Source organism: Xiphias gladius, chromosome 8 (genome assembly GCF_016859285.1).
Source record: "Xiphias gladius isolate SHS-SW01 ecotype Sanya breed wild chromosome 8, ASM1685928v1, whole genome shotgun sequence".
NCBI lineage: Eukaryota > Metazoa > Chordata > Actinopteri > Istiophoriformes > Xiphiidae > Xiphias > Xiphias gladius.
This window is the reverse complement of record NC_053407.1, coordinates 31,040,921-31,111,438: the sequence shown is the minus strand read 5'-3', so window position 1 is coordinate 31,111,438 and position 70,518 is coordinate 31,040,921. Positions and strand designations below refer to the sequence as shown.

General features: G+C 45.7%; 4 protein-coding genes across 5 annotated transcripts in view; 1 reads left to right on the top strand and 3 right to left on the bottom strand.

The window, feature by feature from the left end:
• Positions 1–14,599, bottom strand: part of rbl2 (retinoblastoma-like 2 (p130)) — a 23,167-nt gene extending 8,568 nt beyond the window's left edge. For both annotated transcript variants that reach the window (XR_005708005.1, XM_040133813.1), the window contains exons 1-14: positions 14,275–14,599; positions 12,442–12,572; positions 11,305–11,505; positions 10,898–10,962; positions 8,358–8,486; positions 5,879–6,039; positions 4,888–4,952; positions 2,907–3,078; positions 2,588–2,751; positions 1,993–2,105; positions 1,798–1,901; positions 711–848; positions 363–527; positions 1–90 (exon numbers count right to left, since the gene is read on the bottom strand). The exon at positions 1–90 is cut by the window's left edge and continues 19 nt beyond it. Coding sequence is in view for 1 of the 2 variants with exons in the window: in XM_040133813.1 (XP_039989747.1) it covers positions 1–90; positions 363–527; positions 711–848; positions 1,798–1,901; positions 1,993–2,105; positions 2,588–2,751; positions 2,907–3,078; positions 4,888–4,952; positions 5,879–6,039; positions 8,358–8,486; positions 10,898–10,962; positions 11,305–11,505; positions 12,442–12,572; positions 14,275–14,412 (1,836 nt within the window). In the remaining variant the exon portion in view is untranslated. The remainder of the gene's footprint in view (positions 91–362; positions 528–710; positions 849–1,797; positions 1,902–1,992; positions 2,106–2,587; positions 2,752–2,906; positions 3,079–4,887; positions 4,953–5,878; positions 6,040–8,357; positions 8,487–10,897; positions 10,963–11,304; positions 11,506–12,441; positions 12,573–14,274) is intronic.
• Positions 14,600–16,004: 1,405 nt separating this feature from the next.
• LOC120793802 (protein ALP1-like) lies at positions 16,005–20,774 on the bottom strand. The gene is made up of 3 exons (XM_040134208.1): positions 19,372–20,774; positions 19,175–19,292; positions 16,005–18,226 (listed from the first exon to the last, which is right to left on the bottom strand). Exons 1-3 carry the CDS (start codon positions 20,148–20,150, stop codon positions 17,780–17,782), a joined length of 1,344 nt encoding a protein of 447 aa, XP_039990142.1. The 5' UTR covers positions 20,151–20,774; the 3' UTR covers positions 16,005–17,779.
• Positions 20,775–31,358: 10,584 nt separating this feature from the next.
• Positions 31,359–35,396, bottom strand: irx5b (iroquois homeobox 5b). Its single transcript, XM_040133624.1, has 3 exons — positions 35,166–35,396; positions 33,693–34,098; positions 31,359–32,072 (listed from the first exon to the last, which is right to left on the bottom strand). Exons 1-3 carry the CDS (start codon positions 35,394–35,396, stop codon positions 31,414–31,416), a joined length of 1,296 nt encoding a protein of 431 aa, XP_039989558.1. The 3' UTR covers positions 31,359–31,413.
• Positions 35,397–41,092: 5,696 nt separating this feature from the next.
• Positions 41,093–53,705, top strand: LOC120793095. The gene is made up of 4 exons (XM_040132783.1): positions 41,093–41,185; positions 43,070–43,568; positions 46,942–47,102; positions 53,430–53,705. The coding sequence occupies exons 1-4, from the start codon at positions 41,132–41,134 to the stop codon at positions 53,703–53,705; spliced, it is 990 nt and encodes a 329-aa protein (XP_039988717.1). The 5' UTR covers positions 41,093–41,131.
• The last annotated feature ends 16,813 nt before the right edge of the window (positions 53,706–70,518 follow it).

Below are 70,518 nucleotides of genomic sequence, written 5' to 3'. Positions count from 1 at the left end.
GTTGAGGTCAGGTCCGTGGTTGATGGGTGTGATGGGAACGCTGCCTGTGCTGCTTTCATCGTTTTGTTCCAGGTACTGAGGAGGCATCACCTGAAACGCAACACATCCAGACAACAGTCACACACTGAGCACTGTGAACCAGCTTCTTTATGACAAACAAGAAAAAAACGGACCCTTTTCAAAAACACACACTGTGTTGAAATGTATTTAAATTTAGGATTAATTCCTGCTTGAAAGACAAAAAAAAACACTCATCACATAAATGCTCTAATGAACATGTCTAATATGTATATTTAAACGAGTACATCATAAATGTATTAGAGTGAAAAGTGTAAAGTGTTGTCCTGCTTGTGTATCTGTACCTCCTGGCAGGAAGGGACGTGGTCTTTGGCCCCCCGGAGACTCTCCCATAGCGGGGACTCGCTGGTCCAGGCCAGACTCTCCAGAACCTGCTCCTCCACCTGGTTCAGGTGCTTCACCACTTCCCGGAACAGACCCTGCTCCGACCGCACCAACACCTCGATCACCTGCACGCACACAGATACACAGACGCACGCACGCACACACGCAGATTCAGAGACATGCATAAAAAAAAATATTTTACAGGTGCAAGTCTTTATCTTTTTCTACTGGGGTTTTATAGGTGGAGAAATTTCAATAAGTGATAGGAAATATTGATACGTTGTAGAAGTGATTGGTTGTATTGATACCTTGTAGAAGTGATAAGCAGGGAGCTGGAAGATGGTGATCACGTTGGGGAAATCTCCTGGAGGTCTGTAGGAGAAGATGACGATCTCCAAACAGCAGGCCAGCAGGGAGCGGTGGAAGACGTCCTGCTCCAGAATACACTACAACACACACACACACACACACACTTTCACCAATCAACTCCCCACTATTCTCTGAAAAAACGCTAGATTTGTTCTCATTCAAATTAACCACGAGCATTACAAATTTCCCTGGCTGCAAGGATTGACTGTGAAAGTAGAGCTTAAGTCTATTTATTCAAATTAAAGAGGTACAGAAACTGATTTAACTCAAGGGTCTCTGTTAATGAAAATGTCTGTGTCATTTGTAGGAAACAACTTGTACGTATTTACAAGCCAAGAAGAATTAATACTATAAAATTCCTGTTAGTTCTATATTTCATCCATTATCTGCCCCACAAAATTTTTAACCATCATCAAGCATCAGGGCTTTGTTAGAGGTCATTCACACTTGATGAGCTAGCTTCCCAAGAAGCAGAGCTCTTTGTAAGTTTGTAAGGGGAAATCTAAGTCAAGGCAAATTTATTTATATAGCGCAGTTCATACACAAGGTAGTTTCAGGCGTTTAAACTTTAAAATGACTTTAAAGGGAACTGGAAACAAAGTGAAACAGATTGATTCAAGTTAACTGTGAACATGTACAAATTCGGAGGAAAAAGTGACATCAAAATGAAATAAAAATGAAAAACACAAAATTAGAAAGCAGCAGAAAATAACAAGGTTTTAAGATGCTTCAAGTCTCAGATTTATCAGAGTTTCAAAAGTCTCAAGTCCTTAGGGGCAAGACTCATGTCACAAGTCTTCATCAGCAAATTGCAAATAGAGATTCAAGTCTTTCGGTTCTCTGAACGCTGACTATTAAAATCACGCCGCCTTTGAACATTTTCATTTCAAAGCTGTATTAAATTTTTTAAAGTCAATGCAGAGACTTAAATGTTTACGAGACACAGCTGTAAAAAGCCTGACTGTCCCTCACTTGTGACTTACATCCGCCTCGAGTCCAAGTCTCCTATCTCTCCGAAATACTCACAGATAGGTCAGCGTCTCCCAGTATCATCTTTTCTCTCTCAATGATGGACTCCAGGATCCTGTAGTAGAGCGCCTCTGCCAGGTGGAAATACTTCACTGCCATGTCTGCAAAGAGTTTATTTAGGTAGTTAGAGAGAAGCGAATCTATCATCGCTAATGGAAGATTTTCTGTTCATGAGTTTGTGTGTTCATTTACCTTTCCCCATCCCCCTGTTCTCTGCACCGCTGTCCTCGTAATGTTGAGAGAAGAGATCAAACATGTCCTTCAGACGCTTACTAATAACATCACTGGGGTCTCTGGCACAAGTCCTGAGACAAAAATGAACAGCGATACAGTTTCTGTCATCACACTGCAGCAGATAATACAAATTATACTAAGTAAAAGTCCTGCATTCAAAATAGTTCCTCAGTAAAAAGTACACAAGTATTCTCAGCTTCATGTATTAAAGTATCACAGTAAAACTACACAAGTAAGAGTTAAAAAATAGTTGTAGTGCAGTAAAAAGTGCAATATTTCCTTCTGAAATGTAGTGGAGTAATAGTATAAAGTAGCATAAATCGGAAATACTCAAGTAGAGTACAAGTACGTCAAATTAGTATTTAAGAACAGTACATGAGTCAGTACTGGAAAGGTGGCGGGTACAAGCTTTCCCTTTAGATGTTGGAAACTCTGGCTGAAACCTGAGTTAAATCTGGTTTCACGTCTTTGGGGAGAAGGGAAAGGATGGGACGCCATCTTGTTATCTCATCTCCAGTTTAGGGCACTGAAATGTTGGGATCCAGAAACATGCCTGAGAGTTTCTGCTAGCTTAGGGCTCGGACCCTGTTTGGTTCCCGACAGCAGAGTGTGCAGACGTCCAACGCTCTTCATGGCGGAGGAGACGGGAGATGCCAGGCTGGTCTCCTGAACGTACTTCCTCCCAGTCAGAGGAGTGGAAACCTTCAGGGCTGAGGCCTGATGAGAGGAGAGATGGCAGGTTGGTTTTTTAATATTTCAAACAAAAGACAAAACAGAGAATTCAGCAGACAGAGCAGGAAGGATCAAAACAACAAAAGGCTGTTAAAATTAAGACACTAAGTAAATAAAGAAACATAAGTGTCTGGTCTCACAGTGAGGTTGGTGTGAAGCCTGTAGGTGGCGCTGTCTTGGTTCTCCGGCCCCTCACAGAGGCAGGGCCCCGGGGTGCCGATGTCCTCACTCGCCCCCTCACCGGTGAAGATCCTCTCATCCAGACTGCCGGTGGCCAGAACATGTTCCTCGTACACCCGACTGAGAGACAAACTGAAGGGGGGGGGCAGGAGATTAGAGAGGGAAAACAGAGAGGAGTAGAATAAAAAAGAGTATGGTGGTGTGGCATAGAGTCGATGAATGCAGTAGTAGAGGACAGGAGAGCAGAGTGGAGTTGACTGGGGGACAGTAGGAAAAGAAAAGTCCATAAGAGATGGGCAGAGAGACGACATTAGAGTGGAGCTGAGTAGAATAGAGAGAAGCAGGGTAGAGTCCTGCGGGGTAGAGTGTTTATATGAGAGCAGGCGTTTCAAGGTCTGAGCCCCACTTGTTTTTTTAAATCTAGTCAGACTGTCTCCATTAAAAGCTGCTGAATCAGCTGAGATCAGCTCCCGTTCTCAGCGTAGCCGTGGTCGTACAGACAACCGTCACTGGATCACTGTGACACTGAAGATGTTGTTACCTCCGCCGAGGCGGTTGCGTTTTCACCCGCGTCTGTTTGATTATTTTTCTGTCAGCAGGCTCACGCAAAAACTACAGAACCGCTTTGCACCAAGCTCAGTGGAGGGACGGGGCGTGGGCCAGAGAAGAACCCATTACACTCTGGTGCAGATCCAGGAATTTTTTAGGACTTTCCTAAACATCGCCAGACAGGGCAGTCTTCCACATTTTCGTCAATATTTGGCCTCGGTGGAGGTACGTGCTCTACTGAGAACCAGTCTAGTTGATTTAACAAACACATCCAGACATGAAAGATGTCTGCAAATTTGTTTTGAACCAATTCACAAATGAGGCCCCCAGATGAATGAAAACTGTCTGTGGAATAGAGACCTATTATAAAGACAGTCAACAACCTCCTCTTTTTTTTCTGTCAATGACAATAAAGAGATTTCCATGTGTTTTTTTTCCATTTTAGTCACTAAAGCACTTTTTTCGTCAACGATATTGTCTGAAGATTTAGTCAGTTACTGTTTAATGGAGTAAGCGTTGCCTCGTCAACATCTCATCTTTGTCGTGGAAAAAAGGTAGTTAACCAACATATTTCATCATAATTTTTGTTCACAAAATTAGCACTAAGGTAGAGTCAAAGAGAGATGTGTAAGGTGCAGAATAAAGGATGGCATAATGAACTGCAGCTGAGGAAAAGAGATTCGGTAGAAGGGTAGAAGGAGAAGAGACTATAAGAAGGTAGAGTACGGTAAAGTAGAATAGAACAGCGCAGCAGTTGTTTTGGACAAAGACAGAGACAATGTACCGTAGAGACGGTAAAAGACGAAAAAGACTCAAAGATGATGCAGCAACATCTTATCAGATTCTGTAAAATGAGCAAGAACATGCAGACAGAGAATGTCAACAAATGATTACACGAACATTCGTGACAACAGCGTGAACCGAACGTGTCACCTGTTCATCGCTCACTTTTTTCACACTACTCACTGATCCTGGTCCTGTTTTATAGTGTTCCTTACAACAGTCGTGTTTGCATTTTCCAGAGAAAATCCAGTAAGTCTGTCAAACTAAACGGCAACATCACGCTGGAAACTCATTTTCTCAATTTTTGAAGGGGGCATGCTCGAGCTAAAACAGGACGCTACGTTCCTCTTTAAGGTTTTGTAAGAATAAAAGGTAAAAGTTTCCCTTCTCACAGAAAACACGTTATGAATTGTTAATTTAACACAGGTTGTTCCGGTTGAAAGCAAATATATCCGCCCTTCCACCAAATCCTTTTCCAGACTTAAGTCCTCATCTCAAAGTAACTGGGAGTAAAGTAACTGTAAATGTCACAGATTTTCTGTCTTTCTTCTGTTTAATCCAGTAACTTTTGAAACCCTGTGTCACGGCGCAATGACAGCCGACACTCACAAACTGTCTCCGAAGTTCATGGGGTCCAGAAATCCGGTCAGGCTGTCCTCTTTTCCTCTGAGAATCTGTGGGAGACAAAGAAGAGGAAGTTTAGTTTTTCAGTAAACCACACGCACCAACAGACCAGACCAGTGTTTGTGTGTGTGTGTGTGTGTGTGTGTGTATCCTGTATTTATTTCCTAACTGTGGTGGTAGGAAGAGTAAAACCACATCAAGCAGGAATATCAGAGGCAGAAACCTTTATGAGAAAAGTACATTCACTACTGAAACCGGTGGTATGAAGTCAAGAAAACACCACACAAAGATTCTCATTACATCTCATGTTCAGTAGATTTAACTGCTATGTTGAAAATGAATATAACCTAAACAACAATTGATGGATTAAGTGCCATCACTTAAAAGAGCCAAATTATGCAGGAATTTAAATGTCATCCAATGGCATCACCATGACTAGTGGATTCACTTGCAGGGGGAAAGTAAACACACTCATTTCTTATGTCAGGTTGAATCTTAGTGAACCTTGACCCACGAAATTTGGGCTGTTGACCAACAACAGGCCGTCTTTCCAGAGCTGACATTTACTCTAAACATTTTCATCTTCTCTGCAGTTTTTTGTCTTGTACTGTCTTCATACAGCTGATTGCAAGCCAACCCCAGATTAAAAGAACCACATTGGTGTTTTTGCATGTTTCTGTAAATCTACTTGTAATTTCCAGCTCTTTTGCTTTTCATATCGCACTGGAATGAATGAAAGTCCAGGGCTGTTTGAGGAGGGAAAAAAGACATTGAAATCTGTGGCATGCTTTGCAAAAACACAGGTATGGTCCTATAAGTGAACATGGATAATGTGGAATCAGACCACCTTAATAATTTCTCACCAGTCTGTCACTTAAAGTACAAGGAACGTTAATAACAAAACATCAGAGTTATTTAGCAACACATCTAGTACTGAGCATACTGACATCTATTAGTGAACCCCAGCATGTCTTACCCTCTTGTGGAAGAGTTTCTTGATGAAGGGTTTCCAGAAGTGTTCTTTGACTCCCTTGGCCTCCAGCACCAGCCCGTCATGCAGCTCACACAGCTGCTCTATGAAGCAGTATGGACCCGAGGACGGTCTGAAGTCTTTACTGCTGAAGTCTTCTGGTAGACCTGGAGGAAACAAGACAGACGAGGGAGGACACTGGTAACCAGAAGAACCACTAACCTGCTGACTGGACGTATTCCAGGAAAACATTCACCCTTAAAACTATCTGACACCTTTTAAAACTGCTTTTATTTCGACTATTGATGGTATTTGATTTAATCCTTTTACTGTGGATAACTGTTTGTATAGCTAGAATAGAGTCTAATGAGACTCCTCAGTGATCTAAAAGAAGAGTAAATGTCAGGGTAAATAAGTGTAGGCGTCACTCTCGGCAGGTGCTTTCATCAGAGGTGACCACAGGTGTCACCAAATCAACCAGGACTCAAATCCCAAGGAATTTAACTTTGCATTTTCACGGAAGAAGACTGGATGACCACATTATTCTTTAGATTTACTTTGTTTCTGTTGTTATTCATATTCCTCTTTTAAGATTCAACATGTGTTCTTTACTTCTAGTTTCTCTTGTTGGATCCCATATTTTTTTGCTGCAACATACTCTTTTCCCACAGGAAATCAGGAAGTTCAACAAGTTTTTCATGTCATCTTAAATTCCCTGGTGCAATTTAGGATTTTCAAACCAAAATGTAGACAAGAAAAGTTTGTTTCCTGTCTCAATACAGCTTGAAGTGGTGTCATTTTTCATGGTGATGCTGGCAGGCTTTTAGCGGAGCAGTTTTCTCTCTCAACAGGTTCTCCAGTATAATTAATACCATGTTTAGACAAGGAGGCAGAGGCAGAGGAAACACGAGGTGTCAACAGGAAGAGAAGGCTGAGCCGATATACACTGCTGTAGCTTTTTTTTGGGAGCTGTCAGGTTGGAATTTGTTCAGCAAAAAGAGCACAGCTTTTGATTTATTTTACATGTTTGATTCAGTACAGAACATGACTGATAAGCAGGCTTCCTATATGCCTGTGCTGATTTAATTTAATGGCTATTCAATGTCATGTTTCACAACTCTGACCCAAATACTTTGAGCTTTGAGACACATGTTGGTAGGACGCGGTTCAAGATTTTGAACATAAAAGCCAAAGTAAAACGGACCGAGCGACTAAACGCTGACGTACATGAAGCACGAAGAGAGGAAACCCTCAGGTCTGTGAGGAGCCGTGAGGACACTGGAACCTTCCCCACATTAACACATGAAAACAACCGAAATGTCAGGTTTCCATCACGTTCTCCTCATGGTTTCCCATCGTCTGAGCTTTGACTGCAGCTCTTTTAACGACCTCATCTCGCCGCGTCCTCTTCTTCTTCTTCTTCTTCTTCTTCTGGTTTAACGGCAGCGGCTGGATAATCGGCTCCACCAGCTGTTGATCAGCTCATATTCACACAGAAGCAGTGGAGGAAAACTAGACTTCACTCAGGTTTTATTTGGAACATTTTCTGGATATTGTGTTAAAATTTGAGCTTCATTTGGATGGAAACTTGACTAGAATATCTCCCAAAGTTTTTCCCTCGGAAAACCCTGGACAAACAGATGGTCATGTATGATAACCACCGCATCTCTCTAACCCTGTTTGTTTATTCCCTCAAGCACATGAACGTCCAGGCTGTGTGCCTCTCTCTCTCTCTCTGGACCATCACTGTACTGGAACCTCTCTCCCTCTCCTGGCTGTCAGTGCCTCATTCCAGATGTTTTGGATCTGAATCTTTGTCCTCCAGGAGCCCCAGCCTCGTGCTTGTCTCCCTCTTCCTCTGACTGTTTGTTTCCTTCTCCTAGACGTGTGAATGATGTGCTTGGTTTTGCCTCTTGTGTGTTTGTGTAGTCTGTCCTCTTTCCAGGTCTTCACGGTGGACAGGAGGTTGTGTGGCTCAGGTCCTGGAAGTTGCTCGAGATCATTCCAAATCATTTTCTTCGTCATGGTTTACAATCTGTAAGGCTGTTATCCAGATTGTCCACAGTGTAAATCTACTTTGTCGCTCTGTTCTGTACACACAACATCTATTTCCTGTCTTTCCGTCCTGAAGAGCGATCCCTCCTCTGTTGCTCTTCCTGAGGTTTCTTCCATTTTTACCGTTAAAGGGATTTTTGGGGAGTTCTCCCTTGTCTGACTCAAGGGTCTAAGGTCAGAGGGGATCGTATGCTGTAAACGTTGTTAAGACCCTGGAGGGAAATTTGTGATTGGTGATATTGGGCTGTATAAATAAAATTTGACTGGACTTGACATATCCTTCTATAAAAATTTAGAGCATACAGGAAGAAGGAGTGTGCTGATGCCTCCTCCTGCCCCAAACCTCAAGTTTCACCTATGTGGCCTTTTTTACTTTCTGCAGAACCTGAATACAGACTTCAGGAGGATGCAGCAGTGCAGAGTGCAGTACCTTTGAAGTTTGGGTTTAGCAGGTCTTTCCTGGCATTGCACAGCAGCGCGTTGGTGAAGACTAGGTCTAGAGCACACAGCAGCAGATGATACGAGTTTACCAGGTCATCACTGATCATGGGGAAGTTCCCTGAACAAGAAAGGAAGAAAAACATGACACCTGTGAGGGAATCATTGTGTCTGCAGGCTAAGTTGGCACAGCAGACCACGACAGAGTTACTGCCAAATCTGCACAGGCAGGTCCAGACCAGCCTCTTTGGTTGTCAAGACGTCAGATGCACTGAGCTGTGGGGATTAAGAAGGATTTTGGCAGCAGAGAGAAGTGAAGTTCTAACACTCTTCTCCTCAGTAAAAACCAATGTGGATCCCTTGAACAAGGCGCTTCAGCCCTTGCTGCAGCTGTGGAGCTGCTCAGGATCTAGCCCCAGTCTGTTCCTCTCGTGTACTGAATTACCATCACATTCAAGCACAGAGCTAAACATCCGACTTACAGAAAAATAAATACTCAGTGAGCTGTGAAAAACCCAGAAGGTGGTTTAACATCACCTAATGCTATCCTGAAGGTTTTTCCAGAATCTGCAACGACTCCTCAAACATCTGGATGAAGAAATACTCTTTCTGCTGCAACATAAACAAGGTTTTTAAGATGGTTCTCAGGCTCTGACTCTGTTTCCTCCAAACCGAGATGGTAGCGGATAATGACACCTCTTTGCTCAGTTTATACAACATGAACCAAGACTAAAAATCTTTTTATCAGTTACACTGTTATATATTAATGTTTCTTTCCAGTATTTTATATTTTCATGCAAAATACTGTGTTAATATTTTGCATGTGAAGATTCTCAGTCATCCAGGTCATGGTATTCTGTAAGTGCTATGTGAAGGCCACTGGACTTGTTTCAAGTTCTTGAAGACGTTTCGCCTCTCATCCAAAAGGCTTCTGCAGTTGCGAAACGTCTTCAAGAACTTCAAGCCAGTGTTAATATTTTGTTTATCTTTTACAATAATATCAGGACAAATGTAATTTCCAGCGACCTGGAGAGGGAATTCAGTCAAGAACATGTTAAAAATCTTTTTCATGGTGCAGCAGACAGAACATTTTTCATCCAGCTCAGAGGTTTTCAAGCTGTGAGATGCCTCCCCAGGGGGGAGTCGGACAGTTGAAGGGGGGGAGTCGAAGCTCTGTTAAATCTAAACACACAGACATGAAAGACGTATTTTTAGATTCAGTGTGACTTACACTACCCAAGTATATCCTTATCTCCAATGTCCCTCCAGAATAAAGCCCCAGAAATCCACTTAGAAACCACAGGAAAAAGAGGCTGCAGAACTTCATTCAGAATCTTCCTGTTTTTAAGTTTCCTTCAGTATCACAGTGACCCAGTGAACGTTGTCTGAACCTCCACGGCTACACTGCGAACAGGAGCCGATCCCAGCTGATTCACTATACCTTCAGAACAGCAGGAAGTGTTGTCAAACAATTTCCGTTTTTTAAAGATCACAGTATATTTATTTTCTAGAAAATTAGATGCATCGCTCTGTGAGTGGACTGCAATGGTCATACATGAGAAGAACAACCCGGTGCTACTGAGGATGTACTGTCAGCTGCCTGGTCTGAATGTGTGGTACTGTATGGATGTTAAGCACACAAAGAGCCTGGCAGTAAATACATCCAGAAACATAATTAGACATTTGTCATCATTAATTAATTTTCAAAACTTCTGATACAGCCAAAGATAAAACTCTTGTCATTTGGGATGTGGTGTTGAATCTTTGTTGCTCTTACTGTAGTTTATTACAGCTAATTAAATTACAACTAAAATGTAACCTTTCACTGAAAATCACTGATCCTGGCAGCGGGATTTTACATGTTGTCCAGCGGATAATCCCCTGCGGGGATCAATAAAAGTTTTTCTGATTCTGATAACAAGCCTGTACTTGCTCTCAGATCAGACTGTATTAGTTTGTCACTTCTTTCTGCCTTAAAAGCCACATGCTGAGCTCTAATCCCTGTCGATTTCTGCAAAATGAAGTGGCTTTTTCCACTGAGTGCTTATTGACACGGTTACATTATGGGAGGAGGGACGATCACGTATGCATCTTGGAGAGATGGATGCATTTACACCTTTTAAACATCTGGATAGAACAAGTCTCAATCCTCCTACCAGAGGGGGTTTTAGCAGATTTCTGTCTCTCCCGAATGCCTCTCAGTTGTGTTTAAACTTTTTTTAGAGATCGGTTATATATCTGATCCACATGAGACACATGAAGGGACTTGGTGTAAATGGGGAAACAATAATTACAGCGGCCAATAATCCTTTCAGTGTACGTACAGCACAGGAGTGTCAGTACTGTTTTTTGAGAAAGACTTGGAAAAATTTGAACTTATCCATTAAAGGCAGGTTTTCTTAGTGTTTACATCAAAATCCCCTTAAACAGGCAGACGTTACTGGAGGACACGGACCTCTGCTTGACTATGCAAAGTTAAGGGAGCAGCTTCTCTACTCTGGATGGATAAATGAAGTGACAGTAAATCTTTACCTTTAGCATGGATAAACAAAACCCAGCAGAAGTTGAAGACCTCGGTCACAGTGCAGGGATGGCGTCTGGAAAACAAAGACATGAGGGAAAGTAGAAAAAGGCGGGCAATCGACCTTGAAGCACATTAACCTATAATGAGGACATGCTTATAGTACATTTGTTAATGCATGATTTATGTATTACACAGATACAAATTTGAAATAAAGTGTACACGTTTAGCGGTGCCAACCGTCCTGTCAAAACAAAATACAGAGTTACCACATTTATAGAAACGCACATGGAGGCTCAAAAAACCTCCCCCGGTACAGGATCATGCTCTGTCTCTCTGCTGGTTAACGGGCTAAATAAAGCTGTACCATAAGCACACATTACACTTTCTGGTGAGGTCAAAGGTCATGATGTCCCACCTCTGTTTGCGGCTGCGGTGAACTCGGGCCGGCTCCTCAGATGGGGCCTTGAAGATGGCTTTAAAGATGGGAACGTACTTCTTAAAGATGACCGCCGACACTGTGAAGTTTCTCTCCAGCTTCTCGGTGCTCTGACGGAAATCCTGAGGCAGGTTGGCCATGTCCTGCCACTTCTTCATCTTGTTAAAAAACTCAATCAGGCTGCCAGGGAGCAAAAGTAGAGAAATAAACAATTAGGGAAAAGCTACCGATCAGTGCCAGTCATTTGTACATTTCACTTACCTGTGTGGAGACGGTATACGCAGGAGCATAGCTAAGACCATAGCTCACCACAAAGTCTCCATTGTTCCATATACTGCAGGATCATTATTCAGACTACCACTTCTACACATTGGTTCATTGATCAATTATCAAACTGACATTATAGGTTTTGGGCCCAAGCAAACATATATACTTTAACCAGCAACAACCAACATACTTGAACTGTTTCAATCTGTTTCACTATCAGACGATGACACTTCACTGACAAAATGTTTTAAAAAATTCTCACTTTTTGAGACTCAGATGGTTTAAACATGGTATGGTGCCAGTAAATGTGAAAGACAGGCACAAAAGGTGTTGATGAATGTCAGGAGACTAGTTTTGCAGAATTTGACATTTTAATTCTTGATCCAATGTCATGTGAATAAAGAAAAAACAAAACTACTTGACAATGTTACCACTAGTTTTACCAGATGGTTCAGTCTATCACATCAGGAATCATATCAGGATATCTCTGATACGTTATCAGGCAGCGCTGTCATTCCCAGTAAAACTACATTCTTCACAGTTTCCCACAATCTGTGAAGCAACAGCTGACTGAGAGGAGTTTTGAACTCTTGATGATGAAACGGTTCTTAAAACATCAGTCATAAGCCTGTTTCATTTGCTTTTACAGCGAGTACCACCGTGGAAATAGGGTTTTAGCTTTACTCTGTTTTTATTCATGTGTTTATGTATGCCTGAAATGTGTGATTGCTGTCTTGACTGCATTTTTCCTGGAAACATTTTTTTTCTTCCGAGGCCATGAAAGGTCACAGGATCTAGCGTGGTGCAGAAAGCCCTTCTGGTGGGTGCACAGATGCATTATAGCTGTACCTCATTTCTGAGCAGCGTAGGATTCTGGTCAGAGAGACGTAGTTCCCCTCGGCAGTGCCCTTCCCCACCGTCGGCACCGAGGACCTGCAGGCCACGTGGAGCGCACAGGCCAGCCAGTGCAGCTCACTGCCCTGAACATCAGGGGGTACGGGATTGTGAATTTATACGACAGTGAGTGAACGGATGAGAGGATGGGTGAGAGGTAAGTGAGAGGGGAGGCAGAGAGAGAGGAGCGTGAGAGGTGGGAGAAAGTGTTGGAGGAGGAGAATAAAAAAGGCGACAGGATAAGAGATTAAAAGAGTCAGTGCACGAGGAGATAAGGGGGGGGGGGGTTTGAGAAGGTCAGAGAGTGAGACAAGGGAATGAGGTTATTCTCCTCTCTGACTTTACAAACATACACAAAGCCTCTTCATTCAGAAATACTTCACCCCAGTCAGTTATTTTCCTGCTGAACACATTCAAGCTGCCACTAAGGATTATTTTCATCATCGACTGATCTTCCAAGTAATACTGATTGAATTGTTTGGTCTTTAAAATATAGTTAATGTAATGAAAACAGTGAAAAGTGTTGTAATACCCTACATGATATTCAGTTTACCATGATGCATGACAAAGACAAGCACCAAATCCTGACATGTGAGAGTCTGAAACCAGCAGATTTTTGGCACTTGTCCTTATAAAAATGACTAAAACACTGAATTGATTTTCAAGTTGCTGATTAATTTTGGGAGAGTTATACTATTTTATTTCATATTACCGGGTAGGATTCATTTGAACTATTTATATACACCTGGCCAGTTTATTTTGTAACAGTCATTGGTGGAGGAAGTATTAAGATCCTTTATTTAAATAAAATGAGTAATACCACACTGTAAAAGTAGTGCATGCAAAATGTTACTTAAGTAAAAGTATTACAAGAAAAATGAGCTTAAACTATCAAAAGTAAAGGTTCTCATCATGCAGAAAAATATTTGTAGCTGGTCGTTGAGGAGATAACTGTATGTATTTCATAAACTTGACCTGGTGCAGCTGATCATATGTTTTGTTTGGAAAATCTTTATCTGTAAAGTATCTACAGCTGTCCAGTAAACTTGGTAAAAACCACAACATCTGCTCCTGAAACGAAGCTCAGAAAACCGAAGTATAAAGTAACATGAAATGGAAATAACTGGAGTAAAATAGGTGGTTAAGAACAGCAGTTGGGTAGATGTAGTGTGGCACTTCCCACCGCTGTGCAGAGGGATTTCAGGCTGAAGTTGGGCTATAAATAACCTGAACTTGAGTTTATTTAATAAGCTGGTTCTGTCATTAATCATCAGTCAATCTGGTGGATTAGGTTACACCGAGCCACGTTAGAAACCCTCCCCTCTGGTGGCCGGAGCTGCTCATCTACACATCATCATCAGCGTTATTATTGTTATTATATCAATTATTATGATTATTATTAGTTTGAGTATGTTTGGTATTATTGCTATGTAGTGTGATAGCAGTTACAACCAGCCGATGTGTACATTATGTTTGTTTAGCTTTGCACTAACCCGGTTGTAGAAGGCTAACCCGCTTGGAACCTGTGGTTGAGGATGTTTTAATGGTTTTAACAAGTCACTCACTCCCGCTGTCGTTTTAGTTTCATGTTTCTATTCTGTTTCCACCATAAACACGATAGGAAGGGATTACAGGTTGAATATAAATCAGCATTTTCAGTAGATTAACCTTGCTAGCTCTAACGTTTCGGTGAGTATGGACACAGGCTGGAGCGGCACCGGGAAGAAGCAGGAACGGCAACGGTAACGGCGCAAAAACTGGACGTAACGGGCGAGTTTGTGTTTTTACCTCTAGTGTAAAGTTCCTGCTGATGTTTTCGTAGGTTTTCCAAGCCTCGTTGCTCGCCTCTTCGTCCATATTCAGAGCCCGACAGAGATCTTCAAACCCGGCTCGGGCTTTCTGCAAAAACTCGTCCTCGTCGCTCATTTTCTGGCTTTCCGAACAAACTTAGGAGACAAAATGCGGGTTTACAGGAGAGCGAGCAACACCGACAAGAAGAACCGACGGCGTGTACGCGGCCGGGTGCCAGAATGGTACCGTTAGAACCGCGTTATTACGGTGCTGTAAGGTATATCGCTCTGTACCGTGTGCCCATTTAAATGTCCTTTGACTGACAAGTACTATTCTGCGTAGACGCTATGGACGTACGGAGAGCGCCGACCGATACAGAGAAACGTCACTTCTGTACGTATTTTAGTTAGCGAATACCAGAATGAGCGTATCTTACCCCAGCCCACTAAACGTGCGTAGCCGAGCGTGAATGGGTGGGCCCGCCGTCAATCCAAACACTACTACTTCCGGTTGTTTTTGTTTTCGGTCGTCCTCACGGTGATTCAACGGGAAGTCCTTCTGAAAAACCGTGAAAACGTCTTAAAAAGCGTTTTCGTTAAACCCACGATCACGGGGACGTCTTTGGCACGGCTTTGTAAACACGTTTAGGTTCGGAAGCAGCCTTCCGCTCCCATCAATCCTGCTTTCCGTGGACAAATCAGCTCCACAGACAGCAAACACCAGCCGTGATCTGCGCTTCACACAATAGACCTCGATGAAACCGAGGGACACGGGCAGTTCAGTCACAACTACACGAATAGCCCGCGGTGGAATAAGTATTGAGATCATTTAGTGAAGTAAAAGTACCGTTACAACAATGTAAAAACACTACAAGTAAAAGCCGTGCATTCAAAAGTCTTCTTAAGTAATAGTACATAAGTATAATCCGCTAACTTTACTTTAAGTATTCGCAGTGTGGGCTTTAACATGTAGTCTGGGACGGTTGGCCGATTAGACCGTGATCGCCTGGTTTCAACTCCACCGACGAATCTCTTTTAAACAGGTTTTCCTGTAGGCATGTGGATGTAGGTGCTTCTTCAACAGAAATATTACAAGAAAAGATACAGATTACTGTCACTGCATTAACAATGAAACCAGGCAAATTGTTGCAACTACTGCTGTATTTCTACAGTGATAAAATGATTTAACTAGATGAGGCTCCACGGGTGTATGCAGCAGGTGAATATAAATCACTCAACCCAGTTACTACTGTTGTTAAACCAACTGTAAATAGCCCACAATATGGCCGTAATCCTTAACTGTTCAACACCTGCATCTCCCACGGTCTCAGTTGGCCTGAACACTCACTAAATAATGACGTCCTGACTTTAAACTCTAACAAACCTGTGCTCACCCTCAGATGCATGGATAATCTACACAATCACCGAATCCATTAATCTCCCACAGACGTCTCACAAACTCATCCCACCCTGCACACGGAGCAGGAAACTGTGTGCTGTCACTGCACAGGCGTTCTCACCTGACTGAAGAACTCGTTTTGCAGAAAATCGTCCCCTGTGACTCGTGTATTACAGCTGGATAGTTTGATCAGTTATTGAAATGAAACCACGTGAGAAGTTTAGAGGTGAAGTGTCTCTTCAGTCGAACTGGTAACAACTCACACAAATCTGAAACACGACAAGGAGACACAACTCCACGCTGAATCGACAGAAGAAGACACAAGCCCAGAAGGTTGAGAACCACTGCTTTAATCCTAGCTCGTCATATGTTTTACATGTTGAGTGCCTGTGGTGTGGATAAAAAGAACGTCATAGTGAGGTGACTATGTTTTTGTAATCTCCCACCGGGACTTCAGATAACATTTTACTGGTATAGTTTGTTAAAACTATGACAGTAAAATGTGTTTTAATTCAGTATGAACTAAAGCGTCCAGAAGAGTTTTTAAATCATCCAAAGAATAATTTACTATCCATGAAGGCTACTTTAACCACAGGCTACTGGGGCTAAGAACCTGAAAACATCCAGCACTTCTGTCATGAATATTTACCTTTTTCTTTCTTTTTAACATCTTTAATGTTCTGATCTGAGGACTTTGTGGAAACAGTGGGTGCCAGTTGAAGGTTCTGTCTTTAAGAGACATCTGACTGAAACTAACCAACACTAGAGACATCTTGTTTTTCTGAATGCTCCCATTAAAGCGCTGCGCTCTGAAAGGTTATTGTGTTGATGTAACTTTTACAGGGAAACCTCAGCAGGGGCCTGCAGCACCAGGAGAGATTAGTGGTCTCTCCAGCTCTCACTGGCCTTAACTCAAGTTCCACCTTTAACCAGAATAGATCACCATGGTAACAGATGCTGCATGGCCACTAACTAATTTCAGGTGATCACGCAGAAACAGTCTGACATTACTTTAACGTGTGCATCACATATTCAGAATACTTTGTTCATCATCAGAAAAAAAAAGTATACATTTCTAAATTCTATACCAAAGACATACAGAATAATTCCTGCACTTATTTATAGCCTTACTTTTATATTTGGAAATTATTTCTAGTGTTTCTTATTCTATTCTAGTTACAGTGGCCTCACAAAGTATTCAGACCCTTTTACTTTTTGCACTTTATTGTGTTGTAGATTTAATTTTAGATGGATTAATTTGCCATTTTTGTCCACCGGTCTACAACATGGGTTAGGGTTAAGCGCTTCGTCTAATTTGAAGAGCCTGAGAGGATCTACCAGGGAGAATGGGGTAAACTGCCCACATTTCGGTTTTGCTGTGTTTGTAGAGACTCACCCAAGAAGCCAAAGAGGCTTCTACAAACTACTGGATTAAGGGTCAGAATACCTTTTGAAACTGAGAGATTTCGGTTTTTGATTTTTAATAAATTTCCAAACATTTCTAAAAACTTGTTTTCACTTTGTCATTATGGGTTATGGAGACTGATGAGCACAAATGGCAGTTTTATAAATTTAAAATTAAATCTACAACACAATATAGTGAAGGGGTCTGACTACTTTCTGAAGACACTATATGTGATTATTTTCTTTATGTTTCACCTTGTTGAAGGTCACTCTTTGCTATCCCTTTAACCAAATGTTCCCACGGGTATCACCATTTCATCTCATATCATATTAATCCCTTCCTCCATGGTTCTGATGGTGATGTTTGTAATTAACTCATCCTCCTTCGCACGAACGCACTCAGAGCCGGACTGATAAACCCAGAGTTAACAGAGTCAACCGATAAGCAGCTTCATGATACCGGCTATGGTCTGGATCCCTGATGTTGGACTCAGTGAAGAGAGGAAACATAAAGAGACACAGACTAAGCTGAACCCGCTTCGTGACACAGGCCCCGGATCTCTTCATCATCCACTGTTTGCTAACAAACACAACCTCTAGTGTTGCAGCTATGACAGTTCCTCAGTGACAAGTCTGTGTCTTGACGTCCACCGAGCTGCTGTGACACCTTAGCGACCATTACCGAAGTCAGTCGCCGTTTTCAGTACTGCAGTATAGTCAAGAGGTTATAAGTAAGAGTGTCTCTGATGACCTCGGCAGTGCAGTACGTGTCTCCTCCACATGGTTCTGTATCAGGCTGTCTTAAATAATTTCCAGAAGGAGCCATCTCAATGTTCCACTCAGGAAGGAAACTGTCTCCTCTAACTTCACAAATGTTGTGCAAAACGCAGCACGCAGCGACTACTCTGGGCATCATCGAGATGTCGATGTCGCTCTTTTTCAGCAGGCACCTCCAGCGTCCTTTTAGCCGCGCGAAAGCAGCGTCGACCACAGACCGAGCCGAGGTCAGGGTGTAGGTGAAGCGACGCTGCTCAGGAGACAGCTGCTGTTCCTCGCTGTATCCTTTCATCAGCCAGGGCTTCAGGGGGAACGATGCATCACCGATCAGATGGACGGGGATCTCCACCCCGTCAGACAGGAGCGATCTCTGAAAAAACAGACCTCAGTTTGAACTTCATATGATACCACATCCATGTGTAAACCTTACCAGGGTTTCCTGCAGGGTTTTACCGTCTCGAGGCCCCTCGCCTGAAACACAGACCACCTCCGCTAACGTAAAAATTGAACACACTTCTACGAAATAAACATCAACACTTAGGACAAAAGAGCACAGGCCCTACTTCATATAATTAATGAACGTGGTTGAATGTTTGGGCCGTCACGTACTAACTTCACCGATCACCGAACGGGGTGGCGTACCACCTCAGCTCAACTATGTCCTGGGGGAAATCCAGTTATCCCTTCCCTCGTCTTAAAGGGCAGAGGTGAACCTGGGTGAAACCACAGCAAGACAGTCAGCAAAGCAGCCAACTGGCAGGAATACCCGACTTCGGGCCAGGTCCAAGGAGTGTAGCATGGGCCACCTGGAAAATACCTAACTCTGCACACACACTTCCCCTAATCTCTGATCGACTGTGAGCGGAAATTCTTCTAGAACAGTACCAGTATCTTCCCCTTCGTAACATGATTATCCACACATCGACACATGGTACATCAGATCTAATATGTTCATTTCCCACAACTGATTTGGCAACACAAAACCTAAGAAGTCTGAAGTTTCCTCCTCGATCGTTAGAACAATCTGTCACTCATCACTAAGTGGCAGAGCTGCACCAAGGCAGGAGGTCTGTTTGTTTCCTGAGTGTTGAGCAGGTTTCTGGGCTAATGGGTCCAGTAGAAAGGCTCAGGTCAGCAGCCGTGCGGGAGTGGGGAAGGCAACCAGAGCACATGCACCAAACCAGCAGGTGATCTTCTGTCTTGTAAAGCCGAAACGTACTGTTTGGAAACGCTTTGGATAAAACACAAGTCTCACCTCTGTGTCTCCTGTCCTTGGCCTCGCTTTGGTGCGTTAAGGGGACTTCACCTGTACACTCACCTCTCTGGGGAACAGGTAACCATCTGGGCGGTCCTCCGCTTTCAGGTACAGGTCTGAGCTGCACAGCACCGAGGTACTGCTGCTGCTTCCAGGCCAGCCGGCGTACACATCTGTGAAGCTGGTCGGGACAAATAAACACGTGTTAACATGACGTTCGTTCGCTTCAAGTCACACACATTGCCGGATACGGTCCTTACCAAACGTTGTGGTCCACCACAGCCTGCAGAATGACGGAGTGCCACCCCCTCTTGTTGATGTAGTGGTCGGGGTTGTCCCTCGGAGGAGCTATGGGGATGTGAGTCCCGCCGATGGCCCCGGCGCACTGCGGGTAGCAGCGGTCCTTGAAGGCCCGGAGGGTTTCGTCCAGCCGCGGGCCGCTCGGGAGCGACACGAAACGGTGAAACAGCCGCTCTACTATGGCCGAGGAGACCTGACGCACAATCATACACACCGTGGCTATTCCCACGCCGAACATGTCGGCGATGGAGCGGTATTCTCCGGAGCGGGCGAACCACCACAAGGTGATGGCCAGCCTGCGGCGCGGCTCGATGGGGACGCGGTAGTTCGTCCTGCGACGTTTAATAGCCGGGCCGATCAGTTCGACCAGGTAGTCGAACGTTGCTCGGGACAAGCGAAACTGCGCCTTCCACTCCTCGTCGTCGAACGCTTCTGCCGCCGCCCAGAGGTTGCGGCCCGGGCCTCGGGCTCGGACCCAGACGGGTCTGCTGGTGGTGGAGAGGAGACTGAGCGCAGCCGCGATGGAGGAGAGCAGGAAGGCTCTCCTCCTCCGCAGGTACTGCCGCCGCCGCCGCTCCCTCTCCATCACCTCCCGCTGCCTCCGCCGCCTCAGGACGTCCGTTTGGAGCCGGTACAGCTCAAACATCTGGTGACCAAACACCGGAGGGACACCGAGGCTCAGAACGGAGCAAAGTAGCGCTGCTGCCGGAGCCAGGTCCTCCTCCGTGTTCGGCTCCATTTTTTTTTTTCCTTTTACCGCCGGTAAACAAACTGCACGGCGCGTTCTTCTTCTCCTGGGTTTCCGGCAGACCGGATGCCTTGTGGCACGCTGCTGCCCCCCACAGGTCGGGATTAGATTGCAGTTCGGCGTGACTGTTTCGACAGGTGTAATCCGGTCGCGGCGATGACTTCGGGACTACTTGGACAATCCCGGACGGGCCCTCGGTGGGATTCAGGAGGCTCCTGGTTGTGGCCGGGCGTGATACCGCAGCGTACAGCCTTTCTCTTTCTTCCGTGTAACATTTCATTCAACGAGAAGGTGTTTCAGTTCGCTGTTTTCGGAGGGTTCAACACCTTCCATCCTCACGTTTGTCCGTCTTTTTCCCGGGTCACAGGTCAGCCCTGTTTCCCAGTCTCAGGCTCGTCATCGTCAGGAAGCCTCTTCTGTCCAAATCCAAGTATAATCCACGTACAACTCTACTTTTTCTTCTATCTGTCGTATTCTCATGAACGTCGAAGTCACTAACGTGGAGATTAATATCTCAGAGTTAAAAATACTATAGAGTAATAACAGAGTATTAAACATTAAAGGAAAAAGTCACCATTTTGCTGCGGAGGAACTTTTATTTTATCCATATCAAATATCTATCATTGTGAATTTATATGATAAAACAGTGATTTTAAAATATCCACACTAAACTGCAGTTTTAAGGTAGAATAGATGGGAAAAAAACATCTCAGTCTGAGAGTTAATTCCCAGTTCTATCTTCTCCCAACTAGATGAATTTAAGATGGTTATCAATTCCCTTTAATGTGTAACTATAGAAGAAATTCCATAAACAAACCAACTGTCTGTTGGCTTTGATACAAACACAGTTTCCCTTCAAAAAAGTAAAGCGTACAATATAGTAACAAGAATATTTTATATAAAAATTTGACAAGATATCAAGAATGCTATATTTATATCTATATCTGTATCTGTATCTGTATCTATATCATCTATATCTGTATCTATATCTGTATCTGCATCTATATCATCTATATCTGTATCATCTATATCTGTATCTGTATCTGTATCTGTATCTGCATCTATATCATCTATATCTGTATCTGCATCTTTTCCCTGTGGCTTTCTTCACTCGTGTTTCACTCGTGTTTGACTCGTGTTTGACTCGTGTTGTGTCTCGTTGTCACTGAGGACAACGACAGCTGCCATCTTAAAAAGGGCTTCGTGGAAAGTAGCGGCCTCAGTCTTTACCGGACCACTTCAGAGAAACAGGTTCAGCGCACACTCCAGTCCAGGAGGTGGCGGTAGGCACCTAGAAGAGGGTTTGCAAACGGCCAATGCAACCCGAAGAAGTCGAAGACCCGCACACCTATGCGGGTTGTTGGCCGACGACCGGGACCGGGACCGGGACCGGGACCGGGACCGGGACCGGGACCGGGACCGGGACCGGGACCGGGACCGGGACCGGGACCGGGACCGGGACTCTGCTGCCGTTCAAACATCCAGGGAGCTGGAAGAAGAAACCTGCTGCCTCAGGTGAGCGTTCGTGATGTAAACCTGTCACTCAGCGCGCCGCATGATATTCATGGTCCTGGGCGGACGGAAGATACCTGAGACCGTTCAGGTGATTCAACGCGGACGGAACGTGACATGTGACGCGCTGTGTCACGTGTCTAACTCCGTTTATCCACCGAATGTTAATCAAGTGGCGGAAAGTAACTAAGTACATTTACTCAAGTGTCCAGGTACTTGTACTTCGCCTCAGTTTTGCGCCTTTCCTGTGACTTTACGACGTTTCGGAGGGAAACGTCGCGCCGTTCGCTGCGCTACAGTCAAACCACGATGCGAGGCACGAGTGTCTGAATCTTGAAGCCTCGGGACGTTTTAATCAACGAGCCGCCGATGCAGCAGAAGAAGGAAACACGCTGCTGCTACGAGAGGCGTTGGTGCGGTTTGTAAAGCTTCAGCCTTCGGGCTCCCGTAGCAGGGGTTCTGGTATTTTATTATTATGTGATGTGTCTTTTCCTTTGTACTTTTGTACAGGATTGAATTGTGAGCAGGCAAAAGACGTCCACTGTCCATAAAGAAGGGCCTGAAGCAAACAGACGATAAGTCAGAAAGAATTTCGGCCCCTTGAGTCTCTTGCTCGGGTTTAAAAAAACAGCATAGAGGTGCGTGATGGTTTCATATAAACTGATGTCTCATAAACACGTTACGGATAATAATCCAGTCATGTAGTGTAAATATTAAAGGTCTGAAAGGGGCCATTTTTCTGCATAACGAACACTTTTCTATTTGATATTTACAGTACTTCTGTAATTTAAGTAATAAATCAAAATACTTCTTCCATCACTGTGAAAAGTACTAATGTTAGTACTATTTCTCAATATCTCACCTTTTATGTTGAGACATTCCAGACTATGGTGTTACAGTATAGAGTATATCAGAGTATATCAGAGTATAGCAGAGTATATCAGAGTATAGCAGAGTATAGCAGAGTATATCAGAGTATATCAGTGTATATCAGTGTATATCAGTGTATATCAGAGTATAGCAGAGTATATCATAGTGCAGTACACGGGACAGAACACGCAGCCGGGTGCAGTAAAGAGAGAGTCGCATTCTGATCAGGTTTATCTAAACGGATTCGATCCACGTAAAATGCGGCCGGATCAGCTCGGGACCCCTCTAGTCAGTTATTAGAGAGGGACTCACTGTTTTATAGTGAGCGTGACAGTGAAACGTGGGTAAAATCGCTCTGCCCTGTGTCTCCAAGTCCTGAAAGGGATCTGGCTGCGGGTCTCGGGTTTAAGGACCCGGGTCCCCGTCGACGGCGCTGATCCGCGCCGACCCGCGGGCCGGCAGGAGGCGTCGCTCCCGGCAGAGACGACAGCTGAAGCTTCGGAGGAACATGAGTCTGGGAGCGTCCGCTGGCCCGGCGGCTCCGGTGCCACTCTGGCGTCTGAGCCCCAGCCGCTGAGCTCCCAGCATGCCTCTGACCGACTCAGGTGGAGCGCGAGGCCGGGCCGTCTGCTGCGGGGAGGCACGGCCTGCAGGGGGCCCTCTTCCTCCAGGCTCCTGCAGCTCCAGACTCCTGGGACTCTGGGCACCGAGCAGAGAGTGGGAGGACTGAACCTGCTGGAGGACCGTGTGCGCCAGGGAGCGAGATCTGGTGTGAATGGACGAGCTCCCGCGTCCAGGCGATTATCACGCTGCCCGTGATCAGCCGAACAACTGGTCGATCGATCAGTTAGTCGTCGGACAGAAAATCAATATCAGCGGCTGGTTTTCTTCCTCTTTTACAATATCGACTGAATTATCTTCGGGTTTTCAGACTTTTGGAAAGAGTCATCGTTTCCTGACATTTCCTGAGCGATTTAACGAGGAAAATACTCATCGACAGATTCATCAATAATGAAATGGTTATTATTATCATCTTACACGTATCGATATAGTATCAGCCCCCCCCCCCCACACACACACACCCGTCATTCACTATTCATTACAATGTTGTAACAGAAAAAATGGAGGGTCTGACCTTTTACTTCTGTGGGGCTGCAGCAAACGATTATTTGCATTATTGATTAATCTGCTGATTGGACATTTTTCACAGTGTTTTCAAGCAGTTTATCATTGAACTCGTGTGACGGAGCTTTTCACGTTTACGGCTCCTGACATTCGCCTCAGCGGTGTGCGTGTTATTGGGTTTGCGTCAGCGACGCTGTCGGGGCCCCGGATTTCTGTTGGGACCGAGGGTTCAGAGGGGGAGCGAACCTGCGCGGCCGCTGAGTTTCCTCCAGGGGGCGGCGGCGAGCGGGTACGAGCTCGCGCTCGTTCACCTGAAATGATGCGTTTGATGTCTTCCCCTGTTTGATGTCTTCGGCCCGTCACAGCGAAACCCGGTAAGTGTCTGTTAATCTGCAGTGCGGTGGACACCGAAGAAGCCGTGCCAGGTATTTATTTATCTCATGGAGACGCCCACAGGAGTTCACCTGAACTCTGACAGTAATCCGCCTTTTGAAAGGACAGGTGGACACCGGCAATATGGCGGTTTTGTATATTTCGCTGGTACCGCACCCACGCAGTCATGGTCTTAAGTCAGAAATAAATCTTACTGTGAAATTTCAGGCTTTGTCTCCTCACAGGTCGATGGAAACTGTGTTAACGCTTCGGCGCCGTTTCACCGAAATGAAAAGCTCCGTCAGATTTCAGCGCTGAGCCCAAAAAACCCAGAGGAGGCCGAGGGGAGAGCCTCATCTCAGTCAGCGGGCGAATGAAGGGGATGCGTCCGACGCTGCTCCTGCACCGAGCGAAATCAGATTCAGCGGCAGACGGCTCAGGTCCACGTCGACCGGCGTGGTTTCGGGTCACGGGTGATGTATGCTGATATTTAGCTCTACTCACAGGTTCGCGGCGGCCAGGCTCACAGGAAGACGCCTAGTGAAACACACGGAGCAGCTTCCTGCTGTGTGATATTCAGCACCGAGGGTCACTGGAGGGATGGCTGCGAGCAAATGGCACCATCTGTCTCACAGCTCCAGCCAAATCTCCAACGGGCTGCAGGAGGAAACTCAGCACCGGCTTTATTTACACCTCCAGCCTGACGCTCTGCGGGCTCAGCTCGCGTTCACGTCCTTACACTCCGTTACTATTTGTTATCGGACCGGAGACGCAAAACGGCGCCGATTTAGGTCTGTGTCATTAGAGCCGCAGCAGTCCGTTCGTTCACCGGTTAATCGACAGAAAGAAAATCATTGAAGTCATTTTTCACTGGAGGATTCGAACCTTTCAAACGAGAGAATTCACTGCTTTTCTCAGTCTTGAATCATAGTGAACTGAATGTCGGTCGGACAAAAGAAGACATCTGAAGACGTGGTCTTTGCTTTTGGATACACTCTGCTCAGAGAGCTGTGAATGAAACAGAAGGTATCATTGTCTTTTCATGACCCATTTCTGTATATTTCTCCCATTACACTATGTCTCTGTGGATCTATATACAAATATTAGTAGGCACTTGATTGAGATATTGATGGATATTATTCTTTCGTCATCTTTACCTTTTGTCTCAGGTTGCGAGGTCATTTTTGCCTTGTTATGGGGACATGATTTTTCGCCGTCTTTGTTTTCTCTCTTTATTTCCCATCGTTTGTTCATCGGGGACAAACCTCAATCCGTTTACTGCCCCAGAAAAGCTGCTCTCCACCTGTGGTCTCTGGGCGAGGCTCCCCAGTGATGTGCAGGGGGACGCGGTGAACGCTCAGCATTGAAAAACCTCTCCTTCAGCGGGCCTTCTCGCTCAGACGACGGTGAAGTCCCAGGTGTACCTGACACCAGTAATGAGTTTGTGCTGGTAATTAGCAGCACCTGGGATTGAACTCTAGGGACGAGTCGAAGTGTCCGCTGTGAAAAAGGCCGAGGACAACGCGTCTGACGGACTGACCGGTTGCTGTCGGTCGTGTCTCTGAGCTGATGTCGCTCCACCGGTTCGAAACTATTCAACGTGGTAAATTAACTCACGTGAGCTGTGGAGCGAATCGGAAGAAACTCTGATTAGCATAGTTTGGCTAAATGACCTGAACCGAACGGGGCCGCGGCAGCTTGGCGGTTTTATTATTCCTCCGTCGCAGAAATAAAACGTGCTCTGCCGGACCGCCGGAAGATCCCGATGAAGCTCGTGCTGCTCCTCAGGGTTCATACAACATGGTGTATTTCTACGGGCTCGGTGTGACGCTGCCGCCACACCCGTAGTTCTGTTTTTTCTGGCTCGACATTTATTCTCCGGGACGGTGTCGGAAGAGGCACTTTCGAAAACCCCTTTACTTCATAATTAGAGATCCCAGGTGTTAGACTGGATCCTGTGACCCGTCAGACTCTGTGCAGCTCTAACGTTTTCATCAGAACGTTCAGCTGTGACTGAATTTCTTATCTGGGAAAGTGGAAGTGACATACGTCCTGATCTTTTTGTAAAACACGAGCAAAATATTGTCTTGTCTGGAAAAAAATCGTCAGTATAGAAAACAATATATCCAGTAAAAATAAATGTTAAGATGTTGGTTCATGATGCACAAATCAGAAAAACAGAGATACATCGTGACATTTCAGCTTCCAACTCGGTAAATGTGTTAAAAATGCTGTTTATTTTGCAGCGGACAGAATATTTTTTTCATCCAGATGTTGCTTCAGGGTTTTTGGAAAAACCTCAACAACCTAAAGAAGTGATGTTAAACCACCTTCCGTGTTTTAAACCGGACCCGGTTGTAGTTCTTCTGCGAGTCAGATGTTCAGCTTAGACGTGAACGCAGGGTCAAACAGTGGGGATATCGCAACGGCGCAGACTGGTTCGGTCCCGGTGGCTGCAGAGCGGGAGTCGCTGGGGACAGCGGTGTATTTTGAGGGACAGCGCGTTACAGAGAGCTGCAGGGCGCCGCCTGCTGATGGGCCTGTGAGCCCAGCTGTTACGGCTGATGGCGGGGGGAGGCAGAGGAGCTGCGTGGCAGGAGGGTTGAGTGGCATCACAAAGCGACATCTGGCAGTCCTGGGGGTTAGACGGCCCGCGGCCGGGCCTCTCGCTGCCTCGCTCACGTGCTCGACGTCGTCTGACAGCATTTAACTGTGTAAACACGCAGCTGGAAGCGAGAGGCTTTCGGGCTGTATGGGGGGCAGTGTGGAGTCACTCGGGGGGAGTTTTGATAAAGTCTGAACAGGCTGGAGGTGAAACTCGCTGCTGTGTGACACGTTGTGTTTTGTCTACTGCAGTAGTCACTCATCAATGTTGTTGTGTTAACTCAGACTAAACATTTGAACCTGCCACGTTTATTCTCGCGCTGCCGATCAGCTGACTCGGGTTAAACCACATCCCGGGCTTGAAAACGAGGGTTAGGGTCAACGAAGTGGAATTATCCGCTCTCACGCACACACACACACACACACACACACACTTTCTTTTCCCAGCTGTTAATCTGTATCTGACGAGGTGGTTTGGCTGATTTCCTGCTGAACTGTTAAACATCAACATAAATCCACACACACATTTTTAAAATGAACAACGATGGATGGGATCAGCTTGATTTTGAAAGTCATGCAAATCAAGGCTTTTACGGGTCAAACGGTTTTCTATCAGTCTTTATAAATGTTGATTTTTAATTCAAACTTTCGATTTACATGTTTGATTTAATAAATGTGGATTAAAGTGGCTCTTTAAAATGGTATGAACTGTTAAAATACCTCAGATGTGTCTTGAATATGCTTTACAGTTTATTCCAAAGGAGTCTGATTCAATGCGATATAATTATAATATGATATAATATAATTTGGATTAAATCCTCACATTTACTTCAATCTAAGTTTAAAATTCCACAATAATGTGAAAGTAAAAGTTCAAAGAAAGGAAAAACAAGTACTAGAACTAAAATCACTAGTCGGAGATTTGAACTGAACTGGAAACACTGGGCTTTTAAAGCCAAAACGTTTTGTGTCATCGAGTTTAAAATGGCAAAGCTGCCTGGTGATTCCACATAGATGTAGTGGAGTAAAGTAAATAATCACCCGACTACACCAGAGTAAATTAACTGACCAGATAAACACGGATGCACTTCAAAATGAAAGATGTTGTCTGAAAAGTAAAACGAAGCGCTTCAGCTGTATTTTACGATCCTACCTCATGTCTTCAGTGTCAAATCTGTCAAGAACCTTCGGTTGACGACCAACAGATGAACAACTTTGTGTTGTTTTCTCTGCAGGGCCGAGCAGCCTCAGCTCTCGCAGCATCCTCCTCCTCCCCACAGACTCCCGAACACGAAACACGGACTCTCCTTTCAGTTCAGATTACACTCTCACTCTGTTACTGTAGCCAGAGCGCAGAGCTTATAGACCCGTACACAGTGTTTGTTGCTGTAGGATCAGGATCAAATCTGCCTGCTTCAAAAGAAAAAGCAACTACATCTGAAATGTACACAATTCATTCCTCAAAGATTCCCCAGGAAAGTGTGGAAGATGTAAGCCTCTTAGCTGTTGATATTCTCTGAGAGTCTGGGCTGAAATTGAACAGCTTCCAGCGTCGCCCCCCCCCCCCCCGTTTGTCAGGGCGGCTGTTAGAGCTCAATAGGCAGCTTAATGCTACCTACTCTCTGCAGCGTATCGCCTCCGCTCATCCAGCCCGTGGAGGGAAAGGACGGAAAACATCCAGCCCGGGTCGACGGTCCCGTCTCTGGCTAACCCTTTTCATTAGGGCTGTCCAAACTGCGGCCCGGGGGCCACGTGCAGCCTAGTTTGCAACAGGACGTATGTTTTGAAGGAAACGTAATGTTGCCTGGATTATTTTTCCAGTGAGAAAACGTCCTTACCATATTGTCCCAAACATTTTTTTCTGGTAATGAGGTTTGACGTTGAAGCGGTCGCGTGTTGACAACCTCAGGTGTTGCTTTTGAAAGGAGAGAGGACCAGTGAGAGTGTTGCATCATGGGCCGTTCGAAGCCTTAACGTTGCTAGGCCAGCGAGGGCTTCCGGTCCGTTCACAGTGGGTCTCGCAGTTGGTCCGGTTTAACCTGCAGGAGTTTCTGTTTTAAACAAATTCACAGTTCACAGCGTCTCCCGACGTTTTTCACTGCAGACATGAACCGGGAGGAAAATCTGTCAAACAGTAAAGAATCGCATCTGAAACCGACCGAGCTCAGAAAGACACTGAGTGTCAGAGGAAACGCCTGTGACCTTCAACGGTCTGGCGGGAGAGAGAGCGGGTCTGCGACTGAGGGACACCATACACTGACGTGGGTTTACGTCTCACTGTGTTTCATGTTTCACTTCTACGACAGAAAAGGCTTCAGTGACGAGGACTCTCTTCTCCGTGGACTAACGGGACCTCAGAGAAACAGGACGAGAGTCAGAGTCACGTTAACTAATGTCTCTGAGGAATCGCGATATGATGATTCTTAACGTATCAGGCCAAATATTCCCAGACAACGTGTCTGTTTTCCGCCGAAACGTCTGATCCCGCAGCTCAACGTCCACCTGACTCCAGCTTCATCAAACTGATTTACGGTTCTGTTCAGACTCTCGCGGCACCCGGTTCCGGTTCGGGAAGGATCCTGGTCTGGTTTGATACAGGGAAAAAAGGTTCCCAGTGACTTCAGACACAACCTGTTTTATTTACACTGAACCAGAACCAAAACCGAACGACCTCGCTGCGACTGCTGCGCGCTACATAAATGTGGCTTCGTTCATTCAAAGACCTGTGAACATAATCCAAGCAGACGCTACGTTTGTCGGCACGATGTGGCTGGAAAACACTGTGGAACTCTGGAGACCAGAGGGCGGCGCTGCTGAATTCATACGGCCCCCGAGTTATTTTAAAGTTAAAACGAGATCAGGCCTGTGTTAGAACACAGTTCTTCTTGTGACCGCCAGGTGTCACTGTCTCCATGTGTGCAGACATCCCGCCGGCTCAGTCTGAACCAAAGAGGCTTCGCCAGTTCCAGACTAGTGCCGAGAGGCTCGGGTCTTGTGTTGCCCCAGTGTACCCGGGTCTGGACCTCTACACGTGGCAGTATCTGATTCTGTCGTCGAGCAGAAGAACAACAACTTACTTCATCATCCTCCCAAAATATTACACAGCAGTCCGCATAAAGCTGACGACCTATGAAATCAAGAAGTGTTGGTACTCAGTGCTGGTTCGACATGGGTCCTGTATCCTGACTGTCGCAGGAACGAAAAATAACCCGGAGACCAAAAATGCAGCGGAATTATTGAGACTAACAGGCACTAAAGTTGTGTAACTTAACCAAACCTCAGTAAAAATGGTTTTACAGCGAGTTCATCCAAATTCCACGGGCAGCGGGACCCGGGAGGGATCTCCACAGGGAGTCACGGACCAATCTGGCGAGCCCCGGAGCCCCCGGGCGTTCAGGGTCGGGTCGATTTGTCAGCCCAAGGGATGAAGGGAAAAAACGCGAGGAGACGTTTCGAGACGAAACGCGAGTCTCTCGAGCCCCGCGCGAGTAAAGAGCGGGAAGAGGAGGCGAGGCCGTCTGCAGATCACCTGTCGGGCCCCGAGGTGAAGCGGCTTGTAGCCCAGCCCGAGACTGGACCGTGACGGTGGAGAGTGATTTTCACTGAGTCCTAAAGTCCTATTTTCTTAAAACCGGTAGAGAAGACGATAACGAAGCGATCCTTAACTATTCGTCCTTTTCAAGATTCCCTCACTCATTTCTAAGCTCCCACTTCCCTTAAGAAACATAATATGATCATTTCATAAAATCAGCTGCTGCTCACTTACCAAGGCAGAGGTGAGAAAATACTCAATAAGATGTTCATGTTTGAAATCCCTCTGAAACGGGCCGTCCCGCGTGGGGAGTACTTTTAATTTGGAGGCTCTCGGGACATTTAGCTGGTTCCGGACTTTTACTTACGCAAAACTTTAAATGCTTTGACTCACAATGGAGCATTTTTTTCCAGCGTGGTGTTGATACTTTTACATTCATAAGCAGAACATTAACATTTAATAAACAGACTAATGTAGTTTATCAGCAGATCTAAGAACATGTTTAAGTCTTTATTCATGTTCAGTATTTGTTCTAACTATGAAGACATATTTAATATCATTTACTGCTGAGTGAATAATGATAAAATCATCTGACACAGATTCACGTGTAGCGGTTTCTGAGGCTCCATCCAGACTGGATTTCTGTCTGTAGAGGAGGTGGGTGATTTTAACTTCACCTGCTCTGCTCAGGGATTTTAATCCCCAGTAATAACTCCCATTTCTCCTCCTGTCATTTAAACCTGGTCCCTGGATTTTAAAGTGGATCTCTTTTTATCCGCTCCCAGTTAAATTTTTAACCTGAACATGGTGGAAGTTAAAACGTTTCTGCTGATCTGATGGAAACACGCTGACACCAACATACAGACCTGTTTGGGATCCGACACGAGGACAGAAAAAATGAAAGCCGTCAGGAGAGAAAGAGCCCGTTCACGTTTAGTCAGACTGTCTCCGTCGGGATTTCTGTTGAAAAATGGCAGGTAATCAGTTCTGTATTAATAAAACTAGTTTTTAATGATACTTCATGTTCTGTGCAGAAACGCACTACAAAGATTACATCTTATCAACATAGAAAAACGCAGTCTAAAATGGAATATTTGAGTTCCTAAATAAAAGTCCGAGGCCTCCGCGGGGCCTTTTGTCTGTGTTTCATAGTTTTCTTTGATATCCGGGAAGTTTCAGAGAAGAATCCCACCAACCGTTCAGTCCCAATAAATAAATGTGTGTAAAGGTCCCTCCGGTCTACACGTTCGTCATGCCTTTCTTCAGTTCGTGCAGCTCCAGCTGGCCCGGACTGCGTAGTTTGCAGTCTCTGGCCACGGCCTCTGCTCGCTGCAGCATCGTCTGGTGTAATCCGTTTAAGTGCGTCGCGGAGGCCAAGTGTGAGCCGGGGCTGCCGTGCAGGGCCCCCAGGGGGCCGTAGTTGGAGTATCCCGGGATGAAGGGGGAGGTGTAGTAGAGGTGTCGGGGCAGGGCGGGGCTGTGGGGGAACGGGGTCCGGGGCGCGGAGGTGGGGGGGGCCGCGGCCTGCAGCTGTCCCGCCCCCCCGCTCTGCGAAGAGTCGTTAGATCCTTTAGTTTTGTCCGAAGAGGTGGCGATCTCGGCGAGGGACCACAGTTTGGGCTTAGGGGCCGGGTTTGGCCCCCGGATGGCGCTGCAGGAGTCTCCGTGCTCCTTAGACGGCGGACTCGACGTGCGCTCCGGCTCGGAGACTCTGAGCACACCAAGTGGCGCGTTTTGGGGAGGGGCCCCCGCGGAGGTGGGTCCCGCGATGTGGGGCGGCCTCCTGTCCCCCGACTCTTTAAAGTCCGTATCGGTGAAGCCTCGGTCGGTGTCGCTGCCGCTGTCCTCTCTGTACGTCAAGCCGCAGGAGTCTCCCGCCGAGGAGGGACAACGGCCAGCTACGCACAGCAGAACAGGTCAGGTCAGCGGGAGATTACCCAGACTTTAAGGTCAAAGGCGCACGCACACACACGCACACACACACACACACACACACACGTTGACCTGCAGAACCACAAAGCAAAGCTATAAAACAACATCAGAGCTGCTGCGATCGACAGAAAATTAACCCGAGTCCTTTTTTTCAATGACTGGTTCCTGCCTCTGAAGCGTGAATTTTCAGTGAACTGAGCCTCTGCGGCTTTTGGACTGTCGATTGGAAGAAAACCAGCTGTTTCCACCATCTCCTGACATTTCATGGACAAAATGATCGATCGATTAATCGCGAAAATAATTACAAAAACACGTTAATTAATCATGAAAATAGTAGTTAGTTTATATACAAACGTGTTCTGCACAACGCTGAAGCCTGACGCTGTGGAAAACACTCCAGTGTAAAATAAATCACAGGAACGACGCAGGCTGCTGTCGATGCTACAGGACTGACTGAAGGTTGGTCCGTGCAGATTTAATTTTTACATTTTAACATACATACTGACTACATTTACCTTCTCTCTCCGTTTTAATCCGTAAAGCAGTTTTCACCCCTGATTACAAAGCGGCTCAGTGTAGAGTTTCTCGTCGTTCTGTGCTTCCTTCAGTGGCCCGGTCATCGCAGTTACAGCAGATACATAAAAACGCAGGAAGAAACAAGTGCAGAGCAGAGTGTGTGATGAGGAGGTCGCGTCACCTGCTCTGCTGATCCCGAGTTTCACGTCTAAAAGCGGCGGATGTCTGAAGCCTTAGTTTTGTCTGTGAGATGTCGGAACAATTGACTCAACATTTACGCAGCTACTGTGCTTGAGTCTTTACACTTCGTGCTACTCTTTACTCCATTTTTCTGACAAAGTCACGAAACGCATCAGTAACAACGACCTGGCTCACAGCGGGCGGTTTTTCTGCAGGACCAGGACTTTTACTTTCTGTACATTTTGTAGTAAGATTTTTACTGAAGTGAAATTTTCAATGCAGGGCTTCTACTTGTAATGGAGTATTTTTCTACTTCATTTACTGCTACTTGTACTTGAGAAAAGGATCCGAATCCTTGGTTTCTCCCTGTAAACGATCATATCCGACGAGACAAGAATCAAATCTTCGAGCTGGAACCAGAGCATTTCCTCGTTTTTGCTTCAGTCCTGCAGCAGTCTCACGGTGGAAATGAGCTTTTTTAACCTTTAGTGTTTTTGACACTGTGTAATGTTTCCATTGTATATAGAAGCTTTTTTTAAAAATAATAATTATTTTCATCATGGATTTATTTTCTTGAAGAATTATTTAGTTTCATCTATAAATGTCAGTCAACGTGGTGAAAAATGTCCCAAAGGTTCAGTTTACTGCTTTGGAGCAAATCAGCTGAAAAACAACTTAAATGACTGGTGTTTTTTTTTTGTGATCGACGAATGGATTGATTATGGATTGATTATTGATAATCATGGCAGCTCTGATGCTGGTCTACATTCTCTGTCCGTGTGCGACGCTGGACTGAGTCGTGCGTTTCTGTCGTGTGTGAGCTGTTTTCCGCCCGGCTCCCGCACGACTGAGACCAGCCTGACACACGGCAGGCGTTTCCTCTCACTCACCGGCCTCGCTCTTTGTCTCCGTCTCCTCGTTATTCGTCTTGGTCGGCTCCTCGTCCTCCTCGTTCCGCTCCAGGTCGATGTTGTCCTCCTCCTCCTCGTCCTCGCTCCGGTTCCTGGGGGTCCAGGTCATCTTGTTCTCCTTCTTCAGCCTCCGGCGGGCGTTGGCGAACCAGGTGGACACCTGAGTCAGGGTCATCTTGGTGATGATGGCCAGCATGATCTTCTCCCCCTTGGTGGGGTACGGGTTCTTGCGGTGCTCGTTCAGCCAGGCCTTCAGCGTGGCCGTGGCGTCCCGCGTGGCGTTTTTCCTGTAGGCGGGGTCTCCGTAGGGGTAGGGCCCCAGGGGCCCGAACGGGTGGTAGTCTAAGGATCCGGAGATGCCCGAGGACGGGTCGTAGCCGGGACTCTGAAACGTGAAGTGGTGACTTTATTAAGGAGATGCAAACGACAAGCACGCGGTGCGTTTACAGCAGTGGCAGTTTCCGACCGTACGGCCGAGCTTTTCATTTTGTGATCGTTCTTATTTGCAGTTTCTTCTCCGAGTGCATGACTTCACACACGTCTGCGTGTTTTCAGGCTGCAGCTTTAATGTTTGGGCGCCGAAGCTGTTTTCTTGGCAGCTCTCCCCTGAAAAGCGGATCCCTAATCTTCGCGGTCCTAACGCAGCTAAATAGAGGTTAAATTAAAAGGCAAACGGAAAAAACAAAATGGAATTTGCACCACGTCACTGTGCATTCAAACAAATCCACTGACAAAACCCTCCCGTAACTCACATGTTATCATATTTTAATATTCAAACAGCTTTCTCATGTTTTTACAGACAGACGGGTTCACTGGAGCCTGAACTTCACTTTATGTTAGAATAAATTCTGCTTCTTCAATTGTTTCAGGTTGTTCGGCAACAGATTTAGAAAAGACAAATGTATTCAAACCTGCTTTTTAAAGGGCATTTTCAAAGATCACAGGCTGCAGAAATCAGACATCGGATTAATTTAAAAAAGAGGAGCAGAGAGCAAAAATGCAGCTGACAAATGATTTCATCATCACAAATGATTTCCAGATCTCCAACAAAAATCTCCATTTGAAAAGTTGATTTTCTTTTATTTTTTCAGACAAACGTTGGTCCGCACTCAGCAAAGGCTGCAGCTGCAGGTTTTATCATCCACTGAAATTCGGCCCATTTTCCAGGGACGTCGCGGAGATTCGGGTCATGAGAGGAAACTTTTCTCTCTCGAATTTGACTTCGAAAACGTTTATTCCGAGGACTTGTAATAACCAGTGTGTGTATCACACAATGGATGAGACACAATGACGGAAACTTTACGCACGGTCGCATACAAACATCCACGTTTTAAAGCAGCTCGAGCTGACGATGCAACCTCTTTTAAATTCTTTTGCTTTGCGCACCGAGAGCGACCCAAATTAAAACCCCCGCGGTGCACGGACCGGTTCCGTCTCGGTGCGGACACTCACCACGAAGGAGTTGAGGGTGGCGGCGGCCCGGGGCTCCCCGCCGTACGGAAGGTGGGAGTTGAATCCGGGAGAGGTCGCTGATCCCGAGTACGGAGCGAAGGCGGAGCCCGACGAGGAGCGGCCGAGCTCCTCCGTCCTCGGTCCTAAGATGACCCCGGAGCTGAAGGAGGGGCAGGAGTGCAGAGCCAGAGACACGGACGGCTGGAAGAGGAAACCCTGAGGATAAGCCATGACGGCGCGCACGGAGCCGGACTAGTACGCACGGGCGAACTCACATCGGAGAGCGAAAGCGCGCGTTTCCCCGGGACAGCGGGAGAAAGAGAGGAGGAGGAAGAAGGAGGAGGAGGAGAAGAAGAAAAAGAAAGAGAGGGAAGAGGAGGTTTAAAAACGGAGGAGCATCCAGGAGCATGGCAGGTGGCTGCTGGGTTCAGTTTGCGCGTTTCTGCTGCAAGTTTTCCGCCCCCGCTGCTGCTGAAGTGATCAGGACTGAACCCGCCGACAGACTGGAGGGGGAGAGAGAGAGAGGGAGAGGGGGGGGCAGAGAAGGAGAGAGAGAGAGGGAGAGAGAGAAAAGGAGAGAGGGAGAGACAGGGAGAGGGGGGGCAGAGAGAGGGGGGGGCAGCGAGAGAGAGAGGGAGAGAGAGAGAGACTGTCAGCTCCACCTCCGTAAAGTCAACAACAGCAGAACAGCATTATAGCAAAATCTACTATGACCCGGATAGTGAAGATATCAGAGCCAAGCTCCGGGAGAGGATCGGGCGTCTGTCCCGGTCCAGGGAGATACCCGCCCTCTGCCCGCTCACCCCGCCTTAAAACCGCAGGAGACGAATCTCAAACCCCACATGGCCAGGGCAGATCCAGGGTTCAGCCCTGAAACCTCGGAGGGAGTCTGGGATCAGGTGTCCATTCATTAACGGCGCTACATCGTTAAGTGATTATTCTCATTACTGTCAGTCTTCAAACACAGAGTGAACACAACAGGCCTGCCGCGGACATACTTGACATTTAGGAAGACGACCATGTTCGGGCGTTGTCAGAGGTGTAAACCAATCACAAGGTCACAGTTATTATACGTCATTATACAGGCAGGTGAATCAACAGGTGAATGAACATCAGGACCAGCATGAAGGAAGATTAATACAGCGCTGCTCTGTCAGACTGGATTAGTTTCAGCTGGGCGTCCTAATAAACTGACGGCCGAGTGTAGCATAGTATAGTATAGCATAGTATAATATAGTTTATCATAGCATAGTATAGCGTAGCATAGTATAGTATAGTATAATATAATATAGTATATCATAGCATAGCGTAGCGTAGCCTAGTATAGTGTAGCATAGTATAGTATAGTATAATATAATATATAGTATATCATAGCATAGCGTAGCGTAGCCTAGTATAGTATAGTATATTATAATATAGTATATCATAGCATAGCGTAGCGTAGCCTAGTATAGTGTAGCATAGTATAGTATAGTATAATATAATATAGTTTATCATAGCATAGTATATCATAGCATAGTATAATATAATATAGTATATCATAGCATAGCGTAGCGTAGCCTAGTATAGTGTAGCATAGTATAGTATATCATAGCATAGTATAGTATAGATTAGCATAGTATAGTATAATATAGTTTATCATAGCATAGTATATCATAGCATAGTATAATATAATATAGTATATCATAGCATAGCGTAGCGTAGCCTAGTATAGTGTAGCATAGTATAGTATAGTATAATATTATAATATAGTATATCATGGCATAGTATAGCATAGCGTAGCATAGTATAGTATAGTATATTGTAATATAGTACATCATAGCATAGTATAATATAGTATATCATAGCATAGTATAGTATAGTAGCATAGCATAGTATAGTATAGTATAGTATAGTATATTATAATATAGTATATCATGGCATAGTATAGCATAGCATAGCAAAGTATAGTATAGTATATTATAATCTAGTATAGTATAGTGCATTGCAGTATAGCATATTATAGTGTATAGTATAGTATAGCATTGTATAGCATAGCATAGTATAGCATAATATAGCACAGCATAGTGCATTGTAGTATAGTATATTATAGTATAGTATATAGTAATATAGTATCGTATAGTGTAGCATAGCATAGCATAGCATAGCATAGCATAGCAGAAACTCATCCTGGCCTGTCTGTGTACCTTACCTGAGCAAATATGCAGCCACTCTGTTTGCAATAAGAGCTAATTATTGTCAGGGGGCCTGCAGGTTGAACCGGTGGGACTATATCCGTTCCCAGGCACATGGCTTGGCTTTCTGAGACGTTTTGATGTCCAGGACTTGCTTTCTAACAAGTTTCCAGTCAGTCTGCACATTCCTGTCGACACACGGCGCAAGCACACACACACAATGTGCTGCAGCTGTAACTTTACTGTCAAGTCAACAATTTCAGTGAACGCTCTTAAAAGCTTTTACAGCTTGGTTGCACGGATGTATGACAGGAACTGGATACCAGACGCAAAGATGGCGTCCTCTCACTTGAATGAAAACTGCTCACCCGGCACATAGGCCAGAAAACTTTCGTCTTCCGCATTTGCTTGCCCGTTGTGCGGACCGCTGCACATGCTCATTGGGGTTTCCCCTGCTGGCCCATAGACTTCGCTTTTCTAGGCTCTGAGAAAGCTTGACACGTATATAACCTCCATGGATTACGAATGCATAATCCAGAGAATAATCCCCAACCCTGTTTGCACCTGGAGCTGTTCTGTCCATAGTTTTACAGATGCCTCCTCATGATGGTGGTCTGTTGCTTTTCGTGCCACAGGAGCGACCTTTGGGACAAATTGGCAGCGGGACTGAGTGGATGCGGCTCTCTTAATGCACCCATGCTTACCTCTGAGTAAACATAGACGTCCTGTGTTGTGTTTATTTCGCTTGCTTCTTTTAATTCAGGATGACTGTCAGAACATAAAAGCTAACCACTGGAAACCGGGGATCCCCCGGCCCCAGACGTCTCCAGAAATGACCTTAACTAAACTGCGTTCCCGCTCTGTCTGGCGCTCTGTTTTCTGGTCCTTCAATGCTTCATGCCAACCATTATGGCGAAAAGAGCATTGGTTCCTACGCAGCTATAATCGCGTTTAGTACAAAAAAGCCACGTGTATGGAACGGTAAAGACTCAGGACTTTGGCCCCAGAAGCCCAGCCCCGGTGCCGCCTCTGGCCGACTCGACATATCACATCTCTGCTCTAACTTAAAACTTACAGCTCATCAGAGCCGATCCCAGGACTGGCTGACTCTGATACCCCACCACTAAATACTTTTGGGGCCCTGGGCCAGTTTCTCACTTTGCCCACTGATTAATATAAGAACAGTGACTATAAGTAGTGCTTGTTTTGACTGGTGTACTTATTTGGTAAAAGCTGTAATTACCAAACGCGAATTAGAGAATTAAATGCGATCTACTTTTCTGTGACAGTGCTCCTGAGATCGGTGTTGTCCAGTGGGTGGGAAATGTGCTGCTGTTGTTGTGCTATTTGCTGCGATATCTGTGTGGGTGGGCTTTAGAAATAGTTTGCCGTGTCTCTGTAATTCAAACCGGGTTGAGGGGATTTACACTCATGACCTCACGAGCCAGGATTTTTATTTCTGAAACCCTGGCTACGCCCTGCTGCCGGTGGCACTGCTCTTCAAAAGAACCCTCCAAATGATGAATTCAGAGCTGGAAACTGTTCTGTTTTACCGCTTGTTGCCAGGTCTTCTGTCATCTCTCATCTGAGTTGATGAGTTCGGATAATAAGCAGTGATCTGTGGGGGAATGTGAGCAGTTTGATGCCCTGAAAGCAGATTATAAATCCTTTTCACACTTCTTCCTGCTGCTTTTGCTCACAAAAAAATCTCCCATCAGCAGCTGAGATATTCAGTGTGTCTCTGTGCTGTTGGGTTAACGTAGGCTCCTCTCAGGTGAGGTCAGTGTTTAAACTCACGGCCGCAGCCTAATCTGATTTGTGGGTCTTATAAATAGCAGCGTGCTGACTGGAGGACGCCTTTCCGCTCAGCAGGGGAAGAGTGAAAGTACCGTCAGTCTTGGTCATTGAAATCAGCTGAAATCCATCTTTATGGCTCTGTTTATGATGAAGTCGCCGTGCGGTCTTTCCTCTGGGTGAAGCGACAGTCAGGCTGCGTGTTAAGACGAGGCTCTGCAGCAGGGATTTCCAGATCTCCAGGTAAGAGCGGACTCAGCTGGCCTCCAGTCGCAGGCCGAGCTGACTGCTGCTGTCAGGAGCTTCGTTGATTAATTGCCTTTAATCGTAATTACTAAACTATCCAGCATCTATTTAAGGTAACAGGCCGCGCCTGTCCAGCTTGTCTCAGTTTGTGTTTTATGGCTGCATCTAATGATTATTTCCTTGATTAATTGTTTTGGTTAAAAAATGTCAGAAAACAATAAAACAAACCTCAGATCACGATATTTTAAAACATCATCATCATCATCATCATAGGTGATCATGTGCTAATCATCCTTTTAGGACTGGGACTACAGTTCCCATGATGCTAGGTGGGGAAACAGGAAGTATAATATTTCCATGGACTCAGAGAGTTAGTTTTTTGTCATTAGGTGGAACTGTCCCGTTAAAAGCTGCTGAATCAGCTGAGATCAGCCGTGGATGTACAGACAACTGTCGCTGGGTCACTGTGACAACGAAGGAAACCTAAAAACAGGAAGATTCTGAATGAAGTTCTGCAGCCTCTTTCTCCTCTGGTTTCTAAGGGGATTTCTGGAGCTTTATTCCGGAGGGACATCCGAGACAATTATGTCCTCAGGAAGCGGATGTCTGTGAGTTCAGGTCTGACTCAGTTAGGACTCTGCGAAGGAGGACCATTTTTGATGCAGATTGTGTGTCTAGGTATCTTAATGTCCTCCCTGAGCTGTGTGTCACTGCCGCTGCTGCAGCTGTCTGCAGAGGCACCTCACAGTTTGAAAACCAAGACATCTGAAGACGTCAAGGTGACACATTAGGGCAACCAACTGTCCAAAACCTAAACATATTTCATGTAAGAGCAAGAGAAGCAGTCAGTTCTTTCATTTGAGAACCTGGAACCATAAAAGTTTTGGCATTCTTGCTTGAGAAATAGTTCCAGATAGATTTTCTTTTTATTGGCCTATCAATTGATCCCCGTGGATGTAAAATAAAGCAGCTATAAAACATGCAACCTTTTCCAGTGTACAGTTTCCACGAGCATTCAGCAGCCAGGCGGATTAGTGCACAGCACCTTGCCGTTATAAAAAAGTATTGATATTTGGATTTCACCAGGATTGACTGGATTGATGTCAGTCTGCTCCTGGAGCTGATGTGGTCATTCAGAAACTAGCAACAGGAACAGGTGACTTTACCCCTTTAGAGGTAAATGACAGTTTGGTAGTTTGGTGGTGAGGGTGTGAGTAGATTAACTACAGGGTTAAGACTTTTAAAAGCCTTCCTCTTCTGAGACAACTGGATTCAGTACTTTCAGGACTTTTCAGGACCCACCTGAGCTGTGACTGTCACTTCTCTACCAAAACCTCTCAGCTGCCGGTTCGTCTTGAAAAGACATCTCATTAAAACGACTCCTGTTCATATTTTTCCTGAGCGGTTTTTCCACGGATTGAGCTGTGATTTGAGGAGGACTCTATAACCTGTGATGCTAGACGAATATTGATTTGGCATAATGGGGCCCGAGTAAAGTGAAAACATTGCCTTTAAGGAGCCTCTCCGAGCTCATCGGGGTGAAATAGAGCGAGCCCCCCGATCTGAAGCTGCTCCTCTGCAGATGGCTCGGGCGGATTAGGGCTGGCATGTTCACGCTTTTTTAAGCATCTTTCATTAAAACGCTCCGCAGCGACGGAGGCGAACACACCTCTTATTCTCCTCTGCTGGAGATGATGCTCCAGACCAGAGGCGGATGTCGAACACACTGCGAGCCTCCTGCAGGAGGAAGTAATGGCTGGGAAAAGCTCGGATGACTCTTTCATCATCGCCAAGTCGAGACCCCCAGTAGGCCTGCCCGTGAGATGACACTGCAGTGTCTTTTATCATATCAAAAAGTTATGTTAACAATTTGCATGTACAAAGTTGAATATTCAGGGAAATCTGCAGTGCAGTTCCCCCCATATTCTCCACGGTACTGACTCTTTTGTGAAGATTTTCACATGAAAGAAACGCTCATAAATTAGCTTAGCCCGCGGGCCAAGTGTCCTGAGGTTACTTAAAGACAGTGTGTTTAATAAATTGGAAAACATTCTTTTTAATAGTTATTATCCAAGTATGAAATGCAATCCTTGTTATCTGTGCTCCGGCATAATTACCACCCATGGGATTTCTCTCTTAAGTGTTGGAAATGTAGCTGTGAAGTGAAGAGACTTCACAGTGGATAATCTCCAGACGTGGTACAGGAAAGTACTGTTCATCAGGACAGGATGTGTTGTTTGTTTACACTATTACAGATCAGCCACTGAACGGAAAGATGGCGTCAAGGAGAGGAAACCGTGAAACAGTGGACAGTATGACATGAATCAAAGTAGGAGCAATCCGCTTTGAGTTAGAAATCATTAGCGTAATGGCCAAACCAGTGACTTCTGTGACCGTATGAATTTGAGATTTGAAGACTGATGTATGGGAAGAACAGTGTGTGCGTATTTTGAGACGGATTGTATTTCAAAATGAGGTTCGGTTTTATTGCTGACGAAGCTATTGATTGGTCACTGCGCTGTGACTTTCCCTCCCTTTCAGGTCACAGTATGATTTGAAATTTGGTTTTGCCGCCACCAGCGTGTCCCCGTCCTCCCCAGAAAAAAGACGGCATCAGTTGTTTCAGCAAACAAAACAACGTCTGTTTACAGCTGTGTTTCTAGTGGTCACAGTAATGATGACGGGAGCGAAGGAGGAAACACTGTGTTATACGTTGTTATAGAGATAAATGGTAAATGGCTGCATTGTATAGCACACTCATTCACTCACACACACACACACACACACACACACACACACACACACACACACACACACCAATTCCCAGCAGCTGGTCTGACCATCAGGAACAAATTGGGGTTCAGTTTCTTGCCCAAGGACATTCTGACATGTGGACAGGAGGAGCCGGGATCAAACCACCAAACCTGCAGCTCCACCTGCTGAACCAAAGCTGCCCAATCAATCGAGAGCAACAAAGTCCAAAGAGTTCAGTAACTTAACCAGGTAGTTTCCTGTCTGAACCTAAGCAAACCTTAACCATAGCGGTATCGGCTTATTGTATAACAACAGAATACGTTTTGTGTCCCTGCCCTCTGGGACGACGTAGAGAAGTGTTGTCCGATGCGACGCCCCGATCAGCAGGACCACGTCATTTGTCTGTGTCTTCAACATCCGTTTATAAATCAGTGTCCTGACGCGACAGCACTGGGGTTAAAGTTGGCTCAGGTTTAGAGAAGGATCGTGGTTTGGATTAAAATAAGGAGCCTCGCCGGTTGTTTTAACGTGACTTCAATGACTATATCAGTGTGTCCTCAAGTCCATTCAGTCACTGAAACTCTGAGGAGACTCGGTTACGTCTGAGAAACCTTCACTCTTCAGCTACGTTGAGGTTCAGGTTTTAACTTACATGTCTTTTGACCTGCCATTCACCAAACTGGTGCTTGCTGGGTGAGTTTGGCATGTCGGTTTGGCTTTACACCAAATGTGAGAGTGTGATCAACAATTTATTTATTACTCTAGTCACCTAAACCCCAAACAAAAAGACCAGCCCACATCCAAGTTGTTTTACCAGTAAGAGGATACTCATTTAGTCTCCTTTTGCGAGGGGACAGTACAACGAACTGAAGGACGAGAACTGAAGATTTATATAAACACTGCGTGAAAAGACTTTTTTGTAATGTCTCGTTCCAGAGCCCGACTCTCCATCGACGGTTGAAGACTTTCGGGACAATGGAAGAAGATTTCCAGGACTCCCCTGTCGACGAAGAGCTCCAATGCTCCAACACTGAGGGGACACAAGAAGAACGAGATCTGGATCCACCTCAAGACCAAGAACTGGTTCGAGTGTTCCAGGATCAACAAAACCAGAGCCCTGAGAGTTTCAAACAGGATGGGGGGCAACTAAATATTCACTCTAATCCCAAACAGGTTGATGTCCAAGATGAAGACAGTACAAAAGAAAATGAGTTCCAAGATGAAGTGGAGGTCAAAGATGAGAGAAACCTTCACCCAGATCAACATGAGGGCCAGATGGAGGTTCAGGGAGTGAACCACAATCCACCAGATGTCCACGATGGTCATGAGCACGGAGGTCTTGTTGCTGAGGAAGAAACAGGAGAGTCTGATCTGTCTCCAGTCAACCGGGATCTGTTAGGACCTGGGCAGATCAGGGGGCAGTGTCTGGACAGAGGTGAGAAGCAACTGTTGTACTTCAGTACAATTTTAATAATATTATAATAAACTTTATTTCAATAACACAATTCATACATACATGCAGACTGCATTACATAAAATTGATGATGAAAAAACATAAAAGAGCAAATAATCGTGACCTTTTCATTATGATTCATCTGTACATTATTCTTACCAGCTGCAACAGCTGGTTTTGTTTTCGCCTCCTGAATCTGTGTGTGTGTGTGTGTGTGTGTGTGTGTGTGTGTGTGTGTGTGTGTTTGTGTGTGTGTGTCATCATGGCAAAATCTGGTCCTGGAGACACCTACTGTAGCGGGAACTACCACAGAGGTGGCTTTGAGGACTTTGTCTGTCTGAGGACAGATGTTGTCACGTTAGCGTCGCAGCTGTTCGTGATACAGTCAGAAACGTTACAGGTGTGTAGTTGAGATCAAAAAGAGGGTGAGTTCGAAGACGGATGTGGTCCGACCCATGTCTGCTGAGTACTCATGTAATAATGTAGATACAGATGAAGAGGAAGAGGAGGAGAGAGGAGCTCGGTGCATTACGGGAAGTCCTCCATCAGTCTAGGCCTGTAGCAGCATAACAAGGGGATGGTTCAAGACCAGCCTGAGCCAGACCTGACTATAAGCTTTATCAAGAAGGAAGGTTTTAAGCCTCCTTAAGACTCTTAAACCTGGAGAGGGTCTCTGCCTCCCAGACCTAAACTGGAAGATGGTTCCACTGTAGAGGAGCCTGATAACTGAAGGCTCTGCCTCCCAGTCTACTCCTGGAGACTCTAGGAACCACAAGTAAGCCTGCGTTCTGGTAGGGCAGTGTTCTACTGGGGTAATAGGTACTATGAGCTCTTTCAGATGGGATGGTTCCTGACCATTAAGGGCTTTGTAGGTGAGGAGGAGGACTTTAAATTCTATTCTGGATTTTACAGGGAGCCAATGCAGAGAAGCAAACACGGGAGGAATGTGGTCTCTTCTCCTAGTTCCTGTCAGTACTGGCTCTGCAGCATTCTGGATCAGCTGGAGAGTATTTAGAAATTTCTTGGGACAACCAGATTATAAGGAATTACAATGATCCAGCCTGGAAATAACAAAACCATGGACTAGTTTTTCTGCCTCTTTTTGAGACCGGATGTGCCTGATTTTTACAAAGTTACGTAGGTGAAAAAAGGCAGAGTTTGGAGTTTGTCTTATGTTGGAGTTAAAGGACATTTCCTGATCAAAGAGAACTCAGAGTTTCTTAACAGTGGTGCTGGAGACCAGGGCAGAGCCATCTAGAGTAACTATATCGTTGCCACTGGGGGCTGGCTAACGACAGCAGCCAACGATTTGGTTTCCATGGTGCGGAGCCTCGCCTCCATCGCTGCAAATAAACTACAACGGTTCAGTTCACGATAGCACACTTTGAAGTGTGAAACTGCCTTTGTTGGTTAAAGCTTGAACCCGAAGGTCTCAACAGGAAGCGGTTTTTCAAGCGTGATCACACCTTTACTCTGAAAGACCTTTGCTCCTCTGTACATGTGAGTGTGGTCTGAGTTCATCAAAGCTGTGAAACTAAATGCATCACCACATGCACGTCTCACAGACCGAAGAGACAGAATGAAGGTTTGGGCCACTGCAGAGTAACTGTCTCCTGTAAATGTGCTTAGAGGAATAGTTCAGAAATTCATTGTTTAAGCAAAAACGACAAAAAGTTCACCGGTTCCTCCTTCTCAGAAGATCTAAACAAAACAAAACAAGCTGTATGAGTATGTCAAGATGAAAGGGTCGATCGGCTTTTCGACAAAACGCCCGTCCGATTAATCAATAATCAAAGCAGTCATGTTGCAGCCCTTTTGCTTTCGTTCTGAGGGTTAGATGAGATCGGTGCCTGGTTCAACTCAGCGTAAAGACTAGAAACAGGAGGAAACACACACCTACTCCTCCTAAACCCACAAACCATTTTTACATATTTGTTTCCAGTTTGTGCAGGTTAACGGACAATATGCAGCACGTTAATCAGAGAGCTGTAGCGCTACAGTTCTGACAAAGGTACAACACAAAAGCCTCTTCAGCTACAGCTCTTCTGGTCTTATAATTCTAAACAATAATAGGGGTTTTTTTAACTGATGAAGTTTCTGAGGACAGGGACGAGTCTGAGCCTGGTTTTTAGAAGCTGGATCTAAAAACGTGGCATCCTGGATATAGAATGACACGTCGTTTCATGGTATATGAGACAAGTAACAGCAGGGATTCTTGGCCTTCTCTGACGCTGTTAGAGCGTCCACGGAGGGAGGAGGTCGAGGTGGATGGATGGGGCGACAAAACACCAGACTTTAACACCAGGGGTCCTCTAAACTTAATCCAAACCACCTTGACCAGAATAATAAATAAAATGTTGATCGCACTCTCACATTTGGTGTAAAGCCACACCGACATGCCAAACTCACCCAGCAAGCACCAGTTTGGTGAATGGCAGGTCAAAAGACATGTAAGTTAAAACCTGAACCTCAACGTAGCTGAAGAGTGAAGGTTTCTCAGACGTAACCGAGTCTCCTCAGAGTTTCATGACAGAATGGACCTGAGGACACACTGATATAGTCATGTAAGTCACGTTAAAACAACCGGCGAGGCTCCTTATTTTAATCCAAACCACGATCCTTCTCTAAACCTGAGCCAACTTTAACCCCAGTGCTGTCGCGTCAGGACACTGATTTATAAACGGATGTTGAAGACACAGACAAATGACGTGGTCCTGCTGATCGGGGCGTCGCATCGGACAACACTTCTCTACGTCGTCCCAGAGGGCAGGGACACACTTTGTACTGTATAGTCATCGCTACCCTCTGGATACTTTTTCACCTCCATTACTGCCCTGAAGCAGTTTCTTTATGAAGGTTTTCCTCTTTTGTTTTGCAAATGCGGGACACAGTCCAGCCCATGGCTTCATACTCTTCCTTCGACTGACCGGTGGCGGTGTCGCGCCATAAATGCAGCAATGTTTCAGCAAAGACAGGAAGGAAGAAGACTGTTAGCAAGTAGACGCGGATGTGAACGATGCAGGTTTCAAACGTTTCAAAAATCAGCTCAGCAAACGTTTTATATGGAAGGAAATGCACCCGACAGGTTTGTTGGACCTCAAACACGCACCAGGGCCCTTCAGTGTGGAGGACCGGTCGAAAGGTGGTGCTGATAACAGACAGTAAACCTGTATGAATGTCCTGAGTTTCTGTGTTCAGTGAATGTGAAAGCAGAATATCAACACTTTCACATTTTATCATTTCTGTTCAGAAACGGCGCCCTCTAGAGTCTCTCTGGGACAATGTTCCCCCACCAGATCACTCGAAGTTTGGATTGTAAAGTCTGACCCCCCCCCATCCGTCTGTTTGCACCAAGCTTCGCCTCAGGATGAGAACCAAGCCGAGCGTCGGCTAGTTCACCGCGGAGACGCCGACGCGGACCAGGACCAGGACCTGACGACTGCAGCAGCCAATCAGGACGGAGCCGGGGAGTCAGGTGGCAGCGTCCCAGCGCCGGTAATCAGTCAGGCAGAGGAGGTGAGTGCAGAGACAGAGGAGCCTGATGGGAAGTAATATGAACATCAGCCTCTCATGTATATTCATGGGCTTCAGCTGCTCGGCTCCTCTTTAGCGCTGGCGGAGCCAAATGTCTCGTCTTCCTCAGTCCCTTTGTTTTCAGCTCTCTCAGGTAGCTCTCTCTTCTCCACATTTGCAGCCTTTGTTCTTCGTCTAAACGATGTCTCTGATCAAGTTCAAAGCCCGGCCTCCCTGACAGCTTTTCTTCATCAATCTGACGTTTTTTTTGTTTCTTCTAAACCATTTTCCGACTGATTTTCTTATTTTCATATTGCTGCGCTCAGAGTTTGTGGGTTTCGAGCTGTAATTATGCATTCGGGTCTAGTTTCCACACGTCACATCATGGACTTGAGGCTCGCTGGATGTTTTCAATAATGTATTTGTTCATTGTGAACTATTTTAAATATTCTCTTTTTCCAGAGCAGTGTGTTTTGAATGTTGAGATGAGGAATGATCTTACTGGCTTTTATCACAAACGTCCTGCTTTTTGATTCTCGACAGTTTTCTCTTTTTGCTTTTCACTAGTACGGTGTGAACAGAATCACAATAATTCACGTTCAGTTTTTAATTTTAATTATCCAGTTTCCAGCTGAACTGATTAGTCTTAATTAATCGATCATCGGTGTAAATAAAAATTGACTTGCAATGGTAATCGTTGGTCGAACAAAACAGGACATTTGAAGGCGTCACCCTGGGCTACAGTCAACTGTAACGGGCACTTTTCACCTTTTTTGGACACTAGAAAGACCAAACGATTGAGAAAGTAATTGGCAGATTAACCGATAATCAAAATGATCAATACACAACTCCAGACGAATGATCGTGTTGCTCTGTAGCTGCTGGATGTGGAAGTAAACAGCTGTCTGATGATCTGTCGGCGTTCACATCTTGTTTGTGCTGAAAACTGGTGGACGGAAACATCAGCCGGAGCAGGTTTAAAAATGCAGGTGCGGGGTTTTGACTGTTTATGGCAATAGGATTTAAGAAAAACGATTTGCATCTCAACAACTAACTCCACTGTGCGAGCCACGATCTCCAGCGGGCAAAACGGGCAACTGCCCAGGAACCAGTAACAGCTCCCCCGTCATGTGGCCCTGCTCTTGTGAAGACCTGAACTGTTTTAGTTTTTATTTAGTTTTTTATTTTATATTTGTTGTAAATTTGTTCTTTTTCAAGGTTGTATTGTTCCGTCGTAGGAGAACTGTATGGCTACAACCAAATATCATTTTTATTATCAATACGTCTGACAGTTTTTTTTAAATAATTGATCGATTGTTCAGTGAATAAAATGTCAGAAAATAGTGAAAAATAGCTCATTATTCTCCTGAAGCCCAGTCAGACATATTCAAATGTCTTGTCTTACCTGACTGATGTCAGTTGTCAATCAATCTTCACAGCTTTTGTCAATTAAACTTTCCGTGGCTCGACTAATCGTTTATTCAACTAATCATCATTTCAGCTTTAGAGTACCGGTTGGTTATCAGGGCGTTAATCTGACCGCGCCACAACGACGTTATCCCTACTTTCATGTGATGGTCCAAGATAAATGTTTTTCAGTATAGAAGAGGCACGATGGGCAATGGAGTAATATTATTACTGAACAAAAACTGCACCACCCCTGAGACAGTTTGACCACTAACTGGCTCTACATCCTTCACGAAGGAGGGTTATTACGGGACTGGTGGATCAGACTCTGTTGGTCTTGGTGATGTGGACCCAATGAGCTGGACGCCGAGGGGCCTCCTCTCCAGCAGGTTCAGCTCAGTGTGTTGAAACCTGCCTCTGAGGGTGAACACCGTATTTCTCCGAGAGATTTCCATTACCCACCCTCACGTGTACACGCTCACTGATCTGAACCGCCTCCAAATAAGTTTCCTCGGAACCTCTTTGGCACGTGGCGGAGGAGCACTTAAACCAAATTGACTTTACTGATGTGAATTATGAAGATACCGATATCATGCATAAAGTTATTTACCCCTCAGAAGAATTCAAATAAGTAATTCCCTCAGATGGTGATACGGAGGAACTAATATGAATGCAAATAGGATTAGGCTCCTGCATTAGTGTCTGATAAACAATTTACAGGCCTGAGTGTTCACTGGGGGATACGCTCTGTGCTGCATGGGGAATTGGGAGATGCCAATCCAGACAGGAACGGGAGGGGGGACGGGGGGGGTGGGTCCGTTCAGCACCTTATCGGGGTTAACCCTCCGTCTTCTGCTATTATTAGCCGTCACCGGGCTGCTGCTGTTGTAGCGTCGCATCATGTCTGCACAGCCGCGGCGAAACATGCTAAATCCAGCAGATTACTGGATAGGTCGTCGCTCCGCCATGTGCAGCGGCATTTCATACTGTTGGTGAGTGTGATACATTTGAATCCTGCAGAGGAAATTCTCCCTGAAATGAAACAACCAAACTGAGTCGTTGAGCAGACAGAAGCTTGACTCGAGGCAGAGCACGAAAGCCCGTCACCCCTGGTGAAGGATGCTCTCATCCTGTGGGCCAGGATTTGTTAGAAACTGCATCGGCCGTGTCCGTGCAGCGGGTCCGCTCGTGATCAGCTCTGTTTCCAACCGATCAATGCAGCAACACGAGTATTTCCGGGCGATGCCCCACTTCTACTGCAGGAACCAGGAGAGTCTGAAATAACTGCTCGCACTTCACGTGCATTAGATTGCACAGGTGTGGCCGCCGATACTTGTTATGGTGGCGTCTTTGTGATCACTTCCGATGTTTTGCAGTCATAGATGGATTCCTAACTGCTATTGTGGTTTACTATTATAAGGATTATTATTAAAATGCAGAATCTATTGCGGTTCATACATTTTTTTTCGATGTGTTCCCGCCTGTCGTATCCTATCTAATACGTCACAGTACTTGGTTCTATGTGCTGTAGTAGGACATTTCAAAAAGGCTGGATGATTCAAAAGAGCATTTTAAAGTCGCAGGCAGCAGTTCGACAAAGAAGACAATGGTGTGAATCGGAAAGGCGTCCCACTGGCCTGGAGCAGGGTTTAATCTTCAGATCTGCCGTTACGCACACACATTTCAGACACAAGTTTAACTATAATCCTGTTCTTTCCTTCTTCTTTGTTGGGGACACACCTTCTAAATGAGTTGACTTCATTTTCCGCCCCCCCTTCAGGCTTTCACACCGCTCACTCCTCACTGCCGAGTCCTCACGTCACGTCATGTCACTGTCCTGCCTTTGGCATTTAGGCAGCAGGGCACGTTGACGCTACACATTGTGACAGTCGGCAGCACCAATTAGAGCCCGCTCTGCGTCAGAGGCTGCGGACGAACCTCAGGAGGATCCGAAACGCATCACTGCCACGTGCGCTCTCTGTACATACGGCAGGGATCGCGTGGTTCTCAGAGCCTGCTCATTAAACACCGCGCATCAAACATGTCTGCGTCTAGGTGTTCTCTGTCCGATCCCTAGCACTGATGTGATTTGTTAATTAAAATCCCAACACACGGGGCAGGAGTTCCCAGGCACGTACATGTTAGAGCAACAACATGGGTGAAGACGTCATTTTCATTCATCTCAACATGAGGACAACTTAGTAGACAAACATAAACATGGTTAAATAAAAAAACAGCCAGCCACAAAACTACAAAACCATCACGTCTCCTCCTACAGGATGTGGACAATTATCCAGGCGAATAAAATGTCCAATATTTCAGCTCTTTACGTTTATTAACATAACACCGAAACAGGAATGGAGCTACTGTGAGTACCACCGTCCATGGAAGTGCATAGCCGGGAGGGCGGGGGTGTTGGCTTCGTAAGGAAGATCGACTCGATTGTCAGCGTTGCCAGTTTGGGCAGTTTTGTGCCATTATTGCTGTTTATGCGTAAGAAAGGTTTGTCTATATTCCAGAGGTTTAAACAGTAAAGGAGCAGCGGAGGGAGAGAGGTGAGGCAAAGACACTGCGGGAGGTGAGAGGGGCAGGTGCATGCAGGTGTTGTAGAAACAACAGGAAGTTAGTTGTTGTAGTTCAGCTGCTGATCAACACAATCATCAGCTGCGGCTGAAGGTAGGATACTTCAAAACTCTTACAGACAGATTGCCACAATCTGGGTCCTTCTCTGGACTCACAGACGTGAAACACGTGTTGATGTGACTCAGTGTGACGTCCACTTCCTGAGGATATCGTCATCTCTGATGTCCCTCCACAATAAAGCTCCAGAAAATCCCCTTAGAACCCAGAGAAACAGAGGCTGCAGAACTTCCTGTTTTTAGGTTTCCTTCGGTGTCACAGTGACCCAGTGACAGTTGTCTGAACATCCTCGGCTACGCTGAGAAAAGGAGCTGATCAGTTGTAGCCCTTAAGTCAACAGCAAAACCTTCTACTTCCTTTTTCTTTTGTCAGTCAAAACTGGCAACACTGTCGACTGGACGTGAACCATAGGCTGTATGTTCTTTATATACTGTCTATGACTTGAACGCATGAAGATGAAAGTGAGTTGTTGTTGTTTCTTTTCAGCCAAACTCCTAAGTATATTTCCCAAAAGTGTTGTTTAAATATTCTGCACACAAGGTTGCATAGTTTCACAGTGTTCTGCCTTTACACTCAAAATAATGAGAAAATCTACACGGACCTAATTTTCCTGGCAGTATCCATTTATTTCTCCATCTGGGTTTCTCCGTGTGCTTCAAACCTCGGTGACACCACTGAAGCTCACAACAAGCTGGTCTTCACCGCTGAACAAGCAAAACAGTGTAAACCTGAGGCCTCCATGTGATGATTCAGTCTGAATTAAAAGCCAGACAGGAACCTTTTTTGAAGTGCAAAGTCGTGTCGTTATTATTTGCAGTGAGAGCCATGTAGTAGTTGAAATAATTAGCTGAAATCAAGATGATAGGTGTGACGTGTTTTATCAGGCCTTTCCCTGTGTGTGTGTGTGTGTATATATATATACATATATGTGTGTCTGTGGCAGGGACAATAGCGAGTGGAGCAGCATAATTAGCTCTCCTGGGACTCCAGTCCTAAACAGTTAAAGGACACTTGCGGCTCTGTGAGATGTTAAACTGCTGCTGCTGATGTCTGTTGCCAACTGGGGCCTAATTGTACTCAACAGGCCCAGGCAGCCTGTTCGTTCTGGGAGCCGCGTGTGAAGATGAACGCCACTTTCAGGCAGGCAGACGGACATTTTGTTGAGCAGTAAACACTCTCTCATATGCTAATTCTGCAGCGCCGCAGAGCTGTGTGAGGGACGTGAGCGAGGACCGGAGTTGATAGCTGGCGGTTTGTGTCGTGTGGGGTTCAAACTGAGAGGGTTGGTGTTGTTTGTGTCGGGACTTCCTGGGGTGTCACACTTGTACGAGTCAGACAGACACGTACGGCAGGTTTGCTCATTTTCACATCAGCCTTATTTGGTAGCTTGTCAGTGTGGTGGAAACACTGCGATGTGACAGGGAACAGAATTAGACCGAATGGGTTGAGAAAACCAACTCGGGATTACTGCGCGTTTGGTGACTGGAGGCATTTGTAGGTGTGTTTCCATCCACCAGCTTTTATTCACATTTTCAATTTGCGCATAAAAAGTGGTGGATGGAAAAAGGTTTTCCCTCCATGTACAGAGGAAGAGGACAGGTGTTATGTTCACGCTCAACGGCGAGACTGTTTCTATGTTCTGTCCAAACTACTTCAGACCTAATGAAAGATGTGGTGTCCCCGAGGACTGGAACCCCCTCACTTTCAGACACTTAGACGTCTCAGCCTTCACATCTTTACTAGCACAACGCTGTCCTCTACTTCAGTGGAGATCGAGCCGGGCCCGACCGTCTGTCGGGGGCTCAAGGATGTCATGTGTTTTCTAAAACTGGAAAAGATTGAAACTGTAGGAATATCCGCACTCCTCAGTTAAAAAATGAAACAGCTGTTGTCTGAGGGGGGAAAGTTTTGGGGATAAAAAGCAAAGTGAAACAGAATAAAAAGGAATAAAACAAGTAGATGATTAACCGATTAGAAGGGTTGGTGAAATCAGCAACTATTTTTACAATTGATTCATCATTTTAGTCATTTTTCAAGCAAACATTTGCTGCTTTCAGCTTCTAAAAGGTGAAGATTTGATGCTTTTCTTTGTCAAACATGATAGTAAATTACAATTCTTGGGTTTTGGCTCTTCCTTGGAATAAAACAACTCATTTGAATGCATCGTCTTGGGCCGCGGGCATTTTTCATTTTATTTTCACACAGTTGTCAGATTATGTGATCATGAAAATGATGATTAGTTGCAGCCCTAACGTACACATTTGTTGCCCATGTGTTTTCCAGTCTCGACCAGCACCAGCTGCACCAGTTGGGCCACCAGCGAGTCCGGTAGAACCATCGGAGCCTCCGAGGCCAGAGAGACCAGCGGATCTGGGGATCCCTGCGGCTGTAAACATGTCCACAAATCCCAGGCTGAGCTCCAGCAGTGACGCAGGAGACATGACCTGCTCCGACCTCCTGTCCCTCAGGAGCGACTCCTTATCTCTGGCCAGCGAGCCGACCATCTCCAGGAGGGTGAGTGGGAGACGAGTCCACCCTGTTTTCTACCGGCTCTGGTGACCTTCAATGTAGTCCAGCTCATTTCTGGACACATGTTGTGGTGCGGGTTAAGAACTTCTGGGACAAACATTATTCATTGAATATTCTAATGACTATAGATCAGTTTTTGGACAAAAAACAGCAGTTGTTTCATATGTGATGTTTGGTATTTTGATCACGAATATCCGCCATTCACAATGATCTCATGTTCTTAGAAGGACAACACGTTACAGTAATGAAAACATTAAGTTCTGGTTGACATCAGTCTGTTTTGTTTCAAAGTCTGACACTGTGGGCCCCCTCAGACAAAACAAGACTAACTGCACCAGTCCAAGTGAACCCAGCATGAGGTACCATTCAACATTTCTGATAGTTTAGCTCCCGTAGCTTCAGACCGCAGGGCTCCTCCGTTCAGACAGAACGCACACAAAGCGCACAGCGTCCATGGAAAGACACAATCAGACCAGACTAAGACGCGAAGACGTGTCTGCACAAGTCCACAATGTTTCAAGCTGAGCAAAAACCTGCGAGTATCCCGGGCTTTTCTGAATCCGCCTCGTAAAACGGAGCGAGACTGGAGGGAAGAGTTTCTGCTGATCCCAGATCAGACAGAGGCTGAGCCGGACACAAAACACACACACACGCACTCGCTCGGAGTGTGTGTTTCTAGCTAGCTTACAGCTAACGGTTGTAGACGACAGCTGTTTGAATAAACACAAACTACAATGGCTACCGTCCTGATGTTTTTACAACAGCTGCACACACCTGTCCCTTTCGCCTCACACCCTCCGTGCTCCCTTGGGAGGCGCGCCTCACTTTGAAAACCTGCCGTTTAAGTAACTGGAACATGCTTTAGTCTGGAGGCATTTTTACTTTAAAAACAAAAATGGTTCTGACACAGGGCGTGTCAGACAGATGTTTGACAGGTACAGAGTCGCCCTCGCACACTGACTGTGGGATGTGACGTCCAGCCTGTTTAAAACTACACCCGGCGCAACCACGGACGTCCAGCGTGTCACGTTAAGACGAGAGCATCGGACAGACCGTCCTGTCCTCTCCACCCAACCTCCTGCTCACCAGAGAAAAATATTTTGAACCATCCGAGAAAAGCTGTCAGGAATCAGTGAAGCTTCTCTAAAAAAGACAAAAAGAAAAAAACAACCCCCATCTTGTCAAGATGAACCTTCTGACCCGAACAACAGCGAAACCCCCCTCTTAACAAAACATTCATGTTCCTCCGCAGAGCTATCCAGTTTCATCACCCGCCAAGAAGGGTCTCCTCGCGGAGGGGTCACCCGAGGGAATATGGAGCCCGCGGAATGAGTGCCGAGGCCGTGGCGTAATCATAATTCCCTTGACCTCAGGTGACCCCCGTGAGCTTTGACAACGGGGGCCACGCTACAGAACGGGCAGCTCCTTTCAAAGCGCCGCTTGCTCCAAAATGGCTTTTTCATTTCTCAAACAATCATACGGCAGCGGCGGTGAATGAGGGAGCCGATTACATAAGGCAGGGGCTCCCGGGGTGAGATAAGTGCTTTTTCTCCAAAAAGCCGGAGACTAAGTACACATACCAGCAAAGTCGTTATCTTTCTCGCCTCTCATTAAATCCCGCCTCTGACTCAAAGCCCGATTCCAATGCCTCCATTGACAAAACACGATTGTTGGAAAATCTCAATTAATATGTTAATGTGCGATTTTTCATTACTTACATTACCAGAAGGTCCCGTAACGCCAAAGCTCATCTGAGGTTTTGTTCTTTCTGTGCTGTTGTTGATGCATTCAGCCTTCGAAAGTGAACAGTTTCGTTGCGGTTCAAGAATAAATGATCGAACTTTATTCGTACAGCACCTGTCACACAGGTAAGTGCAATTCAAGGTGCCTTGCAGGTCACCGATAAGCTGATAATAAGACAGTACCAATGCGAAGAGTGAAGCCGTTTGAGACTAATGCACCTGAGTGATGTAATAATGTAACAATAAAACCATTAAAATAGGTAAAAATAGATTTAAGAAAGAGCAATATTAAACAGAAAGAAGAGCGACGGAGGGAATAAGATCATCTTTAAACACAAATACATGATAAAGGAATAATGACCAAACAAAGGACAGCGTCCCTGTAAAAATGTTGAGAAAAGTCAAAGAGACAAGGCAGCCGGCGGCAAAGCGTTCCCGAGGCTACACGACTCCAGCGCAGCTTAGTTGCGTAGCCGCTGTTTGCGTTACCTTTACCAAGTCACCGACCATTTCCTGGCTAGAATACATGGAAGAGCTGTTGTCGTGAGTTGTTTCAAGTTTCCATCTCCCCATGCGCCACACATCACTAATTGCAGCAGCCACATCCAGCGGGTCAGGGGTTCAGAGTTGAAACCGGCGGCTGAAATGCGTCACAAAGAGAGCGTGTGGGGAGAAATCAGTCAGGAGTCATTTCTGTACAAACCCTTTGAGTCATTTTTTCAGGCTAAATGGCGGCGGCATTGAAAAATAGGCAGTTTTGTCTTTTAGATACGAGGACGTGCTCACACGATGAAAACAGGGAATTTGAAGAACTCGGTGTCAGTTCTGACGAGGTTGACTTGCGGACTCCTCTGGGGAAACTTTAACCTGGATACATTTCCACCCACGGCAAAACGGGAGGAATCCAAATTCTTCACGTTTTCCCGAGCAGATCCGGGGAGTCAGGGCACACACACACACACACACACACACACACACACACACACACACGGATTTAACAGGTAACATTAAGTGTGTAAGTGTGTGTTATAATATCCGTTTCTCCCTCTGCAAGATTCAACATAATGACATAAGAAATAAAACTGAAAGCGGAGTTTCAGCCTCATCACCTTTAACTACACCCGTGCACTGGATTGGGATGAAGGAGTCAGGGGTCCTCTTAAGTAATACAGCTTAGTCATGCGTCGGTGAAGCGGACTTCATCGCAGTCTCTAATACGTTTCTATCCATCTCACTGGGCTGTTTAGGAGCCTCTCCTTTCCAGACAGACTCAGCCAGTCATGACTGCGGGGCTGAGCTTTGATTTGAGAAGTGTAATTAAAGGGGAATTCCTGCCCTCATGGGTTTCTGCCTCATTGTCATAATAAATCATTTATGACTGGAGGTGCTCTCCATGTAAATGCCTCAGTTCACTGAGAGACCAAAGACACTTAGCTGATACATCATCTCAAACAACAGGACATAAAGCCGTAGATTAATACACTAAATATTAGTAGTATTCTTATTACTGTGGGAGCAGTACTAGGAGAAATTTCCAACACTATTTTATTTTGCTTTGCATTTATTACTGATATCGCTATATAACGATACTTTATTCATACTTTTAATATGCTAATTCCACATGATATGTCATGACGCTCGATTCCATGTCTATCGTATATGTGTGTGTGTGTGTGTGTGTGTGTGTGTGTGTGTGTGTGTGTATTTGATAGTATTGCAGTATTGTCTAGATGGAGCCCATAGTGTGCAGCAGTAGTGGCAGCGGTTTTATCACATCGTCCTGCGTCCCCACAACCCCGTCCCCTACGAACGACATTAGAAACGACTGAACTGTTTCCCAGGGACTTTGTGGTGTTGACCAGGGCCTCTAGCTGGATTATGCTCGGGCGGTGTCTTTTTTGGAGCGAAGGAAGCGACGCGCCACGAACCGGAGTTCCTATGGAGGTGGTGGGGGTGGATGTTTGGACGTCCAAAGCTTCAGACCAGAGACCAGGTTCGCATCCCGAGTCCCGTCTGTGGTTCAGGCAACAACAGCTCTTTGGTTCAGGAAAGATGGCGGTGCTGGTTCAATGTAAAGAAACAGCTTGGTGTCTGAAGTCGCTGGGAACTTTTTTCCGCATTAAACCAGACCGGGATCTTTCCCGAACCTGAACCAGGTGCTGGGAGAGTCTAAACAGAACCGTAAACCAGTTTAAAGACTCTGGAGTCGCTACAGGTGGACGTTGCGCTGCAGGATCAGACGTTTTGGCGGAAAACAAATGAAATTCATGTTGTCTGTGAACGTTTTACTGACACATTTCCTCATCGCGTCAACGGAAAAAACCCGTAACTGAGCTGACCATAGCTGTCGCGAATCAGTTGTATATGATTGTAATTTTGTAGGAGACGGGGTCTCATCATTTATTTCCCACAATTCACCTGTGGCGAACCGCTAAGTTCAGTTCAAATGAATAACCGGAAGTCTCCACCGTATTTCACACGAGGCATCATGGGACAAGGAACAGGGCGGATAGTGAGTGTATGTAACGTACCGCACGTGTGCACACTTCCCTTCTATGGTCTAAAGTATTGTAATGTATATATTGTAGTGGTGTAAACAAATAGAAATTCTAATTCAGGTGCATGTGTTCTGACCGGATCTGATGAACATCCTCACACAAATTACCGGCAGTTACAACTCAGTCCAGACTAAACGCGCAGACGTGGTCTTGTCTCGCTCAGGATCAGAAGACCTCAGGTGATGTGAAGTTACAGCACCGGAGGTGTACTTTCCTTTGAGTTCGATATTCAGACATCCTCAGGGCTTTTCATCGGCACTGGCCGATGTCCCACAGCGGTCATTGTTACCTCAGCCACCTGAGGACTCCACAGGAGCTGAGCTGACATTAGGGACTGTCCCAAAAGTGCACTGTGAGGGGCCGAGAGGCTTCGCTTTCTCTTTCTCTCTCTCTTTTCATATTCAGACTGTGTTTCACCGCCACTTGCGAAACATCCTTTTCTAAAAATGATGGAATATGACCCAATACAGATCAGCATTTTTCCTCTAACCTCTCGTGCCATTTCCCCAGGGCCCAGTTACAGTCGCACAGCTTTTATTTGGACTCGTTTCAGGCCCTTTTTTCTTGCTTTTGAGGCGTTGGGTTCAAACAGAAATGATGTTTCAATATGTGATTCATTCGGGTGCATGGTTAAAATATTTTGGTGGCAGCTGAACGTACAGATGTACTGTATGTACGAGGAGAATAAATGGCTACATTACAGTCGGCTGCATTCATGCGGATGAAGCAGCAGCTTTTTTAATGTTTTCCCTCTAATCTCTTAGATTTCTTGTTTTATTTTTATTCTGTTGATTCAAATGTCTTCGTTCTCAACCTGTTTCTGTTCCGCTTTAATGCAAATGTCCTCCGAGGTCAGTCTTTTCTTTACTTTTCTTTTCTTTTGATATCCTCTACTTTAATCTTCACAGATGCCTTTTTCTCTCATTAATGTTGCTAATAACTTCAGTCAGAACAGCTGAGAGCAGGATGACAGATAAGACGACTCATCGCATCGATTGGATGATCAAGCGTCTTAAATGGGTCCTGATAAAACAAATACTTTGGGAACCTGAGATTATTTGGTCCATTAGAGCACTTTGTCTTTTTATTCCAAAAGGAAGTTACAAGGATTTTTGTTTTTATTCCTTTTGATCTCGTCTCTTCGTTTTGTTACGTGAAATGGACAAAAGTGATTGAGACAAAAAGAAACGACAAAAGACTTTAGAGTTTTAACACGTTATTTCACCCAGAAATGAAAATGTCAGCAGACGCAGTTCATTCACCGTTGTCTTCTGTCTTCTGTAACGATTCGTCTCCTCCTTCCTCTGACCGGCCCCCGACCCCCGCCGCCCCAGGCCCACCTCTCCCTCTATCCTCTCCATTCTCGGCGAACCGGTCGCCCACTCTGCAGGATTTTACTGCTCACCAGTTTGACAGAGCGGCTTGTAAACACCACCAATTAGGACGGGCAATTGGCACACAAAAGGGCCGCTCCCGAATGGTGATGAGAGGTGGAAGGTTTTCCTCCTGCCTCTGTGGCTGTCGGAGGATCCGGGGGTGGGGGGGCGGGGGCGGGGCTGCACCGGCTGTGTTTTGACAGGATGAATAGACGGAGGAGTGGAATTGGCTGGGAAAGGCTTTTGTTATGCTAACGGACGGATATTTTGTTCCAGGAGCCCATTCATGTCTCCTCGACACAGAAAGAGTTGATTTTATTATCTTGTTGCCTTCTCCCAGAGCCGGAGCTGTGAAAGGCTTCAGGACGGAGAGGTGGAGGGTGAGGATGAGGGGACGGGGGGGACGGGGGGGACGGAGAGGTCGCCCTGAGTGGGAGAGATCCAGGTTTCACTGTGTTGTGGGTAGTTCTCTTCTCCTGAGACGATGACCCGCTAACGTGTCAGATAACGTGTAGACATTTTATCGAACAAGTCAAAGAACAGAAAAGTGAACAATTTCACCCGAGTTTGTTCACAACGCGAAGTCTTTCCGACGGGTGCGTAGGATCGGAAACTTGTGACCGAGGAGAAACCCAAGAATCCCTCCACCGCTGGTGACGGCAGAGACGTGCTGGGATCAGGTTTCCCCGCTGCAGTTATTGTGGACAAACTGATCAGAGTAGAGAGTTATCACCAAAGTCATGACACCTTCCTGAAATACGACTGTTGGAGCTAAAATATGATAAAAACCACTTTACACTGTGGACACTTTGAATTTAATCAAACCTACAAAGTGAAAATTCAACAAAGTAACAACACGAGAAACACCAGAACCTCTAAAACCACCAGAACCTCCAGAAACTCTAAAACCACCAGAAACTCTAAAACCACCAGAACCTCTAAAACCACCAGAACCTCCAGAAACTCTAAAACCACCAGAACCTCCAGAAACTCTAAAACCACCAGAACCTCCAGAAACTCTAAAACCACCAGAACCTCCAGAAACTCTAAAACCACCAGAACCTCCAGAAACTCTAAAACCACCAGAAACACCAGAACATCTAAAACCACCAGAACCTCCAGAAACTCTAAAACCACCAGAAACTCTAAAACCACCAGAACCTCTAAAACCACCAGAACCTCCAGAAACTCTAAAACCACCAGAAACTCTAAAACCACCAGAAACTCTAAAAACACCAGAACCTCTAAAACCACCAGAACCTCTAAAACCACCAGAAACTCTAAAACCACCAGAACCTCCAGAAACTCTAAAACCACCAGAAACTCTAAAACCACCAGAACCTCCAGAAACTCTAAAACACCAGAACCTCTAAAACCACCAGAACCTCCAGAAACTCTAAATCCACCAGAACCTCTAAAACCACCATCTATGCCGAACCTCAACCAAAGAGCTGTTGTTGTCTAAACCACAGACGGGACTCTGGATGTGGACCTGGCCTCTGGTCTGACAGTCCTGAACTTTGTCCAACCTCCATCCATCTAAATGTAGCTTCATTCATTGATTAAAAAGTGTCTGAACAAGCTCCAACCAGAGATGATGTTTCTTAGAAAACATGTTTGTACAGAAACATAGTTTGCAGGAGACGGGTGGACAAGGAGGGTGATGTTAGTCTGTACAGGTTCTCGGTCTTCAGAGGATGAATCCTGCTGACTGTGCTGATCCCCTGACTTTTCCTCTAGCGCCCTCATCAGGGCAGGTTTTTCAGTTTTTTCGGCTACTGATCAGATACCTGCAGAGCCAATGACGTTCCCGTCAGCCTCGGCCGGATACTGTGTTTACAGCCGATGAGCTAATGTTAGCATCCTGTGCATCCTGCAGCACGTGTTATCATTTCAAACACTAACCTGCAAAATACACAACGCCGCTTTTGTTTTCCATGTTAATTCTGCAACGAGTCACAGTCATTTAGCGAAACACCTCAGAGAGAGTGTTCTGTTAGATTTCTAATGAGGGAGAAGAGGAGCAGCCTCCTCCTCCTCCTCTCTCCCGGGAGTCTTGTTCCCTCCAACAAACCAACCGCTCTGTCCGTTTCACGCAGTCGGTGAACGTCCATCATAACGCCAGGAGTTTCCACCGCTGAGTCTTCCTGCTGTGCTGGGAGGAGAGGAGGAGGCAGAGCGGCATCAAGCAGTGTTTTACCCGTTACTACCCATAATTCTCACCACAGAGCACAATACCTGCAGTTTGTGTGTCAGGATGTTTGAAGTAAAGTCAACGGAGAACCCATAAAATTCAAAGTTGTCCTCATAGTATTAGAGCTGCAACAGAACTTCTACCTACATGAAGAAATGGGATGTTTGCCAGCACATTTAAAAATGAGGCTGAAGGCCCAGGGTGTCCGTGGCAGATTGTCACACTGCCCCCATTTATTTGGTTATTTATCAGACACGTCATCACATCCCCAAAGGCCTGAAAACAAAAGCTCACTTGTTCCCTCAGTATTCGGCGTTAAACTGACTCCACAACACACAGAGCTGCAGCGTTCACTGACCTCCTCCTGCTCCAGCAACACGTCTGGTATAAACCAGACGGATGGACACGTCTGAGGCCAGATGCATGAAACTCTGCATATTCACGATTAAAACTGACAGAAATGCGCAGACGCGCAGATTTCCGAAGCTGTGTGTGCGAACAGGAGCCTCACTTCGCCTCCCACAGTTCGACAGAACCGTCACCTGTCAGTGGGAAGAAAGGCACAGAAGAAGAACGAGCGCGGCTTCACGATTGTGCTGCACGAGCGAGGTTCTCGGACAGAACGGCTCCGTTGCACAGGGCCGTGGCTCTTTAAAGCCCCCGTACCGCCGATTCATCACCTGTACCTGTCAACCGTCATCACGTGACATCTGATTGGTCGTCAGAAAGACGACCAATGGTTCGTTGGTGGCGCTCGAACTGAAACGGATCATCGACAGGGAAATAACGGCTCAAATGAACCCTCAACTTCATCACTCGTGAATAATTATTTGAAATTAACTTCATAAAATCACCTTCGACGGACATTTTACACAACGCTGTGTAGACCGAAGTCATCATAACACAACCGGTGAAGATCTCCATTAGACTGTGTGCGCGCTGGTCTGAGGTCTGTGTGAGGTGGGCGCGTTCTCCCTGCATGTTCTTCTTAAATGGCGTATTGCCTGGTTTGTGTGTGGCTGCAGGATGATCTGACTTTCAGTCAGTCACAGTCAGCTGCCTCTTGAGAACTGGATCTGTCGTTGATTTGTCCATGAACCATAATGTCCCGGTTCCAGTTCAGACTTCCGTTCCCAGGCCCCTCCGTGGCATCCGCCAGCACACATGCAGTCTGTGTGGGTTAAATACAGCGTCCGTCATACGGTAAACATAACGTAGACGGACGTAAACGTGCTGTAACAACATCGCAGCAGCATTTTATTTGACCAGATGGAATTATTTTTTCCCCACAAATTCCTCGATGACCCAGGTTACAGCACCTTCCTCCTCCTCGCCACAATAAGAGGCGTCAGGAGGAAACGGGAGGCCTGTTTTGGCAGTTTCTCAAAATTCATTCCTCGCTGGAGCCTCCAAATGTGTAGATCGCCGTGCTTTTCTTTTCTACCGTTGAGAGAAATCGCACAAAGAAGTAACGGAGAAGTGAAGACGGCTGTAAACGAAGGCCTCAGTGAGACAATGAGTGAGAAGGGAAACATGAAAGAGGTTTATTCATGTATTCGCTGGAGAGAATGAAAGAATAAATCAGACAATCCAACGGTGCTCATTAACACGTTTAGAGGAGACCTCTCCAATCTGCCACACTGACAATCGACAGTAAATAAAGATGTCAGGTTGAGAGATGAAAGCAGCCTCATCCACTCCAAGTCTTCTGAAGTGTGTTTTAGTGAGCCTTTGAGAGTTGCAGCAGTCTTTTTAGGGATTGAATGGATTCATTAGATTTTACCCCTTAACACTCCTTCAGGGAGGTTCGCTCTCAGTCTGCAGGAATCTTATATAATGACTCGCACTGCTAACAATTACACAACAACCAAATTATCCCCCAAGATAATTATTAATTCATGTCCCGAGTCCTCCAGTGTACACCTACTGCACGGTTCAGTCTACGCAGGAGAAAAGACTTACTCCAGGTGGCATTCCATGGTAATTTCAATAATCAATTCAATTGGATTTCGGGAGCAGGCGGCGAACTGTGCATGTAGAGAAGCGTAAAACCGAGCGCTCGGACCAAAAATCAGCTGGGAAGTGGTGATGTATCGAGAATAAAGCTGCCGAGTCCAAATGTTTTGAGGAAAAAAGTCGCAGTACTTTGAAAATAACGTTTTTGAGAAAAAATGAAAGCTGAAATATTTCAAGGAAGAAAGGAGATAAAATTAGCAACATATTGAATAAGTACATATTACTTTTAGGAAAAAAGTAATATGGAAACATAGTAGCTCAAAACTGTACAGTACTCGAGTAAATGCGCTTGGTTCAAAGGTATGAAAATGTGTGTTTTTATAAACCGTGCAAATTTTCCAATCTGCAGTTTTTCCACCACGTTTTCGGTTTAGTTTAGAACAAACCGAGTCTGAGCCGCTGCGGTTTGAAACCTAATTGTGAGCGTTGCTGTGTTGTTGTTTTGCAGAGTGAGGAGGACGATACCGGGAGTGTGACCGCCTCCTCTGTCATGGTGAGTTCGGAGGAACAGGAACTGGTTCATTGCGTGTGTGTGTTTTGATGTGTTGGCGTGAACACTTGCCGTCCTGCAGTGTTTGTGTATTTTCTGAACAGCGGAGAGCCGTCAGCATCCACACAAACTGGACTGAGACTGCGCCCCCCCGCCCGCCCCGCCCCGTTCCCATGGCGATATCCCATCATCACCGCCGTCCTCCTTCCTGACAGGACGCGGCGTCGGCTGCTTATTGGCTGTGACGGCCTCCCACTGCTCTCTGACTGGAACCAGCAGGGAAACTGGTTTTGGCTGGAGCCGAACCAGAAAATACAAGTTTTTGTTTTAAAGAGACAACCGAGGCTACAACTAAGCATTATTTTCATTAGCGATCAGTAGGCTAATTATTTTCTCAACAGATGAATCGTTTTGTCTGCACAGATAATAGTAAATGACAGTTGCTAATGCTTTTACAGGTTTACTTAAGTCCAGTCTTGAATGCAGCATGTTTACTTGTAAAAGAGTATTTCCAGTGCTTCCTCCACACTGGTTCTTAGAGCAAATACGGGATGTCGACGTTCTTTCAGGAAAACACGAAGCAGATTCATATTTTTGAACCACCGAGCTCCAGCAGTAAGGTTGAAGTTTCAACAGTGTTGTTTTCTGAGTCGCTGTTCACACTGTTCCCGGCCTCCATCAGCTCTCCGTCAGCTCTCCGTCAGCTCTGCGTCAGCTCTGTGTGTGTTGTCGGCTGAAGGACAGTCTCCCTCTGTGTCTGGTTGAGGCTGTGTAATTAACATGGAGGTATCAGGTAAACAGTGCCGACGGCCCGGCAGGCCTCTGATTAAAGGCCTGGGTGGTGCTTCGCAGCGCCCTGCTGGCCAATAAACACCACTAATGGCATCAGGACCCCCGCCCTGCAGCACGGCGGCCCCCGCCACGGCTAGAGGACAATGAGGACACCGCTTTATGGTGGAAAATACCAACACATGATGTAACACTGGTGGGAATATTAAAGGAAGGAGAATCTATTTTTGAGTATCAGTCGCTCACTGCCTGCAGGCTCGAAGTGCAGCCGTAGTCAGCTGCCTGGATTCACAGCAGCTGCAGCAGATTTCCAGTTCTGGTGCGACACGGTCCACTTCTCTGTCGTTGACCCGCATACTCAGTTCGTCCCAAGGCCTCTTCGAGGCGCAGAGGCTCCGTCCAGAGAGCAAGAGACCGTTATTTGGGACATCCCGAGCACACGGATCAACAGCAGAGAGGCGTAACAGGGGCCATGCAAGCTGCAGTTTGCAACGCGAACTCATTTTTCATGCTAATTTTGATACCTCACGCTAATAAAAACAACACCACACCTGCGCATTGCGAGAATATTGACGGTTATACGTGGAGCGGGATTCCGGCACCGTTTGCGAGATGCGCGGTGCTCAGATGCCGCTCGGGTGAAACGAGGCCCTGGTACCAGGATTCATCCAAACCCGTCAACCTCAGCTTTCACCGCTGTGCAGTATGATGTCACCCAGCGAGGCGCCGCGACGGCCAATCATACATGGGCAAAAAAGCAATTCTGGTAGATGACGTTTTAACATGAACAGCGCATTTCTGCCGTTTGCCGAAACCAGCTGTTATACTGCAACTGATCCGAGTTGTAAAATCCTGTCTCATAGGATTATGAACCTCTACTAGTGTTTTGGCGTCTGATAAACCTTCAAGCTCCTGGATCTTTTCTCATACTGGACCTGCTGGATTCTATTTCATTGTGTCACGTGTACCTGAAGCAACATAAAAAACCCTGATGCAGCTCCCTGCGTCCTTCAGTAAACCAGGGGATACCTGACTCACATAGACCGATGTCAGGAGACGAGGACTAAGGCGTCTGTGGTCCGGAAGAAAAAAAAAGTTTGGTTAGGAACGTTTGGGTTGGCCTCAGGGAAGCTCTGGCAGACAGTCAGAAGACTCAGGGAACTAATGCGTGGAGTTTCCCAGGCTCCCTCAGCAGTGGAGGAGATACACAAGCACTACGACCGGGTCGTGTGCGACAGTGTGACTGTGCCTCCGGGTTCAGTAAGGTGCTGCTCTGGTTTCAGTCAGTTTCAGCATCTGAAACTGACTGAACCTAAAGCTGCACTAAAGCTTTTTAGCTAAGAAGCTTTAGTGCTATAAATGAAACGATACCTGGTGGACCCCCCCTTCCTCACCCCCTTCTCCCCCCTCTGCCCCCAGTCTCTGTTCCACAGGGTGCAGCTGGATCCTCTGGAGAAGGACTGGTTGAGGAGCTCAGCTCTGGGGAACGTGGCCGCCCAGCGCCAGCTGCTCGCTCAGGAGCCGGGCCTGGTGTTGAAGAAGGTAGAGTTGTAGTTCTTAAGATCATTTAAATCAGCCTCCAAGTTAAAACACTGCTACTTGCGTATGACGACTGTATCCACATAAAAAAGACTTGTTTTTTGTTGCAACTTATAACATAGGAGGAGTTACCTCCGTATTTAAACTCTACTGCTTCGGTCCTTACATCCACGAACTGGACGGCTGTCGGCCAATCGGAGAGGAGAAATTATGTGTATCCACGGTGCGAATGGCGGAATCGCAGAATCACACTGAATGAAGCTTCTTCATTTCCCACCTTTCACTGATAGATCTCTTCCTCTTCTTCCTCTTGTCTGCCCTCACCAGGATTTCATCACCGTAAGTGTCTCACGGTAGCTGAGTAGAGTAGAGCGGTAGAGCTGGACTTGATAAAACCAGGTCACAGTCATCTTTCAGGTCACTTTCATTCAGAAAGCCCCAAATCACAAATTTGCCTCAAAGGGTTTTACAGTCTGCACAGCATAAGGACGACCTCCATCCGTAGACCCTCTGTGTACGGAGCTAAGACGTTTTGGTCGTTTACCTGTCGGATATTACTAATAATGAATGACTGTAGCTCTCCATCTAAAGGTGGCCCTTAATTGTACGTAGAAATAGAGATAAATCTCTGTTGTCCTGTTTATCTGCCAACGGCTCGGTGTTAAGTCGTTCTCAGCGGCCCGTCGACCGGTCGGCTCAACGCGTCGTCACTGAAACTCGATAGACGGCATTAGAGAGCCGAGCGGCTTGAGAAAACAATTGGCTCAAGGAAATTAAAGGTTCAAAGAGCAGTAAACAAGTTAGTAATCTCCCTGTTGAAATGAATGAAAGGGAAGGACAGATGGACAGAAGTGAATGGAGCCAGGAGGGGTGGAGGGTGGGTGGGGGTGTAACGTAAAGATCCTATTAGCCTGGATAAGAAGCTGCTGAGCATCAGACAGCAGGTGAAGATGATGAAGATGGATCAGATAAAGAGAAATCCCAACCCCACGGAGGGAGACGCAGGAAGATAAACGCCCTCCAAACCTCAGACACACTTTACACTCCTTCAGCACACTTTTTAATAAAACACGGTGAAGTGTGAGAAAAGCTGCGATGCCAAGAGACTGACTGAGAAACTGGCATTCACCGGTTAGTTTTTTAGCCTGCGTGGACCGAGACAGTGTTTTCCGCTCTCACTTGTTTCAAAGAAACCAGGAGATTTGCTCCAAGAAGCGACTGGGTCAAATATGAGTAAAGATACTGAGGGTTTACCTGAAAGGGGCATATTCCTACTTTAATGGCTGAACGCACGACTGAGTTTTTCTTCAGAGTCCACGTGAGGGAACCTGCATGAGAAAAACTGGTAAATAAACCGCACAAGCATCGATAAAGGCAGAGAAACGCGGTCCTTGTGACAGGTGATATCAGCGGGCTAATTAACAGAGGAGCTGTCAGGCATATACACACCAGAAGTCACCTGATTAAGAACAAATAGCATCTATGTTTTCTCATGATAACGGTCTCCAACCATAATTCATGCTGAAGTCTGGGGGAGCTGATGTTGGATTTTGTGATAACCACTAACCTGCAGAGGCTTAGTGGCTCCGCATGCGGAAGGGTCCTTGAACACGACGGTGGGGAGTGAGCGTATTCACATGGTAGAAATACGTTTGGACCAAAGCTGAATATCCACCAGAATATTTCCATTTGAGTGGAAGGTGCAGCCATAAACTCCTGACTGTGAAATGGATCGTGAGTGGGATCATTTAAACGGTTTGTGAGGAGGGAGCAGTCATGTGCTCATGAGTGATCAGGGGCTCGTCACCGACTTTTATGGTCGTTTTATTGTAGCATTTGTGTTCAGAGCTTTTCGGTTTGTATTTTATTGTTGAGTTTTGGGAAGGGCACCGGAAACGAACTCGTCAATTCGCTATAAACTCGTCCCTATAAAAGTAAACATTAAATACAGTAATTCAGTGAAGTGCAGAAGATGAACTATACGTGTAGTGTGGGAATGTTTCGCCACCTAACTTTGAAACTGTTTTAGGGGACATTTAAGGGTCAAATAAGTGTGTGAAAAAACACAGCTCCTTCATTCTCTTCAGTAGGCTCCAACAAACGAGCTCAGCAGCTACAGCTTGGTTTCGTAACGTCTCCCTTTTCCCTGAACAACTGAAACACTGAGCTGGAGGCTGTTTTGGAAAAGCTCTCTTCTGGGGAAAAAACTGTTTGAGTCTGGACAGAAGCTGAGACAGTGTTTACAGAGTTAACCAGCTTAATGTGGACGGATGCAAAAAAGTTGACTTTGGCTGCAACACAACGTCATCCAGCAGAGCTCTGCATTGGCCAGTCCCCTGATAACAGATGAAGAAGAGAGCAGAGCAGCAGTATAAACAATACTCACGTTAACAAACCTTTCATTAGCTTTGTGTCTGTTTGAATGTCAAAACTGAGTGTTAGCCAGCACTGGTTCATCAATGTCCACTGGTTTAGAGATGTCCACTGGTTTATCAATGTCCACTGGTTTAGAGATGTCCACTGGTTTAGAGATGTCCACTGGTTTATCAATGTCCACTGGTTCATCAATGTCCACTGGTTTAGCAATGTCCAACTGGTTTAGAGATGTCCACTGGTTTAGCAATGTCCACTGGTTTAGCAATGTCCAACTGGTTTAGAGATGTCCACTGGTTTAGAAATGTCCAGCAGTTTAGAGATGTCCACTGGTTTATCAATGTCCACTGGTTTATCAATGTCCACTGGTTTAGAGATGTCCACTGGTTTAGAAATGTCCACTGGTTTAGAAATGTCCAACGGTTTATCAATGTCCACTGGTTCATCAATGTCCACTGGTTTAGAAATGTCCACTGGTTTAGAAATGTTCAACTGGTTTAGAAATGTCCAACTGGTTTAGAGATGTCCACTGGTTTAGAAATGTCCACTGGTTTAGAAATGTCCAACGATTTATCAATGTCCACTAGTTTAGAAATGTCCACTGATTTATAAATGTCCACTGGTTTATCAATGTCCACTGGTTTAGAGATGTCCACTGGTTTATCAATGTCCACTGGTTCATCAATGTCCACTGGTTTATCAATGTCCACTGGTTTAGAAATGTCCACTGGTTTAGAAATGTCCAACGATTTATAAATGTCCACTGGTTTATAAATGTCCACTGGTTTAGAAATGTCCAGCAGTTTAGAGATGTCCACTGGTTCATCAATGTCCACTGGTTTATCAATGTCCACTGGTTTATCAATGTCCACTGGTTTAGAAATGTCCAACGATTTATAAATGTCCACTGGTTTAGAAATGTCCAACGATTTATAAATGTCCACTGGTTTAGAAATGTCCACTAGTTTATCAATGTCCACTGGTTTAGAAATGTCCACTGGTTTATCAATGTCCACTGGTTTATCAATGTCCACTAGTTTAGAGATGTCCAACTGGTTTAGAAATGTCCACTGGTTTAGAAATGTCCACTGGTTTATCAATGTCCACTAGTTTAGAGATGTCCAGCGATTTAGAAATGTCCACTGGTTTATCAATGTCCACTGGTTTAGAAATGTCCAGCGGTTTAGAAATGTCCACTAGTTTAGAGATGTCCACTAGTTTAGAGATGTCCAACTGGTTTAGAAATGTCCAACTGGTTTAGAAATGTCCACTGGTTTAGAAATGTCCACTGGTTTATCAATGTCCACTGGTTTATCAATGTCCACTGGTTTAGAGATGTCCAGCTATTTAGAAATGTCCAGCGGTTTAGAAATGTCCACTGGTTTAGAGATGTCCAGCTTGTGTAGTGACCTGTAGAAATATTTTAAGTACACAATGACAGTGTGTGTAAGACTGGAACTAGATGTATGAATGTAGCTTTTACCACATGCTCTACTTCATTGCTTGTCCATCAAAATCAAAACACATGCACATGTCTTCTCCAGGACACCACTCTGAAAACCTCTGGTGAATAAAGCAAGCGGGGACGGCTGGAAAAGACTGTCACGTGTTTTAATTTTGAAGCTGTGAGAAAGGGTTTTATTGTTTAACACTCAGATTTTCCAGTCAAAGGAGCCAGCAGAAGGAAAAGTGTTGAAGTCTTCTTCCTTTGTTTCTCTGTCTCCGACTCTTTCCTCCTCCCTGTGACGACCTCGTGTGATGTAAAC

Coding starts and splice junctions, on each gene's coding strand:
- LOC120793802 (XM_040134208.1), bottom strand. CDS start 20,150: ATGGAGCCGAACACGGAGGAGGACCTGGCTCCGGCAGCAGCGCTACTT. Junction 19,293..19,371: donor GTGGTGGACCACAACGTTTG/GTAAGGACCGTA, acceptor TGTCCCGACCAG/CTTCACAGATGTGTACGCCG. Junction 18,227..19,174: donor GTTACCTGTTCCCCAGAGAG/GTGAGTGTACAG, acceptor CTGTTTTTTCAG/AGATCGCTCCTGTCTGACGG.
- irx5b (XM_040133624.1), bottom strand. CDS start 35,396: ATGGCTTATCCTCAGGGTTTCCTCTTCCAGCCGTCCGTGTCTCTGGCT. Junction 34,099..35,165: donor CCACCCTCAACTCCTTCGTG/GTGAGTGTCCGC, acceptor TTCACGTTTCAG/AGTCCCGGCTACGACCCGTC. Junction 32,073..33,692: donor GGAGACAAAGAGCGAGGCCG/GTGAGTGAGAGG, acceptor TGCTGTGCGTAG/CTGGCCGTTGTCCCTCCTCG.
- LOC120793095 (XM_040132783.1), top strand. CDS start 41,132: ATGGCTGGGAAAAGCTCGGATGACTCTTTCATCATCGCCAAGTCGAGA. Junction 43,569..46,941: donor GGGGCAGTGTCTGGACAGAG/GTGAGAAGCAAC, acceptor GTTTGCACCAAG/CTTCGCCTCAGGATGAGAAC. Junction 47,103..53,429: donor TAATCAGTCAGGCAGAGGAG/GTGAGTGCAGAG, acceptor TGTGTTTTCCAG/TCTCGACCAGCACCAGCTGC.